This window comes from Anastrepha obliqua, chromosome 3 (assembly GCF_027943255.1).
Source record: "Anastrepha obliqua isolate idAnaObli1 chromosome 3, idAnaObli1_1.0, whole genome shotgun sequence".
NCBI lineage: Eukaryota > Metazoa > Arthropoda > Insecta > Diptera > Tephritidae > Anastrepha > Anastrepha obliqua.
Window position 1 is genome coordinate 139,095,504 of NC_072894.1, and position 72,089 is coordinate 139,167,592.

Sequence of the window (72,089 nt, forward strand, 5' to 3'; positions counted from 1 at the left end):
CCAGATTTGGCTCCCAGCGACTGCAGGCTGTTCGCAGACCTAAAACAGTGCTCGCCCATAAGAAATTTCGTTCGAATGAAGAGGTCAAAACTGTTCGCTGAAACTGAGTGCTATTTTGAGGCAAAAGATAAATCGTTCCACAAAAGTGGTATTTATACTGTAGAGGAGTTAGAGCATATAATGAATTACCTGTACACTTAAAAAACTGTGAGAGTCCAGAAATATTTAAGAAACTTTTATATGAGTATTCTAAGCTTTCCATAGCATTTAGATAGTTAGAAATATATAATTGAAATTTATTGTGCCAATAATACCCATCTTATATACTTGAAGTTTGTTCAGTATATACTTTATATCTTTTAGTAGTTTTAATGTAATTTTGCCAATATTATCTAGGTCTATAAGACCGTAATAAATAAATAAATAAATAAATAAATTTAAATTTTAGAGTGGCGCTTGAATGATTGCGTTGTTCCTGATGGAAATCACGTAAATGAATAAAGCTTATAGTATTTTGAAAAAAAAAAAACCCGGCTTTCTTTGTTAAGCACGGGACTTCTCAGTCCATGTGTTACAGAACTTATTATAATAATATTTATTTACCCCTAAGTGTGTCATTACGATAGCCACCTTAACTCGGTAGGTAGTTACCTATAATAATAGTTTTTAATAAATCTCTATCTTCGGGAATTTTTATCAACGATTTGAAAATCACAACTATCACCCCTATTTTCAAAAGTGGCAAAAGGAAGAACTTTTACTAAAGGTTTTCAAGTTGATTGTGTTTACACGGACTTTTCTAAAGCATTTGATAGAGTTTCTCATACAATTTTATTACACGGGTGAATGTTCGGCAGCTTTCATTGCATCTTCAGGGGTGCCAAAAGGCAGTATTTTAGGGTCTCTTCTCTTCGTTCTATCTATTAATGATATTATTACCTGCTTTTCATGTGCCAACTTTCTTTTGTATGCTGATGATTTGAAAATATTTTCTGCTATTAGAAAAAATGAGGATATTCCTATGTTGCAAACGGAAATTAATGCGCTCGTTCGCTGGTGCAGTAACTCTGGCATCTCCCTAAATATTAAGAAATGTTTTCATGTCACTTTCGCCAAAACTCAAAATGCTTTCCAGTCATTTTACAGCATTAAAATACTTTACTTCAATTTGTTCAAAGATCTAGGGAGTTAACTTTATTGTGCCCACTTCTTACTCAATCTTAGGTTTTACACGGCATAATAGCTCGATGTTCTCGGACCCTTACACTCTCAAATTACTTTTTACTTCCTTTGTTCGCTCTAGATTAGAATATGCAACATTTATCTGAAGGTCTTGCCACCAATTTGCTATTGCGAGAATTGAACGTGTACAGAAGGTGTTCCTTAAATATGCTCTCAGGTCGTTAATATTCTCAAATCCTACCCCTTCCTATCATTCCCGTTTGATTTTAATGAACTTAAAGTCTCTAGAGAGTAGAATGTCTATACTCTCACTGTCTTATTTTCTTTAGTGTAATTAAGGAGAAATTGACTGTTCATCCCTATTACGTTGCATTCACTTTCATATTCCTACTAGATCTCTACGCAATACTTACCCATTTCATCTTAAATTTCTTAACACGAATTATGCGCGTAATACTCGTATTGCCCGCGCTTTAAGAGAATTCAATGAGATCTCGAGTTCTATTCCGCCTGACTTTTCGGTTTCAAAGAATGAACTTTATAAATTTCTAAACTCTTTTTTTTAAATTTATTTAATAATTATCTCTAGTAATTTAAGCTCAAATTAGATCTAAATGGTCTGTAAAAACAATAATTACGTTTTACACTTGAAGTTAACGAAAAATATTAGATATATTTTGCCAGATCATAAAACATCCAATTTTTACATGCAACTCTTGTTGTTTATATTCTTCGAAGATTTCATTGTGCCATCCGCAGCCATATCTTTGAAGTAAATAAGTAAAAAGTATTGATGAAAAATTCTACAATCGCAGTTGAGTAGCCAATACTAAATTGCAGTAAAGTGGGACCACCGATCAGAGCTGCTATTTTGTCTATGATTCTAATGAAATACTGCTTAGTTGTAGTTCTTTTTATTTGATTTACGCTGCAGTCGAACAGCTACTCTGAAATAATTTGCGCCCTTATTTTAATTCAAGCCATATTTGTACTCAGTTGGTTACTAATTTGTGTGCCTAATAAAAAAATCAAACTAATAAATGGTCAGTTTTAGATTATTAAAGTTAAGTTCAAATCTGGAGATAATAATAATTAATATTAATAATAAATAATTTTAATGTAGCGACCCAATATGTATGGGTAAGCTTCAAAAAGAAAACAGGTAAAAATTGCCTCCGTTTGGGGTGTAGGGCAGATCGCCTCCGCGTGGTGCACCCTGGGTAGCGCTAAATGATCTGCGGCCTCAACGGCCTCCTGAACGATGACGACCCCCCCTCGCTTTTTCGGATTTGGACAAATTCTTTTCACTACTTTTTTCGACATTTTCTGACCCCTGTGCTGGTAGTCGCGGCATTCTGTTACCTGAGTATGCTGAGGTGAAACTCAGCAGAAATGGCTGATGGGCTAATGACGTGACTGCCCCCGTCCCGTTAAAACCCTGGCAGGCCTCGGAGTACGTTCCAAATCCGTAGCCATTGGGTTGGCGGTGTAGGTGCGGTTGAGACGACTCCCGTCTTTGTGTCCGGTCTGGCTCTGAACGCATGCCCCATAAGGACATGCGTCAACCCTCGCATGGCCTCCCTGCTATGGCACAGACAACCATGGGACCATTTAAGGACGACTACACACTACGGGTTTGGATAGCGGCTTCGAGTGGGGACCCAACAACAACAACAATGAACAATAACAATAACAAAAACAGAAACACAACAACAACAAACAACAACAACACAATAACCCTGCAGAAAACTTCAGGGGGTAGCGGGAGTTCGGAACCGAACCCCAAAACCACCTCTCTCAGGACTGGAGGAGGGAAATCACCTCCCAAAAAACCTGCGCCCCGGGGGGTAGTCTCTAGTGGGGGTAAGTCGTCGGAACCGACGAGTAGGGCAGTGACCAAGGGGGACACCGGGGGAAAGTCGGAACCGACTTTCTCCACAAATTCCGGGGTTAAAGGTGGGAACCCACCTTTAATAGGTAGCGGATCACAGACGGAACCGTCTGCGACTCTTGGAGCAGTGGCGCTGGATGGGGTAGCCAGCACCAGCAAAGGGCTTTCACCTAGCTTTCCGGGGACTTCGGGGGTATCTCTTCGAGGACCCCCCGTTAAGCCTAAACGGCAGCCTGGCCAGAGTAAGCGGTCCTTCTCTGACCTTCGTATGGCTACCAGGATCCTGGAGCGCTACGGTGGCCAGAATGACCCTCAGTTATCTGAGAGGCATTCTCAGACGCTCGAGTGGGCCAGGAAGGTGGTCAGAGGAGCAGAGGAGGGCAGCGGAAAGGGAGTGGAAGCGAGCGCTCCACACCCGGGCTCGGGAGTAAAAAGGCAACGCTCCCAGGAGGAGGACGTCTCCAAAGAGAAGAGACCCAAGATTGGTGGTGGCCCACCAAAATCGTTTAGCGAAGTCGCTAAGCAGGCGGGCTCCATCATTCTCGGGGTGATGGACAGCGGTAGGGAAGACGGCGCTATCTCTAGGGAGGAGTGGAAGAGGGTAGCGTCCGCCATCTCTGCCGTATTCATGAAGGTGGTGAGGGAAAACCCTGGACCACCTCCAAGCTGTGAAAGTGCCGGATGGCACTACGGTTCCTACAAGAGAATCGTCTGCGCTGACGAACGGTCAGCTTTGATGTATAGGGCGGCAGTAGCCTTGGTGGGAGAGGTATGGGAGGGAGCCAAGCTGAAGGTAGTGGACAGAAGGGATCTACCTGTGCGTCCGCGGGCACGTGTCTGGCTCCCCTCCGAACCCTCTGCTTCGAAGGAGATGGAGGAAATCCTCCGCTACTGTAACCCCAAACTTCCCACGCACAACTGGAGGGTGGTTAAGGTGGAGAAGACTGAGGGATCCTATCGGCAAGCGCTGATTCTGCTGAATGCAGAGTCTCTCAGTCCTCTTGCTGAAGCAAAGGGGATCATCAACTATGGCTTCGAGAAGGTAGTCCTTAAGGTCTACCATACCGATGCCAGAGGAGATGCCCCCGCACATCCGGAAGTGCTGGGAGAAGCAAGGCCCACAGTAGAGGAAGCTCCTGTGGACATGGAGGTAGATTCCGTCACGTCGGAGGGTGACAATGCTTATGACGTCCGCTCTTTACCGGGGTCCGTCATAAGCATCGGGTCGTTCTTCGACAGGGCGGAGGAGGAGAGGCTTCTGGCCTCGGAGAGCGAGGACGCCGTCCTGGAGGTGATGGAGAGGATCCTGGAGGATGAATATTCTTCAGATAAATCTTCAACACTCTAAGGCGGCGTCCGCCAACCTACTTATCCACCTTGAGCAAGGTGGAGCTGATATAGTCCTGATTCAGGAGCCGTGGCTGAGCAGCAACGGCATTTCTGGGCTCAGGACGAAAAGCTACAAACTGGTGGCGTATAGCAGGACAGGTAAACCAAGATCCTGTATACTCATCAGGAGGGAACTTAACGCATTTATTTTGCCTAATTTCAGCAATGAAGACATTGTGACGGTGAGTCTGGAGGGCCCGGCTGGAAAGCTATGGCTGATGTCCGTATATATGGCACACGATGACGAGGTGGAACCACCTCCGGCGCTGCTAAGGGAAACCCTGGCTGAAGCAAAACGCAGGAAAATCGGCGTTATCATAGGCACTGACGCGAACTCCCATCACACCTGCTGGGGAAGTTCTAACATCAATGCACGAGGTGAGTCACTTTTTGATTATATTTTAAACGAGGACTTGTTTATATGTAACAGGGGTAAGGACCCCACTTTTATTACCGCAGCCAGAGAAGAGGTGCTTGACCTTACTCTGGCTTCTTCCTCACTGATAAACCAAATCTCTGATTGGAGGGTGCTAAACACTCATTCCTTCTCGGACCATAGGTACATTCAGTTCTCTCTCACTCAAACTCGTCCAATAAGATCCCCGTACAGGAACCTGAGGAGGACGGACTGGGATGCATATTATAGAAATTTGCTGAGCTTACTCCCCAAGGCACCGGGAGGAAATCTAGATCTATCGGATGAAACGATCGACGAACTGGTGGAAACTTTCACCTCAGCTTGCAACACGGCCCTGGAAACTTCTTGTCCAATAACAGTTCTTCCCAGGAAGGAAAAACCGCCCTGGTGGACAACGGAGCTATCTGAGCTTAGGGCCTCATGGAGACGCCTTTTTAACAGGGCTAAAAGAATTAGGTCTCCCTCGGGATGGGAGCTGTATAAAGCAGGGCTAGGAATATACAAGTCCGAAATTAGAAAGGCTAAGAAGGACTCCTGGAGAAGCTTCTGCGAAAGCGTAGAGGGCTGCCATGAGTCCTCCAGGTTTAGACGAGTACTCACGAAGAGTTCCGCTCCCTTGGGGTACCTAAGAGACGAATCGGGGCGTTGGGCGATGAGCGGCGAGGAGTCACTGAAGTTACTTCTCGACGCCCATTTTCCGACGAGCCCAGCACCTAGCAGCACCGGCCTGGAGAGCACTTCAACTTGCATTCCGGACCGGGGCTGGTTGCTGGATAAGCGTCGCCTGGCTTGGGCCATTGACTCCTTTAAGCCCTTCAAGTCTCCTGGTCCTGACGGCATCATTCCTGCCCAACTACAGAAATCTGTGGAGGTATCATGCCGTTGGTTGAGCCCCATCTATGCGAGCTGCGTAGCCAGGGGCTACATACCAAGATCATGGAGGGCCGTGAGGGTTGTCTTTATACCCAAGGCAGGAAAGAGCTCGCACGTCTCCCCTAAGGACTTCAGACCAATTAGTCTCTCATCTTTCTTACTGAAAACCCTTGAGAGACTGATTGACCTGCACATAAGAAGCGAAATTCCTCGGGGCCGACTGTCGCATACTCAACATGCTTATTGCAAGGGTAGATCGGTGGAATCTGCCCTACATACAATCGTGGAAGAAATCGAAGAATCTCTTCTTCAGAAGGAGTTTGCGGTAGGCGCCTTCCTCGACATCGAGGGGGCTTTTAACAACGTCCTTCCGGAGGCAATTACCAGGTCTCTAGGTAAACTAGGGGTCGAAACCGACCTTATAAGACTTATCCACAAAATGCTTAGCGACAGAACTGTCACGGCAGAGTGGGGCGGTATCTCCATCCACCGGCAGGTGAGTAGAGGCACTCCGCAAGGTGGGGTTCTCTCACCATTCCTCTGGGTGGTTGTGCTAAATGATCTGTTGGAGGAGCTGGTGAAGGGAGGCTGCAGGGTAATTGCCTACGCGGATGACGTGGCACTAATTGTTAGAGGAAAATTTTTGGATACTCTGTACAACTTGATGCAGGGATATCTGAATGCAGTTATTAGATGGGCAACGGATTGTGGCCTGTCGGTGAATCCTCTTAAGACGGAGCTCGTCCTATTTACGAGGAAATATAAAATACCCAGAGCTCAACTTCCCTCAATAGGGGGCGCTCCTCTGATGCTTTCTGACAAAGTGAAGTACCTTGGTATTATCCTTGACAGCAAGCTTACATGGAAGCCCAATATTGAGGAAAGGGTGAGGAAGGCAACAATCGCCTTGTATGGGTGCAAGGGCGCAATTGGCAAAAGATGGGGCCTCTCGCCTCGAGTTGTTTTCTGGCTGTATAATACCATTGTAAAGCCTATCTTGTTATATGGAGTCATAGTCTGGTGGAACTCACTAGAGAAGACGACATTGGTGAAGAAGCTGGAAAGAGTTCAGAGGTCGGCACTCATTGGAATCAGTGGGGCGCTTCGAACGACTCCTACTCTGGCGCTCAACGCAATGTTAAATGTGGTACCTGTAGATATCGCAGGCAGAACTGCCGCAACACGTACCGCAATCAGACTGAGGGGCTGGAGCTATAAGCTCAATCTCCCTTATGGGCACTCAAGCATCCTCAGAAACTTTGAGTTCATCCCTCTGTCAACAGACCAGTGTATACCCTCATTTAGTCCGACCGGAACATTCACCACTTACATCCCGTCAAGGGAAGAGTGGACGGGGGGCTACACTTGGGGGCAGGGCCTGGTGAACCTGTTCACGGATGGATCGAAGTTGGAAGGAAAGGTTGGCGGAGGAGTCTTTTGCGAAGGGCTCCCCATCAGACTTAAATTCAGGCTACCGGACCACTGCAGTGTGTTCCAGGCAGAGGTAGCCGCAATCAAGGAGGCAGCTGATTGGCTGCTCAAATGTGTACTAACAGTCAAGAAGGTAAATATTTACTCCGATAGCCAAGCGGCAATAAGGGCCCTCGGGTCTATGACGGTGCATTCGGAATTGGTCAAGGAATGCTTGACCTCACTTTCGACTGCGTCCGAATTCTTTGACATCAGCCTCATCTGGGTTCCCGGTCACAGCGACATTGCGGGAAACTGTGAGGCGGATGAGCTGGCTAGACAAGGGACATGTGAGGTGATTTCCCCGCGGAGGGAGAAAATTGGAATCCCCCTGACTACCTGCGGTCTGCTCCTGGAAAGATGGGCATCGCGCAAACTCAGCGAGCGCTGGGAAAATGCACAAACGTGCAAAGTTGCGAAATCCTTCTGGCCACGTGTGGACCGAAGGCGCTCGGGTGAGCTTCTGAGGCTGACAAAATATCAGCTCTCCAATCTAGTGGGTTCTCTCACAGGACACAATGCGCGAGGAATGCATGCTGTGAGACTTGGAATCATCTCGAGTCCTTTCTGTGCTGGATGTATGGAGGATGAGGTGGAATCATCTCAGCACCTTCTCCTTAGCTGCCCTGCCCTGGCGGGGCTAAGATTCAAGCATCTTGGGTCTTACTTCTTTGCCACGCCTGCTGAGATAGCTGGCGCTGACATTAAAAATCTGATGAGTTTCATCAGCAGCATTAAGCTGTTGACGCAAACATAGTCATCGTTCATAATCCGCACGCTCCTAACCTTCCCATCACCACCTCTCCCCGCCCTCTCCCTGCACCTCATCGGTCCTTCCCCTCTCCTCACTTCCTTGACAATGGTATCACAAAGGACGAATTTCTCTTCGTCCAAGTGTGCCCACTCCCGGGGCAACCATACTAACCTAACCTAACCTAACCTGCCTCCGTTTGAATACAATTTTTTTTCACTTACATAGGTGACTACATAGTAGTAGAGCGGGCTCGACTGTAATCACGAGTTGTTTCAATAAAGCGAATTTATGTTTTTTGTTTGAATTACTTACACATTCACACACAAATATAAGTTTTATTGGATTAACATTTCTTACCTCTGTTTGGATTGCGAAATTCTATCTGTTTGTGTATATTTACGTCCGCGTTCGATTAACGAAAGATGCAGTCAAGCAATGTAATAAATGAGATCACTCTGACGTCTTTACAGGGTCCGACACTCGAAGTGTAACCAATTAGAAAAGCCATACATTTAGTTTGGAAAGTTACTTTTATTCAATTAAAAGTAAAAAATGTGTGAAAATATTACAAAATCAAGAATCAATTAACGTTTGCTCAGTATGACTTTTCCCTTGACTATGGCCTTGAGAGGGTCCAGAAACGAATCGCAAGCTGCCTGAATGTGACTTGCAGGTATTTTGGCCCACTCGTGGACAATGGCTTTCTTCAGCGCGTCGAGACTGGGAAACCTTTTAGTCCGAACGTTACTCTCCAAAATCGCCTAAAGAGAATAATTCATCGGATTCGCGCCTGGTGAATTTGAAAGCCATTGTGTGGACGCTATGAAGTTTGGAACGATTTTTTTTAGCCATTCTTGGTTCACTCGAGCTTTTTGAGACGTTGCCGAGTCATGTTGAAGCGTCCATGGTCTGCTACCGAAATGTTTGTCTGCCCATGGCCTTAAAGCAACCTCCAGAATACTTTCCCGATAATATTTATTTCGCATTTACCTTGGCGCCAGTGTCGATGAAAACGATTGGAGAGCGGTCATCTGCGGTTACATCGGCCCAAACCGTTACCTGTGGTGGGTGCTGCCTCGCGGTGGTCAATTGATGACTCAAATTCTCGTATGAACAGTAAGTCAAATAAATCCTATCCTTTTAGAAGTTTACGAATTACTCAATTTGAAAAATTGGCTCGTCAGAAAACACAGTAGTCGGAAATCTACCGCTTTCGGCCAGGCAAAGCAACTCCTCCGCTCTCTTAAGTCTGACTTGTTGCTGCGTTGGTGTGAAATCATGCGCCTTTTGGATCTTGCAAGACATGACTTTGATATCATTTTTCAGTATGAGGCGAATGCTACGGTCAGATATTTTCAGTTATTTCGCCATTTGATGGATACTTCGTCGGGGATCTCGCTCAATTCGCTTCTTCACTTTTTGGACCATTCCACGTGACGTCGCAGTTTTTTGATGGCCACCTTCATAAAATGGTGTGATAAACCAACACTTTATTCACTTTAAGTGTCTCGAGCTCACGAACAATCGCTGGTTGCGATTTTCCAGCCAAATATAATGCAAACAGACTCTTAGCTTTGAAATACAGGGTAGGCCATTTAAAGCGGGCCCATTTGTTTCTGAAAAAAAACATTGAAAAAAACATTTTTTTTTGTGTTGATATGAAAAATCATTTATTTTGATTCAAGGAGATTTGTTCCAGCTAGTTTTTGAAAATGATATCCTTCAAATGTTTGCCTCTGGCCTTGATGGCCAAATGTGTCCTTTTTTCGGCGTTTTCCATCGTTTTGGCCAATATTTCGGCCGGTATGGCGGCGATTTCGCGTCGGATATTGTTTTTAAGTTGAGTTAGAGTCCTTGGCTTGTTGATGTATACCTTGGATTTCAGATAACCCCACAAATAAAAGTCCGGTGGCGTCAAATCTGGTGATCTCGGTGGCCACGGAAAATCACCATTTTTCGAAATCAACCTTCCAGGGAACAATGGCTTCAAAAAATCGATTGTAGCGCGTGAAGTGTGGCATGTAGCCCCGTCCTGTTGGAACCAGTAGCCTTCCATGCGCCTGAGTGTTGTCCTGGCGATGCCTAATTCCTGAGAACGACGATAACTCGATGTTCGCGGAGCCTCCTCAACACTGGCTCGTACAGCCTCGATATTTTCAGCAGAACGTCGTGTACGTTGTCTGGATGCGTGGCTGGTATTGCTGAGACTACCGTGGTTAATAAATTTTGCGTATAAACGCTGTAAAGTGCTTTTGGATGGCGCACTTTTAACTTTATTTTTTTTTTTAAACGCACGTTGAGTTTTCACAATTGAGAAGTTATTTTGGATGTAAAGCTGAATTATTTCAGCGCGTTCTTTTGGAGTGTACTGCTCCATGGTAAAAATTGTCTTGGACTGACGCTTCCAACGCGCTATGTCATTAGTCGATCTGACGTTCCTGTCAAAAGTTATAGGGTTGCCCGATGGGCCCGCTTTAAATGGCCTACCCTGTACATTTCGCGTTTACTCTCGGCAAAATGCTTCCGCGCGCTTTTAAACAATATGCTGGACTGTCATTTAGTCAACTAACAACGAGTGCCGGACCCTGTAATTTCAGATTATTATACATACACATATACTTGTACACAGGCCGCGAAAAACAACTTTTTAATCAGCTCTGACTAATTCAATTTTTTCTTGTTTTGAACGCTCATTATATGTTTTAAAAAAGTATGGTTCATTTTACAACAAATATCGCATAAATCCAAGCTTCCACCTTCATAAAAAATTAGAAAATTACCAAAAAACTTTTCATCTAATTCCACGGTTTTTAATTGGAATTTCAAGGTAGAGTTTTGGTATGCAGTTAAATGTTTTTTTTTGCGGGTAAGGGGTGGAAAATGCCTAATGCATCATCAAAGCTGCCGTCGCAGCAATGGTATGTCCGGAGATTAAAAAACTCCCCCTCGTTTGGAATCGTTACCCACTCTGAAACCTCTTTCGCATTCCTTCAGAATGGCGTTACACCTTCCGAATTACAAAGGTCTATACCTAGGTGCTTGCGTCCACGTCCGACTTTTTTATTCGCAGAATTCTTTTCGCGAAACCACTGATGATCTCCCACGTTTCCTCGCTATTTAGCATTTTGGCGATTACATTTTCAGTGGTTATGTGACCGACTGCATTCACAGCGTTCGACGTTCTTGTTCCCAATGCATGCATGCGTGTGCTCAGTGCCATCTTCGACGGCATCCCCGTATATGCATGTGGGATGTTCGCTATTTCCCTTCTTTGAATAGGTATTTTCGGAAATACCCCTGCCCCGAAAGCATTTGGGTTGTATAAAAAGTGATTTCACCGAAGTTCCTGCTGTTCGATTTGGCGACGTCGTTTATAGGACGTCTATCTACCGTGTGTTTCGTTAATCCAGCGGTCTTGCCGTAGCCTTAGCGTGTTATCTCTTATTTCGCGCGCTACAGGTTTGGTAACTCTTCTTTCCATTCCGTACTTTTTTAAAGCAGGTTTATAGATTTCAAAGTGCTTCAAATTTCTCGTTGATTTTTCATAATTAATTTTTACTGATGGTTTTGCGTATTTTCTCCATATAACAAATACACAAACTTTTCTTTATATGGAGAAATAGAAAATACTTTTCTATAATTTTGGTGTTTCATGCACGGAAAATCGAAGCTACGCACTTCCGAATTCTGAATGGTAGTCACGCACCAACCCATTCGGCTACGGCGGGCGCTTAGTACTATGCTTAAGAAAAAAATAAAATTTTCCTTTCCAATTTTACTTTAGATATATCAACAATTATGCAAATCCACTGCAATTTCTTACCATATCTGCTGCGCTTCGATTCATGGAGGGTGGGAACACCGGCTCAGACACACAAAGTTTATTTAATTATGAATTCGTTGCACTTGCAATGCTTCGGATACCTTTTTGTAGCATTTACTCTGTGTAACTGTAAATGGCACTTATTCAGAAGAAAAGCTCAAGTTAAACGCGCTGTTATCTCGAAAGCTTTTGAAAGTAAATGTTTATAATCAAATAAATCTTGGTTCAACCATTTCCAATTCATTTGGTGGCAATCAAACCCTTCAGTTCGTTTTTCCAGTGCAAATCGCAACAATTACAAGGAAGGGATATACAATTTCGAGTACGCAATTCAATTTATAATATTAATATAATATTAAACTATTTTAGATATTATAAGTGAATATAATGCGACATTTTATTAGGTGAAGTAAATAATTCTGAGCGTTTTCCGCTAGAAGCGTTTTTCGAGGCACATCTGACGATGCACGTATATACGATTATAGTTACTATACAGTGTTTGTGAAACCAGTTGTGTGTTACATCATTTCAAAATAAAGATAGAAAAACAACAAATTTGAAACATTTTTCCGTACCACTAGGATTAAGGCAAAAAGTCGTCGCAGGGTGCCAAGAAAATGTGTGACGTTTGTGTACTCAATAAATGTATGCAGTACAAAATGCAGCAGCAAAGCGGGGGTCAGGTTACGTCACAGGTCACAAGTTGTCACAGAATGTGCAAAGGTTTACTTGGGCTTGCAGGGTCCATGGTGATAAAATATGTGGGGCCTCCAGTGATTACCTTCTGTAAATCTACTTTCAATATAAATATTAGGTGCGCAACTAAGTTCTTGCTGTTTTTTGATGAAAATACAACTTTATTCTGAAAAAATGGTTACAAGGGAATCATTGAAAGTATTGCCCATCGCTGGCTACTACTTTTATCCATCTTTCTGGTAGATTTCGTATACCGTCGCGGTAACCCTGTTTATCTTTTGAGGCTATCCACGGATCAAGCCATTTTTTGATGTCTTCATATGAATGGAACTCCTTGTCAGCTAGACCATGTGCCATCGATCGGAGCGGGTGATAATCGACGACGCAATATCTGGAGAATATGGGGCCCCACCCGCCAAGATTTTCCATTTCAGTGTTTCCAGGTAGGATTTAACGGGTTTGGCAACGTGAGGCCGAGCGTAGTCATGCTGTAGAATCACTTTTTCATGCCTCTCCGCGTATTGCGGCCGCTTCTCGTGCAGTGCTCGGCTCAATCGCATCAATTGAAGTCAATACCGACCCCCAGTGATGGTTTCGCTTGGTTTTAACAGTTCATAATAAATAACACCAACTTGGTCCACATGACTTTCTTTTCTTTGGATTGCTGTAATGAATCAATTTTTAGTCACCCGACACGATGCAATGAAGAAAACCGTTCCTTTTTTGCCGCTGGAGCAGTTGTTCACAGGCGAAAAAAGGACGTTCAACATCCCTTGGTTTTAACTCATAAGGAACCCAACTCCCCTGATTCTGTATCATTCCCAAAGCATGTAATCGCTTGGGAATAGATTGGCGGGTAACTCCTAATACTGAATCATGCTCTTCTTGCGTTTGACACGGATCTTCATGGAGTAATGCCTAGAATTCAGCATCTTCGAAGGTTGACGATTATTCGGCACAAAATCAGACATTTTCACTAAACTAAAAGTATATGATAGCAATCAAAAATCACTAATGTGTCGAAGCAGTTTATTTACCATATGTCTAAGCTTGGTTTATGACGTTTAACTTATGTTGGAATCGACTAGCACACAATGCTGGCGGCATCTATTGACAAACAGCGGGAACTTAGTTGCGCACCTAATATAATTCGGGATATTTTAGTTTGTTTCTGGATATCTCTTTTTTAAATATTATTCACTTAGTTCAAAACATGTCAAACTAACAATTCTTACAGCAGGTTAAATCATAGATTCAGAACATTTTTTAAAAATTGTAAACTTAATTTCTTAAAACTTCTCTTTGAGACAAATGCATGAATTTGCAAACAAAAAAGAGACGAATTTGTTCTCGCACACATATATTTATGTTTTGGCCACCAAAAGGTAATAATGAGATTTGGATTTATTTATTCTTTCAACAATTTTTATCCAAAATATCTCCTGCACTTGGAGGAGAGAACTATCATATCAACTAATCAGAAATTTTCTATACTTAAATAACACCGACATGTCGGGATTCCGGAATTGGCATCTCTAATGTCTAATAGCTTGCTAATTTTATTGTGAAAAGGAATCAACGGTCGACCAGAAGACCGATGCTGTGACAGTAGAAAAAAAAATGGACGCTAGGCAAACTAAAATTTGATTTTATTTTTTTTATATTTATTTATTTTTAAGCATACCATTAATATCATACCCTAAAAATAATACCAAATAAAAAATAAATAAATACATACGATTTTTCAGAACATGTTTCACATTAAACCACACGAGAATGCCGCTGATGCTCTCGTAAAACGTCAAAGGATGAAAATGCTAAAAATGTCTACTAATGGAGATTTTATACCCTTAAAATGGAATTGGGCCGAAACTTGGTGCTCTGTGCCTGGTAGCTTTGAAGAATATTTTCAACGAATTTACAATTTCCAAGTAAAGTCTGATGACATCTTCATATCGACATTTCCCAAATGTGGTACAACTTGGATACAGGAAGCCACTTGGTTGTTGCTGAATAATTTGGACTATGAAACGGCTAATAGAATCCATCTCGTAGATCGCAGCGTATATATGGAGTAAGGAAGAATGAGTTTTTACAAAAATACAAAAATTTGCTACCGCATTTCTATGTAAATAGTTTGAGCCTGCTATATGACACCTTCCATGACGATAGCATCACAGCGGCCATGCAGTTGAAGTCACCGCGTTGCATTAAATCTCATCTGCCAGCGCATTTGCTACCTCATCAAATTTGGCAGAAGAGAGTGAAGGTTGGTTTTGAAAGTAGAAGAAAGGAAAAAACCAAAATTCGTTATTTAAATATAAATGCACAAAACTTGTTTAAAGTTTTCCTATAAATATACAATTATTCCGTTTTTCAGTTGGTTTACTGCGCTCGCAACCCAAAAGATGTCGTTTTGTCTTACGGCCATTTTCTGCGCAGCAAAGGTGCCTACGGTGGCAGTATGCAGGAATTCATCGATGACTTCTTAAATGCAGAATCGGCATACACACCTTTTTGGCCGCATGTATTTACCATGTGGCAAATGCGCTCAGAGTCGAATGTATTTTTTACCACTTTTGAAGAAATGAAACGCGATTTGAGGGGCGTAATAAAACGATTGAATGAATTCTTAGAGAAACCAAACTTGAGTGAAGCGCAAATGGAGAAACTGTTAAATCATCTGTCGTTCGAAAATATGAGAGGTAGGTAAAATAAGACGGTGCAAAATTAGTCATTGAATTTTGTTGTTTGCATACATTTTTTACTAAATTTAAAAAGAAAATAAAAAAATGATTTCGACTTTACGCGCTCCATTTGTTGTCTGTTTGTATGCTGCAGCAGTCTAGTTTAAAAGTGTCAAATATGATTGACGCACGACGCCATTTGCAAAAATTATAAATTTTTCGATAGGATGATTAATTTTGCGCCACCTTGCATATAACTTTACTCGACCCGCGGAATATGGCAAAGTAAAAAAAAATAAAAAATTATTCAATATTCCAGCAAATCAGCAGGTGAATCCCACTAAAATAATTAAAAATACGGATGATCGTTCCAACGTTGAAGCCGATTTCCAGTAAGAATCACAAAAAATATGTAAATCTCTTTTGATCTCGTAACTTAATCTGTTTCAGATTCATGCGTCGTGGCATAGTTGGCAGCTACAAAGACGAATTGTCTGAAACGAATCAACGGCGCTTGAATGAATGGTCAGCACAGTTCTTGCAAGAATTTAATGTGACTGCAGCTGATATTTTTGGCGGTTTCTAGATTTTTTTTTCATTAATGGAAAGAGGATATTTTTGATGTGATAACGTCTTATAATTCGATTTAGCCGGCTGCACGCACGAAAAAATGTGTCGTTACCTTGCTCATTTGTCGTTACCTTGCTCATTAGTGTTACCTTCCTCATTAGTGTTACCTTGCTCATTTGTCGTTACCTTGCTCATTTGTCGTTACCTCGCTCATTGCCGTTACCTTGAATGAACTGCAAGCGAAAGCGCGGAACGAACAAAGCAAACGAACGGCAACGTTCGACATCTTGCTCTCTCCTACTTAAGTGAGCGTATATATGTATGTATATGCGCATATGTACATATATAAATTCACGTATTTGTATTTGCATATGCCTTCTTATTGATTATTATTAATTTGATTTACTTGAAGAATTTAAAATAAAACCAAGTTTGTTAATAATACCTGTTGTTTTAATGTTATTATTATTAATTTTTTTATTATATAATATATGAAGGAAAAATGTATGGTAATATTTACCATATACCTTATAAGATATGTTTATTTTATTTATTTATTTATTTATTTTATTTTATTTATTTGTATACTAATTATGTATATAAACATGCATATACATATACAATTTCGCGCAATTTTCAAAAAGAACAAATCTATATGTAAAGATGCATACAAGTCATATGGACATATCAAATATACGAATCTATTCCGTACGAAAGCAAATGTGCTTGAACTGCAAGCGAGAGCGCGGAACGAACGACAAAGAGCACAATCGGCCCCGCGTTCGGCAACGTTCGACATCTGGCTCTGTCCTACTTGAGTGAGCATATATATGTATGTATATGCGCATATGTATATAAATTCACATACTTGTATTTGCATATGCCTTCTTCCTGTGTGCATGGTAATGAACCATTTCTCTGTTGAGAAGAGGACGATGATAGGAAAAGTAGGAAATGAAAGGGGGTGTTTCGAGTGTAATGTGTCTTGAGAAAGTCAAATCGATGATGGTGCCTCTTAGTGTTGTTGACTTATTAACGTCTGATGCACAATCGAAATTGAACATATCTTTCATGAATTTGATAAATGTTTCGTCATTTTTCACGTTTGTGTAAATGTAACTTGACCTATTCCCCTGGGATTCCATTTACATTCTTCTCTATATCCATACAAAATATCTGTCAAACAAATAAAATTAAAATTTTGTTTTGAAAATTGCAACCATTACATCAGTATCTTCTTATGACGTTGTCACGTTAAACTATCGTCAGTAAACCGACTTTACAGACAACTTCTTTTTTAATAACATCTAAGTTTTTGAAATAAAAAACGTATTAATGGAAAGATGAATGCTTCATCTTTGAACAAAAATTTTCAATAGTTTTTTATGCAGTTTTCGATTGAAATTGCATGCACAACAGTCTTCGTAAAAACGCTTTCTCGACACGTTAAATAAGAAACATTTTTGTTTTCACAATTTTTATATAATTTTACTCACTAATCTTACTTTTTTATTATTTATGCAACTTCAAATACCGCAAGAATTATTACACTGAGCGGCAACCCAAATCACAAATGAGGAGATCGATATACAGACGCGCGAAACCAGAGTTCAAATATAATAAACTTGGCTTTTCACAGATGCTTTTTAAGGTATTTGAAAGTTTCAACAAGTGTCGTGTAAATTTAACCCTTTGGGGACGAGTTTCGGCATATAGCCGCCCAAGCCGTTTTACCGTTGTGGACGCGTGTCGGCATTTAGCCGCCCAAATTAGTTCGTAGCTGTAAGGCTCGCGACGTCTGTGGTTCTGAGCGATAAGATACGCATAGGGATAGTAAAAGAGTCACGGTTTCATTCAAATGCATTAGAGGCCACTAGCGATGAAGTCTTATCTTCTTGATAATGTAAACTTACGATGTGAGATTACGGTAGAGTTCGAACGAATTTCAGTTCTTCGATTCAGTCTCCCAGGGTCACTGCCAGAGGAACCATCAGACTTTTTATATATTTTATATTTTAACCTATGATGTCTAAGCGATCTAGAGATGATACATCTAACGTATGTGACAGTTCTGATGAATATTACTTTGAATCTGATAAGACCGAAGATGACGGCCGGAATATAAAACGTACACATAAATACAACCAAACTTCTTTTTGTTGTTTTTTTTTTCAATTTGTTTGTTTATAATTATTTTTTGATTTTATGAAAAACTTTTCTTGTGTTAATACCTCCAATACCTTTCGTCCTCAGCGACGCTCGGCCGTCGAGCGGTTCCGTCCTCAAAGAGTGGAAATTATAAAAAGTACGAGTATCAAACGAAAGAGGACATTAGTCCTCTGGTTAGGCAAAGTGGCTGTCTTACGGCGCACCTAGGCCAAATAGAGGCTCCTTGTGGCAGTGTAAACAGTCATAGGATTTTTTATTTGTAGTTATGCTGTGGTAAATGCTCTTCATAGTTACTATTCTTGAATATGCTTGACAATTTTCAAACTGTATATTTTGCGAATTGCTTGGGTCTGGTAATGGTAATGGTAGTGGTTGTACGGGTTAGACCAAGGCCTTTATGCACTGCGACCAGATTGATCTATTGTGCGCCTTTATCTACTTAATTATAATTATTTAGTATACCGAGGAATCGGACCAGCTCCTTAGGAGGGATCAATTGTAGGTCTTCCTCTTGTAGTAGGTGTGACCCCAGGATTCTGTGAACGTGCCTCCTGTGGCTGTGAACGTGCCTCCTGTGGCCACCTCACAGTTGGTGATTAAGTGTTCCATAGACTCCTCTTCATTACAGCAGAATCTACATAAACTAGTGCCAGATAGTTCTATTGTGTTAAAGAGTTTATTACAGGCAAAGTGTCCCGTAAGTGCTCCACAGAGTATTCTGAGGCCCTTTTTATCTTGTGTTAGAGCAGATTTTGTTCTGTTGGCATTGAATTCAAACACTTTTTGGAGTGATTAAGGCCGCTGCCTTCTCCCGGACAAACGCACAGAAGGTGTTCTAAAGTCTCCTCAACATCCTCTCTGCATTTTCTGCATTTGTCCGTGTAAGCAATCCCTATCTTGCATGCATGTGCAGCCAATAGATTGTGACCTGTTAGCATACCTATGATAGTTCTGCATTCCTTTCGCGAGAGCGTAAGTACGAATTGAGTCAGTTTTTTGTCGTTAGTTTTACACATGACTTTTGCTGTTTTGCATGTGGTCAGGTTAGACTAGGTAGTCTTCTACTTGCCTTTTCATGTGGTCGTCCATTTCGTTATACATTGTGTTTAGCGGTTTTGGTATGTCGTTCTCTTGTTCAAATGGTAGTCTCACAGCACTTTTTGCTACCGCATCTACTATTTCGTTCCCCATAATGCCATTGTGACCAGGTACCCAGTAGATATGCAGCCTACTGTTTCCGGCTAGCCTTTCTATGGCCTCCCTTCTCCGTCGAACATTTTTGGACTTAATACAATATGAGATTATTGCTCTTATTGCTGCTTGACTATCCACGTATATATTAATTGTTGAGTTCTTTCTTGTTCTAGCGTAGGCTAGCTCCGCGGCCTTCCCCACAGCAAAAACTTCCGCTTGGAAAATACTGCTGTGGTCTGACAGCTTGATAGGCTGCCTTATTCCTAGTTTTAAGCAGTAAATACCCGCTCCCACTCCGTCTGGAGTTTTCGAGCCGTCTGTATAGATGTGAAAAGTTCTATGGCCAGGCTTCATGCCTTTGTGCCATCCCTCCTCTTCAATTGTAGTGCGAAGCCTTCTCTCCCAATTAAAGTACGGAATCATGTAGTCCGTGCCACCTGAGCTCCACTTTTCTATTGAGCTGTGACCGAAGGTTCTGCAGGTGAATACCCCCGCAGCCATTAGCCTCCTCGCGGATTTCGCTGCCAGGTTTTCCGCCATGAGGTCAATAGGTGGCATGCTGAGTATCATTTCCAGCGCCGCCGTTGGAGTGGTCTTCATCGCTCCTGTTATGCACAGAGTAGCGAGTCGTTGAATCCTTTCCAGTGGCATTAACTATGTCAGTTTTCTTGACGCAGTCCACCATACTAAGGTTCCATACAGCAATATCGGTCTGATTACTGCTGTGTAACACCAATGCATCAGAGAGGGTGATAGACCCCAAGTAACGCCCAGCATTCTTTTACATGCGTACAACTCATTACTGGCCTTTTTCACCTTCTCCTCAACGTTGTGCCTTCACAGCAATTTGCTGTCCAGTATTACTCCGAGGTACTTCGCATAATCTTTGAGAAGTAGTCATTGTTGCCTAGCTTCGGGAGGTTCCACGCCGGAACTTTGTACTTCCTGGTAAAAAGTACCATGTCCGTTTTTCCCGCGTTTATCCCTAGCCCTGCGCGAGATGCCCATTGGTGTATCGTTTTGAGAGTGTTGTTCATGACATTACTGATGGTGTCCAGGTATTTTCCCGTAACTACTATAGCTATGTCATCGGCATATGCTACTAGTTTAGGTGCCCCTCTGTCAAGTTTCTTAAGAATTTCATTTGCTACTAGTAACCATAATAGCGGCGATAGTACCCCACCTTGCGGAGTACCTCTGCATGCATATTTGGTGACGCTCGCATCGTTCCACTCCGCTCTTATCTTTCTGCTAGCTAATACCTGCCTTATCCATAGATAAACTGCGGTTGCACATTAAGTGACTCTATGCTATTTAAAATAGCATCTTTTGTCACGTTGTTAAAGGCCCCTGATATATCTAGAAATACTCCTAGAGCATACTCCTTATATTCTAACGCCTTTTCTATGTTTAGTACAAGTGAGTGAAGTGCAGTTTCAGTAGATCTGCCTTTAGTGTAAGCATGCTGCGCCTTGGATAATTCGTCCGGCGCAATTGTGTCTCTAATGTATGTATCTAGAATCTTCTCTGACGTTTTCAGGAGAATTGAGGTCAGATTAATGGGCCTGTATTGCTTTGAGTATAGAGGGTTGGTTTTTCCTACTTTTGGAATAAACACAACTCTCGCTTCTCTCCACAATATAGGAACGTAGCTGAACCTCAGGCATCCCTTGAATATCGTTCTTAACAATGGTACCACAAGATGGCTTACCTTTTGGAGCATGGCTGGGAAGATTCCATCCAGTCCTGGCGATTTATATGGGTCGAAACTTTGTATAGCCCATTCTATTTTGTTGGTTGTAATTACGTTCGTCGAGATTTCGTGCACAATATATCCTCTAGGTTCGAGATCTGCAGTGTCCGCACACCCTGGAAAATGTGTACTGACTAGGTCTTCTAGAGAGTCCTCACAGCTGTCAGCCCATTCCCCGTTAATTTTTCGTATTGTTCTTGGCATAGACGGATTCTTGGATAACAGTTTCCTAAGTCTAGCCACATCGTTAGTGCTTTCCATACTGCTACAGAAGTCTTTCGAAGATTCTCTCTTGGCTTTACGTATCTCTTTCTTGTATACTTTTAGTAGATCCTTATACTCTTTCCAACAGAACTCATTGCCAGCAACTTTGGCTAACCTATAGAATTCATGTACTCTACGTCTTTGTGCTCCTAATTCCCTGTTCCACCAAGGAGGCTTCACCTTGCGTCTATTACGTGTTGGAGGGCAGGATCTTTTAAAGGCTTTGACAAGAGTAGTTGCAAACAATTCAACCCCTTTTTCAAGCGCGACGTGTGACTTGTATTTCCGAGGTATCATTGGTGTTTTTAATAGTATATCCCTATACAAGTCCCAGTTCGTATTCTTAGGATTTCTAAAGGATGTAAGCTTGTTTTTTGAGCGGAATATAACCTGAAAGCTTATGTATCTCTGATCAAAGAATGAGGGCCTACTCAACACTTCCCATTCCTGAACCATAACATGCCTGCTTGTGTAGAGTGTTAAATCGAGTACATTTTTCGAGGTTGGTCCCACATATGCTATTTCTAGGCTACTCTGAAGAATATAGGTAAATAGTGACTCACCTCGATCGTTTATGTCTGCACTTCCCCAGACCGTGTGATGTGCATTTGCGTCCGTTCCTACCACCAGAGCATGCTTCTTTCTGGCAGCTGTTTCTACCAGCTTTCGAAGTTCCGTCTGTGGTGCTTTTTCATCATGTGGCATATAGCAGGACCCAAAGAAGCGTCTCATCCTTGCAGCCCTCCAGCGCCACCACTGTCAGATCGTCTGAAGCGGGATTATGATCAATATAAGAACATATACTTTTTTTGACCATTATCGCTGTCCTTACCTTATTTTTTACAATCGGGATGTATGTGTTGTAGTTGTGTGACTTTAGACCGGAGACTATGTTGCCCGATGCTATCCATGGTTCCTGGACTAGAGCCACATCGTAGCCGACTCCCTCTATGTGCAAACTAATATAACAGAAATGAAATTTATTTAGTCAATGGTATTTCCCTTTTCCCCTTGGCAATAAAGTCGCACTCTGCGCCAGAGCCGTCAAATTATCGTTTTCTTTTCCAAAGCGACCAGGTGAATGCGTAGCATTTTCTGCCTTCTACAAAAAAACCAAATGTGAACGCGGTTGAACTGATTTTTTTTATCATTATATTCAGTACTAAATATATAGTGTAGTATAAAGGGTGTTTTTTTAGAGGTTAGGTTTTCAAGATGAAATAAAACGTATATAATTTAATGTTATGGCCAAGAATTTAGCTTTATTATAAAGATAAGGGTTTGCCATTATGTTTTAAAAATGATTTCGGGCAAGTGGCCACCGCGGCTGGCTCGAATAAATTCCAGCCGAGAGGCCCAATTTTCGACCACTTTTTGCAGCAATTGGGGCCGTATGTCAGCAATAACGCGCCGAATATTCTCTTCCAAGACGTCAATCGTCTCGGGCTTATCTGCGTAGACAAGCGATTTCACATAGCCCCACAAGAAATAGTCCAGCGGTGTTATATCGCATGATCTTGGAGGCCACGCCACAGGTCCACGGCGCGAGATAATGCGCTCACCAAAAGTTTCCTTCAATAAATCGATTGTTGCGTTGGCTGTATGACATGTAGCGCCGTCTTGTTGGAACCAAAGGTCGTCCACATCAACATCGCCCAATTCAGGCACGAAAAAGTCATTAATCATGGCTCTATAGCGCTCTCCATTGACTGTAACATTATGGCCGGCTTCATTTTTAAAGAAATATGGACCAATGCTTCCCTCTGCCCATAGAGCACACCAAACAGTGACTTTTTGAGGATGTAACGGCGTCTCAGCAATGGCTTGTGGATTATGTTCACTCCAAATGCGACAATTTTGCTTATTGACATACCCATTCAACCAAAAGTGAGCTTCATCGCTGAACAAAATTTTCTTCGATGCGTCGCGCGAACCGAACCATTATTTTCGTAATAAATTTGCACGATTTGCAAACGTTGTTCAGATATTATATAAGTCTATTCATTATGAAATGGCAAACCAAACTGAGCATAAATCAAGTGACAGCTGTCAAAAAGACCATCTACGAAAAAAGTAGTGCCAACTTGAAAACCTAACCTCTAAAAAAAACACCCTTTATATTCCATTTGATACTAAATTTATATAATTTGAAATACGCAACATTCTCACAGGGCGTATGACAATATTTTCGTAATGTGATATTTTTTTCGAGGAAAGAAAATAAAATATTTTCCAAGCATGAACCAAATCGAATCATAAATGCAGTTTTTTAGTATGGGTACATAAACCGATACCAGTGCCTTACATATCCAGGTTATTCAAAAAAATTATTCGTATATAAATAATGTACAGCTCATACTAAACTTCTTCGTTCAATAAGTTTTGGGGTTCGATAAGAAAACCACAATTTTATGGTTTGAAACAGACTTTATTGTTCAGTATAGTCTCCCTAAATATCAACACACTTGTTCCAACGAAATTCCATTTTAAGGCTGCAAAATACGCTTCCACAGCTGTTATAACCTAATCATTTTATGAAAAACGCTTTCCATGCATGCATTTTCTGGGGCTTGGAAACAGCTGGAAGTCGCTAGGGATCATATCTGGTGAATACGGTGGATGCTTCGACAATTCGAACTTTAATTCATGGATTTTAGCCATTGTCAAAATGCTCTTGTGACACGGTGCATCGTCCTAATGAAAAAAAAAATTCTTTCGCAAACTGGGTCTTTTTTCATGACTTTTTTCTTTCAGCTTGTCTAAAACGTTACAATAATATGCAGAACCTATTGTTTTACCAGATTGAAAGTAATCCACAAACAAAAACCTGATGCTGACACCTTCTTGAACACGAACTCGTTTCGGAGCCGAAGAACTAATTTGACACCACTATTTAGCTTCTTGTTTTCATTTAGGATCATGGTGATAGACCCAAGACTCTACCATAGTGACGAATCGACGCACAAAATCCACTTCGTCCTTTACCACTTCGCTCTAAATGTTGCTGAGAAAGTCACATTCGAATGTGTTTTTGTTTCATTCTTAGCGAACGCGGCACCCATTGCGCACACAGCTTCCAGGAATCCAATACTTCAGTGAAAATATTGCTTACACTGCCCAATGAGATGCCCAGGGCTTCTACTAATTCAGCTAGTCGACGATTTTCCAATACGATATTCTGTATTTTTTCTCCGATTGTTGTTACTGTTTTTGGACGGCTGTAGACTAATTTCACCGATTTTTGTTTTCAGCCCGATTGTGGTTTTTACATATTTGAAAAGATTGACGTTTACTTAGATTTGTGTAAAAATTTCAAGCAAATCAGGCGAGAACTGAAGGAGTTATACAACTTTGACTAAGAGGATTTAGCGAGGGAAAGTAGATGCTTTGGCGTGGATCTTCTTCAAGGCTTGTACGACCACGTTTAAGTTCAGCAGTCCATCTTTCTATTGTATGAATTATTGGCGAAAAGTCGGGATACACTTTCAAAATTCGTGCATAAATTTCCTTTGCTTTTAAACCGTCCAAAAATGAAAATTCAATCACTGCACGATACTTGATTTTTTCCATTGTAGAACATACTGTGACACTTCGAAACTAAATAGCTTGTGAACTAAGAATGAATTCACAGATTAAAATGAAACTTCAGAATGGTTCATATGAAGAGTCTACTAACATAAACATAAACATAACAAACCCATTTATTTTTAGTTAGTTGCTATGTTCTCTGAATATGAACTAAAACGGACCATAAATGCGAATTTCTATAAATATCTTCACACCAGTGCCTCCTAGCGTGTCCAAGCTTGCTTGTGAAGCCTCCCAGGCATACTCAAAAGAGCTCAAGGAAGGGTTTATTAATGCATATAAATGTATTCTACAAAAGCACAATAGTACAGAATTTATACAAGATGGCGCAAGATTAATTATCCAATTTTGTTTTTGATCAACTTTTTCACTAAATAAAACAAATTATTTTGAGTGATTGAGAGATTTAGTTAGACTTTAAACGCGCCATTGCTTGTTAAGTTTCTACACTGCAGTGCTTAGTTCACAAGTGCCAAATATGATTGACGTATGACGCCACTTGCAAAAATTATAAATTTTCCGGTGGCGTGATACATTTTGCGTCGCCAAGTGAAGGGCTTTCCAATAACAGGTGTTATTTTGAATAGCCCGCTATTTCGGTAGATGCCACTTTTGAAGCTGACATTTTTTGATATTTGACAAGTAGATACTACGCCATTAATAAAGTGGAACGATACACGATTAAACAACGCATTGAAATTATTAAAATGGTGAAAATTTGGCAGAGACGGTTCGTGAAACCCGAACATTTTTGGGTCATCGTGAATCACCTTTTCGGACCGCAATACAGAAATTGGTGAAAAAATTCGAGCTGTTGGGACAAGTTAGTGATGTGAAGCCGAAAATATTACTGATGCTTTCCATTTCAATTCAACCGGGCTATTCGGGTCATGTTCTTCGATTTCGATGTAACTCAAATATGTTGCTCTCTGGTCAAAATAATGAGACACGTATTTTTTTGTTCGCCCGAAAAAAAATTTTTTCAAGAGTTATCGGCAATTTTGTTTTTCGGCTCAAAATCGATTTTTTTTAATTATATAAGAAATTTTTTAAATGCCCATAACTTAGTCAAAAATGGACCGATTTTAATAATTGTGGGTTCAAAATGATCGTAATTACTTACAGGAGTGACTTAATGTAGAAACAATTGCAAAAAAGTAGTTGAACATTTTTTATTTAGCAAAAAAGAAAAAAAAAATTGAGATTTTTTCGAAATTCAATATTTCAAAAAGTGTATTTGTTTTTTTTTATAACTTTTTCCAAATCAAGAGGACACCTCAAACTTCAATTGAGCTGAATGCCCAGTAGCTAAAATGAGTTATTTTTGAGTAATGAATTTTTGAGTAAAAAACCTGTTTCGCACTTTTTGTTTTTTCGAAAATATAAAATGTTCAACTACTTGTTTGCAATTGTTTCTACATGAAGTCGTTCGTGTAAGTAATGACGATTATTTTGAACCCAGAATCATTAAAATCGGTTCAGTAAGTTAAGAGTAAGTTATGGGCATTTAAAAAAAAAAAAATCTTATATAATGAAAAAAATCGATTTTGAACCGAGGAACAAAATTGCCGATAAATCTTCAAAAAAAAATTTTTCGGGCGAACAAAAAAGTACGTGTCTCATTATTTTGACCAGAGAGCAACATATTTGAGTTATATCGAAATCGAAGAACATGACCCGAATAGCCCGGTTGAATTGAAATGGAAAGCATCTGTATTAGAATTTTTTTTAAATGCCCATAACTTAGTCGAAAATGAACCGATTTTAATGATTCTGGGTTCAAAATGATCGCCATTACTTACACGAATGACTTCATGTAGAAACAATTGCAAAAAAGTAGTTGAACATTTTTTATTTTCGAAAAAACAAAAAGTGCGAAACAGATTTTTTACTCAAAAATTCATTACTCAAAAATAACTCATTTTAGTTACTGGGCATTCAGCTCAATTGATTTTTCCTCTTGATTTAGAAAAAGTTATAAAAAAAACAAAATACACTTTTTGAAATATTGAATTTCGAAAAAATCTCAATTTTTTTCTTTTTTGCTAAATAAAAAATTTTCAACTACTTTTTTGCAATTGTTTCTACATTAAGTCACTCCGGTAAGTAATAAGGATCGTTTTGAACGCACAATTATTAAAATCGGTTCATTTTTGACTAAGTTATGGGCATTTAAAAAAAAAATTTCTTATATAATTAAAAAAAATCGATTTTGAGCCGAAAAACAAAATTGCCGATAACTCTTGAAACAAATTTTTTTCGGGCGAACAAAAAAATACGTGTCTCATTATTTTGACCAGAGAGCAACATATTTGAGTTACATCGAAATCGAAGAACATGACCCGAATAGCCCGGTTGAATTGAAATGGAAAGCATCTACTGTTGTAGTCTCTTTGCTGTTGCGTTGAAATGCAAGAAAATGATTCGGAATTCCATCGAAAAATCATTTGGAGTGATGAGGCCGATTTCCATCTCGGTGGCTTCGTCAACAAGCAAAATTGTCGGACCTGGGGCTCAGAAAATCCAAGAGTTATTGTTGAAAAGCGGCGGAGTCATTTTTTTTTCGAAAATGAAGCTGGAGCAACAGTTACGGTGAATGGATTGCGCTATCGAGAGATGATTCACGATTTTTTATGGCCGGAATTGGATGGTATTGATCTGGACAACGTTTATTTTCAACAATACGGCGCTACGTGCCACACAAGTAACATGCATATTATATTGCAAGTCCATATTTGAATTGTTTCTACGTGAGATTATAAGCTTCCTAATTAAATGTATTAACGCCTAAAAGCGCACAAAGAATATGGAGGGAATCCATATATCACCCATAGGAAAAGCTTTTGCAATATTCACCACACCGCGATCGTGAATATTCGCTGCAAATAGCTTAAGTAATACTAATTAATAAATGAGCTCATTTGTATTTGGTTTAATGCGCACATACATACTTGAATAGCGAATGCGCGTTAGCGAGTAACCGAAGCTGAAAAACCACTTTTTGCTGCTGAAAAGGTGCAGGTGGAGCTAAATTCAGCCAGTTGCTCGCAAGCGTTGCCAACGTAATGCGCATCGTACTGCCTGCTATGCGCTTCAAACTCAACAAAAGGCGCATTTCAATTGGACTTCTCCTACTTTGCTTAATTTTCATTGCCTTTCATCAGCTCATTGCACGCAAAAATGCAGCAAAAGAAATGCACAGGCAAAGAAATAAAGAAGTTGACGCACAACTGCGCGATTGGCACGACTACGCAGCTATGTCACGCGATGCTGAGCGTAACGGAGCGGGAGAGCAGGGCCAGCCAGCGGTCTTAGCAAATATGTAATACAAAGATGCGGTAGCATCCAGTTTGAGCGTTTACGGTTTCAATGCTCTGCTATCTGAGCAAATTTCATTGGAGCGCGCGTTGCCTGACGTGCGCCATTTGAGGTGGATACGAGGTGAAAAAGAGCTTCAATTATTCACATATAAATGGTTTATTTATTTCTAGCAGTTGTCGCGCACAAACCTACCACAGACACCTGCCTGCCGCAAGCATAATTCTGGTACACCACAATGAACATGCATCGGTGGTGCTGCGTGCACTGCACAGCCTTTGGAACCGTACACCTCACGAATTATTGCATGAGATTATATTTGTGGACGACTACAGCACTCAACCGCCTTTTGGTGCCTCACTTGAACAACAGCTGATTGTGAAATTTAGCACGAAACTGAAAATACTCAAACTAACCGCACACTTTGGGTTGATACGCGCGCGAATTGCTGGAGCCCGCATGGCAACCGGTGCCGTGTTGGTATTTTTGGACGCGCATGTGGAAGCTGCTTACAACTGGTTGCCACCGTTGTTGCAACCAATATTCGAGAATCCCCGCACCAGCACCACGCCCATTATAGATACTATTAATTATAACACTTTTGAATATGTCAGGTCGTCGCCTACGCGTGGTGGATTCGATTGGAGTTTCAATTATGTACAGCTGCCGGTGCTGGCTGAAGAGCGCATGACGCTGCCGGCGCCGCACAATAATCCAGTGATGAATGGCGGTCTCTTTGCAATTGAGGCGAAATTTTTCTGGCATTTGGGCGCCTACGACGAGGGTTTGGATGTGTGGGGTGCAGAGCAATTTGAACTTAGCTTCAAAATTTGGATGTGCGGCGGTCGCATATTGGAAGTGCCTTGTTCGCGCCTGGGTCATCTATACCGTGACGGGGCGTTTCACATCAAATATACCAACCGTACAGATGATTTCATATCGAAGGTGGGTCCACGTCATTTGAATTAATAAATCCGCAGACATTTGCATGTCTATAAATTTCGCAACTCCTTTCATAGAATTACAAACGCGTCGCATCTGTTTGGTTAGATGAATACCAGGACGCATTATATGCGCACATGCCCAAGCTTATGGTGATCGACGCGGGTGATGTGAGCGCGCGTCGCGCTTTACGAGAGGAGCTTAAGTGCAAGACTTTTAAATGGTATCTCGAGACCATTGCTCCAGACTTGTTGCAGGCTTATCCACCAATTGAGCCACCAGACTATGCGTTTGGTGCATTGCAAAGCGTTGTAGCACCACACCTTTGTCTGGACTCGCTGCAGCTTTCGGCACGTCAACCGATTGGCGATCTGCGCTCTTGTTCGCCTGACTTGAAACACCCATACAACACGCAACATTGGCAGCTTACCTTTCGTCGCGATCTCCGCCAGCCAAATGGCAATTGCCTGGAAGTGCAGTCGTGGGCACAAGGTGCGCCAGTTTGGCTGTGGCCATGCCACCATCAAGGTGGCAATCAATTTTGGTATTACGACCAGCAAACACAGTTGCTGATGCAAGGGGAAACGGAGGCAGAGCGCATGTGCTTAGAGGCGAATGTAACGGCACGTCGAGTGTCAATGAACGACTGTGATTTTGCCAATTTGAACATGAAATGGAATTTCGGATTTGTCAACAAAACAATGATGGCCACATTTTTCAAGGGATTAAGAACAAGCGAATAGGAGAGTTAACAAAATTTGAAATTCAGTTGGGGAGATACCGACTTAAAAATCGCTCATTGCTCTGTGAAAATCGTATTCTAGGGATCAAAATAAGAAACTTTGCCGAAGGAACCATACCTCTAAAACGAATTCTGATGTCCCCCAATTTAAAAATATCACCATTTTTGGCCTTTACATGAAAAAATCAGCTAAATGGCTATGTTTTTTCTTTATTTTTATTTGTTTATAATAATATTTATTTTTTCTCTTAAGAAATTTATTTAGTCAGAACATATGTAAATAAAAAAATTAATTTAAGTAAGTTATAGAAAAGAAACTAAAAAGTTCGACCCAAATTGGGGGACATCAGAATTCGTTTTAGAGGTATGGTTCCTTCGGCAAAGTTTCTTATTTTGATCCCTAGAATATGATTTTCACAGAGCAATGGGCGATTTTTTTGCCTCCCCACAAATCGACCCGGCCTAATACGCACATATGTTTGTAGTCATGAAATTTATCTTTTTCCTTGTTCACTCCTCTCGGGAGTATAGGGCCTGGACAAGACATTTGTCTTGCGTTGGTTACGTTTTCTATTTGATTTCCGACAGGGTAGGTGATTAGTCTGCCAGTCCTGTCATGAAAATAGTGATAACTTTAAGTATTTCTGACCACATAAGGCTGTGCAGAAGTTCTCTGCTGTACTTTTCAGACAGAAATTTACTGAAGCATTATTTAAATATTTATTTAATATTCTATGTATGTATGTATTTGCATGTATATCAGTGGTGTCTTATCCATGAGGTGGTCGGCTCGGTGCACCAAGACTTGAAGGGTACCAAATGATTTAATTATAATAGTTGAGTTTTGAAAATTAGATATTAAAGAGTACTAAAAATTTAATACAAAAAAAAAAAATAATAATAATAAAATCATAGTGAAACTAAAACCAAAACATTAACTTGTGATTTTGAGTACTTTTTCTTTAGTACTTTTTTCCTCTGAAATAAAAAGCAGCTTTTCCAAGAGGACATCACGGATTTATTAAGCAGCTCAAGATGGCTGGCACAGGGGGAAAATTATAACCCCTACATTGTTTCATGTGAAAAACTCATCTGCCATTTCGGGGTCGGTAACAATTTTAGAATTCTGCATTTTGTAGGACTACATCAAAACGCATTTCATAAAGTGGAGAGCTGAGTAAATTTGAAAAAACTATGTTTCGCGTGACTGGGGTACCCAATTTTTTTGTTGAAAACTTAAACATCATTTACAACATTTTTATTGTTTTCCAAAACTTGTTGGCTATTAATTTTAATAACTTTACATACATACATACAGCGGTCAAAAGAACTATTCGACATTAGAGTAATTTTTTAAAATTGAATGAATAAAATTAAATGATTGAAGATAACGTTGTGTAATAAGTATTTCAGAATATACCGTTATAAAATTAACCAATATTTCACATTTTAACACTCAGTCATCTTTTTGGATAAGACCGTAAAAAGTATTCGACAACCGTTGTTTTTCCTTTATAGTGAATATGTATTTTGTATTATTTGTTGTTGTTGTTGGTAAAAATGCCGTTAGAATTCTTGTTTATTATTTACAAGTATTTTTTACTCATTTTTGTAAAAGTGATCACGAAGATGGGGCGTACAGCAAAGAAACTTCTCTAGATGTAAGAAATTTAATAACACGTCATACATACAAAAATTCAAGACAGAAAACACTGTGATAAACAAGGAAAGGACTGGCCGACCTCGGAAGCTTAAGGAAATAGATGAACGGCGAATCGGGCGAGAAGTAAGAAAAGATCCGAAAAGTAATGCCACGGTTTTGGCAAAATTGGCTGAGAAGCACATAGGCGTATCTGTTACTTCCCAAACAATAAGAAATGTGCTAAGAAAACATGACTTCCATTCGCGATCAGCCAGAAAGAAGCCACACATTTCGAAGAAAAATAGGAAGATAGGATTAGACTTTGCGAAGGAACACGTAAATAAGCCCATTGAGTTTTGAATGGATATAATTTTTGCCGACGAAAGTAACTATAACCTTTTTGGATGTTATGGCAAAGTTCTAGTGTATCGCAAGCCTAACACAAAATTGGAAGAAAAAATATGGTACCAACGGTGAAACATGGTGGAGGTGGTGTTATGGTATGGAGATGCATGGCGCCATCAGGAGTTGGCAATTTAGCATTTTTGATGGGATCATGGACCACCGAAAATATATTGATCTTCTAAAGCAAAATTTACAGCCAACCGCAGAAAAATTGGGTCTGTCAAGTAGATTTAAATGCTATCAGGACAATGACCCCAAGCATAGCGCGATTAATACAAAGCTTTGGCTGCTCTATAATTGTCCAAAAATAATAAAAACGCCGCCACAGTCTCCAGATCTTGACTCAATTGAACACCTTTCGAGTCATTTGGAAAAAAAAATCCGAAATCGCAAGTTCTCAAACAAGAACCAGAAGAAAGTCATCCTGCAGGAGGAATGGAGCCAAATTGACCCAGAATATACCCAAACATTGGTCAAATCTATGCCAGATCGTTTGAGAGAGGTCATACGCCGACAGGGAAAAGCAACTCGCTACTAAAGTTGTAGTATCATTAATACATTTTAAAAATATTACCAATGTCGAATACTTTCTTTGCTTGCTTCTTGTTATTTATTTTTTAAGTCATGAATTTTTTTACATTTTTGTTTTGAACTCTCATTTTTTGTATTGAATATTACATTTTGGTTCCTTAATAAGTTAAGTTTAAGTTCCTTTTGTTAAGTTTAACATTTAACAGTTTTTTATTGACAAAATAATAAACTTTATTACTTATGTCGACTGTTTTGTTTGTTTTTTTGACCGCTGTACATGCATATATAGGTCTCTTTGAATTTAATTGCTGTGCGTCACTGATGGCGTACCATTTATAAAATGTGTTGTACCATTTTGAGGTAGCACTTTTCTTCCGAAAATTCTCATTTTATATATATAATAATACAAGCAGAGCATTGTTGGTGGATTTACATTGTAAAAAGAAATTACTTCCCTCGACAATTCTCTCGTAATGGCCTGTAATCAAGCAAAATATTTTTTTTTTTTAATAATTTTGTACAATATAAAGAAATTACTCACATTGATTTCGTAATACGAACGAGTTGAATACCATTCCTGCATATCCGGTTCCAGGTCTACCAGATATTGCTCGGGATTGAATGGCAAAAACCGCTGGCGCCCCATGGCGTCGCGACTGTCACCGGCAACAACGCCCACATTTCGTAGGCATCTGCTCAATTCTTCATCATCGTAGGGACTATCGTCCAGGTAACATAGACTTGAATTTGTGAAGCCATTGGTAACGAGGCGACGCAATGCTTCGCGGCTGAAGACATTACCGCCATGCATGTACGTCTAAAATAGAAAGAAATTTGGGCGCATGCACTGGGTAAACCAAAATTATAATTTTATGTCTAAGCAGCTCGAAGGAAGAAAGCCGTAATTCCATTTATTTAAATTATTTAATTAGTCTAAGTGATCGACTATCTTCATTTTGTATATGATAGTAAATAAATAAAAAATCTAAATATTTGTAAGGCTCTTTACAAACTTAAACCAAGGTTGATATTCATTCGGAACAGCAATCGTAAAATTTTGAGTCTTAGACGTGGAAAGAGTGGAAATTTGACGTGATTTTGTTATGATTTTATTCGATAAAAGCGTCCGGCGATTATACAAAATTAAAATTCAGTTACTTTTGTGTGTTTTTTTACGTTATGATTATAAAACTTTGCCACCTCTCTGGAACATTTTTGAAACAGTTTGTGGTTGTTAATATATTTACCTGGTTTTCGTTATTCTTCATTTTGCACCCAAAACTAATTGGTTCATCGGAGGAGTAGGGTTGAAGCAGCTTGCGTAGGTTTTCCAAAATTACGAAGCTGTCAAAGGAGAGAAGGCAAAAGAGTTGTGTTTGAAAAAAATAAATAAAAAAAAATTCTTGAAATCAAAAATAATAATAAACAACATGCAGCGCAATTCAAACTGAGTTCAAATGTCTAATCTTTTACTAAAACTCTACCAAAGGCGAATTCATTAAGGCAGGTCGTACAGCGCAAAAATCTCAAGGCTCTTTTTCGACTTATAAATAACTCATTTGTAGGTAGGAGATAGGTTTTCTTTATGAGCTTTACGACGACATATACATGGCGCAGCGAATAAAGATCCAGAGTCTTCGTTGCTTACGTCATGTCATCTAAATGGATACAAATGCTCCGCCTCTAAAAGTATTCGATGCGGTATTAACGGATGGTAGCAGAGGAATAGAAAGGCCTCCTTGCCGTTAGAAAGATCAGGAGGTGGAGAAGAACTTGGCTTAACTTGTGTGTCCAACTGGCTCCGGTTAGCAACAGAAAGAAACAGCTGGCGCACTTTGATAAACTCGGCCAATATTGCGTAAGCGGTTGTGGCATTAGTCAAGAAGAAGAAGTGCCAATATTTGCGGGCAATAGTGTCCGGAACAAAGAAAATAATTAAGGAGTGTCAAATCGCATAGTCGTTCGTCGTGAGATGATCCAGTAGTCAAATTTCACCATTTCGCCAGTCACCATTTCGAGCGTTGACATGTTTCGCTTATATGTCATGTAGCGCCGTCTAGTTGGAACCACAGCTCGTATATGTCGATTTTGTTAAGCTCTGGACACAGTAGGTCCATCAACATTGCTCTATACCGAGTATCAGTGCCGGTAACCGAAATTGGAACTGTAACAACTTTCATGGCTCTCTGGTTACTCTTTAATTCGCTAATCTACTTCCCGTCAGTAAGTCTCTCCTGCAAATCATCTATTTCGAGGTTTCATTAAAACCATTCAAAATTGACTACATTTCAATTTTTTTCTATCTGCAACATCTGCAAACACATACAGAGCACGTAGGCCCTTTGCACTTACTTATCATCATTTACTTTCAGCAGCCAATCCATTTCGTCAGCATAATATCGATACACGTAGCCGAGGCTAATTAACATGGCTCCCCAACGGTAGCGATTCTTGATGACCAACGGCTCCAAAACTGGATGTATTGAATTACTCACGAATAGATAACGATCACAATTCCTAATCCACGTACTTTGGCCATAAATCGCAATGTAATCATGTCGTTCAACGCTGGTGAAAATTAGGCAAAAGATGCGTGGCCGAGAAACATTGGTTGCGTTCGATGGAGAGTCTTTATCAGCAGTACTTCGCTTTAGATTAAATAAGCGCGTGTAATCGGCTTGAATTACGCTAAGGCAAAACCAAAAAGTAACTAAGAGTTTGAGTAAAATTTTCAAGCTGATAAAAAAGTCTCTAAAACACAACCGAAATATCGATTCACACTTTTGCCGGTTTTTTGTCATTTCTTTCCTGCACCGCTGCTCTTGAAGTAATGAGGTGATGCGTCTAAGTGATGGTTACCGGTGATTGAACGCGAGTTTTGTAGTTTCTTATCAATGAACTCATATTACAAATGAAATTATGATTTCCTGCAATTACTTTTGCAATGCTGGCGAAGATGGCAGTTGAGATACTGCCAGATGTGCGAATGAAATGGTTTCGAGCGGACTTGTCAAGTTGTACAATTTGGGAAAGTAAATGCTGTGGCGGTCACACTATGCTTGCAAAACACATCTCGAAATTAACTTTTTCTTATTTGCAAAAAGTGTTTTGTGGGTAAACTTTGTGATAACTGTTTAGCCAATCACTTTGAAATTATAAGTAAATTTTGACTGTGCGATTGGAGGTGTTTTGTTGTTTCTTAATACACGAAGTGACATTTCGATCGATTTGGAAACGGACGTAATATGCGCGACAGATTTGCATAGATTTTTCACTGGATCACTGTACGTATTTGAGCATAACTTGACAAGTTCTGAAAATTGCAATATAAAACTGTGAGGGATTACTGAATATAGTTTCAGCTATGAATGAAAAAAATAAATAAATAAATAAGTAAAACATCTGAAGTGGTGTTTTTCAAATATGACAAAAAAGTGGTTCTCCCAAAAATTTTGAAGAGTAAAATTAACTTTTTTTATACATATTTTAATACAAAAAACTATATATAATTTATAGAATAAATAAATATAAAAAATACTTATAAAATTAAAATAAAAAAAATAATCATAAAATTAAATCTAAATTATATTATATAAAATTTATATCAGTACAAAAATAAAATTTATATAAAAAATTAAATAAAATTATGCAAATGTTAAAAAGAAACAAAAAATTTTCATTGTATATTTCACTTTAAAAAACTATTTACCAAAATTTTCATAAAAAAACGAATTTATTGTTTAATATATTTAATCCCATAAAAAAATTATGGAAATGGTTAAAAGAAACGTTATTACACTCTAAAAGTGTATTTTTTTAAACATCATAAAAAAGTGTTTTCCCAAAAATTTTGAATAAAAATTAAAACTATTTCCAAAAAACAAAAAAATCAAATAACAAAAAATAAAATTTGTTTTCAAAACACAAAAAAAAAAAATAAAATGACAAAAAATAAAATTTGTTTTCAAAATTTTTTCGATATGTATTATTATTAATGGGTTGGTGTCGAAATCTGTATGTACAAAATTCTAAAAACAAAATTCTGCTTTTTAAAATTCTGCTTTTTAAAATTCTGCTTTTTAAAATTCTGCTTTTTTAAAATTCTGCTTTCTAAAATTCTGCTTTCAAAATTCTGTATTACAAAATTCTGTATTACAAAATTCTGTATTAAAATATAATGTAGCGTAGAACTTCTTTTCGCGTGGGCGGCCGTCGGCCGCGCTTCAAAAAAATAACCCTCATCAGTCCAACTCCGGCTACGCAATCCACAGTATTTTTGCGTAGAACTCTTCTAAAAAACGTACCGCTGCGAAGAATTATTAAGAAAAGAGATGAATTAAGTCCCACTACATGTTTAAAAAGAATTCCAAAAAATATTGTAATTGGCTAAACTAAAATATTGTTATCGCTTAAACATATACATACGTGTATTTATGGAATAAATGTTTATTTTGTTACTTCTTGTATGACGAAAATCACAAAACTTGAATAAAGCAGAATTTTTCGCACTAAACATGCAGAATCCTCAAAAAGCAGAATTTTAGAAAGCAGAATTTTAAAAAGCAGAATTTTAAAAAAGCAGAATTTTAAAAAGCAGAATTTTTTTGCAATTTACAGAATTTTGTCATCCAGAATTTTGTAATACAGAATAATGACACGCTCCCATTACTAATATATTTAATTGCGAAAAATTAAAAAGAATATGGTAAACTTTTTAACTTAATGTTAATATTTTACATTAAAAACTCTGTACCAAAATTTTCAACGTTGAAAAATCTCAAAATTATAAACTTTTTTAAAAATGTTTCATTCTACTTCTCAGTACCAAAAAATCTGAAAGTGTATTTTTCAAATATGATAAAAATACTGTTTTCTCCAAAATTTTTAATGCAAAATAAAATTTTTTTCAAAATAAAAAAAATTACAAAAAATAAAATTTCTTTTCAACATTGAAAAATCTCAAAATTAAACATTTTTTGAGTTTACTTCTTAATACCAAAAAATCTAAACTTTTTTTTTCAAATATGAAAAAAAAATTTCCAAAAATTTTTAATAAAAAATTAAATTTTTTGGAAACAAAAAAATTTAAAAAAAAATCTACCAAAAAACAAAAAATCTGAACGTGTATTTTTCAAATATAAAAAAAATGTTTTCCCCAAAATCTTGATTAAAAAATAATAAAAAATAAAATTGGAAAGAAATCGTGAGATGATCCAGTGGCCAATTATCTTTAAATACATTGAATCCTAAAAAATAAAAAGAAAATTATGGAAATGCTAAAAAAATGTTGATATTTCACTTTAAAAAACTCTCTAACAAAATTTTCAATGTTGAAAAATTTTAAAATATGTATAATAAATATTTTTCAAATATGATATAAAAAAATGTTTTCCCAGAAATATTTAATATAAAAATTAAATTGTCTGAAAAAAGAAACTTCTACTAAATATCCAAATACCAAAACATCTGAACGTGTATTTTTCAAATATGATAAAACAAATGTTTTCTCCAAAATTTTGAATAAAAAAAAAAATTAAAAAAAAAAATATATATTATATATATATATATATATATAAATATATTTAGTCTTAAAAAATTATGGAAATATTGAAAAACGAACGTTGATATTTCACTATAAAAAACTCAATACCAAAATTTTCAACATTGGAAAATCTCAAAATTATTTTTTTTTCATTTTTTCAGCTTACTTCTTAAATAATATACTCAAACTTACAAAAAAAAAATTTACTTTTATTACTTGGCAGGGAATCACTCCTTTTGTTTTGAAATCAGCAACAGGAATATTTTCAAAGCTCCAAAGTTTGTATGCATTTGTACGACATGACCTCGCGAGCAGAACCGCTCCATTTTTTTTTCGTTGCACTATTTCCATGCTGCTGTAAAGTTAATACAACTCATTATTACTTCGTGTTTGATATTCGGCGTTGCCAAAGCCTAATTTCCACAAATCATACACAGAATCCTTTTCTTTTGTCACCATCAAATATTCTGTGACATGCATACAAGAGGACGGTCATGGCGAGAGAGTTATGAAGAGAACTTTATCCTTCAGCGGCCTGATTGCCAAAATCAAATATAATTTTCACTAACATTACATAGCTTAATAGTATAGATTTCAACTCAATTTTATATGAAAACCAAATATGGTATTTTTATTTGTCGCTAAACATCGCAAATCATAGTTTATGAGGGCAAATATGAGGAAGTGTGGGAAAGCTAATGTAACGTCTAGGCTCCTAATAGAACTTTTCTGCACACATTTTATATTTCAAATATTTTTCTGATTTTAAACAATGACTGCAACATTTCATTTAAAACATGCACCAGGTACAATCAATTCAACTTCGCCTGAGTCTACACACTTCTTTAGTTGTTTTAAGTATATTTTACAGTTTTTTAGATAGTAATTGATGAATAGCTAAAATATGTTGAGAACGTGCAACTGAAACTTTATCACGCTTGTCTGCGAAACATGAGTTTCAAACTATGTAAAGTAATTGGCGAAGATATGAGAATCGTAGGTCGTACAGCACAAAAATCTCAAGGTTCTTTTTCGAGTTATAAATAGCTCATTTGTAGGCAGGAGATAGGTTTTCTGTATGAGCTTTACAACGACATATACATGGCGCAGCGAATAAAGATCCAGAGTCTTCGTTGGCCATGCCATCTGAATGGATACAAATGCTCCGTCTCTGAAAGTATTGGATGCGGTGTTAACTGATGGTAGCAGAGGGAGAGAAAGGCCTCCTTTCCGTTAGAAAGATCAGGAGATGGAGAAGGACTTGGCTTCACTTGTGTGGCGCCGGTTAGCACGAGAAAGAAACAGCTGGCGCCCTTTGTTAAACTCGGCCAAAATTGCGTAAGTGGTAGTCGCGCCAGTCAAGAAGAAGAAGTTCCAATATTTGCGGGCAATAGTGTGTTGAACATATTTTTGCCAGTTCTGCGTTTTTTTTTTATTTTTTGATTATAGAAATCAATAACAAACGAACTCTGGGTTTCTAAATAATTAAAGATTTAATTATTTTTAGAATTGTCTAGAAAATTTAGAATTTTCACAAAAACTAGATGCCGAAAATATATAACAGGTGGAATATTGAAAAGTGGTTCATATAAAGAAGGTTCATGTAAAAAAGTGGGCAGTTCTATGTACATTCGACCACCCCAGTAGTGCGCTCTTGGATGCTTCTGTTTGCAAATATAGACCCAATTTCCCGCTAAAGTTAATCAATCCAAATGTAGCACCAACAACCATTGAAAGTTACCGCTAAAAATTCAACGTTACATTATGAACTTGAAGTCTTGTCCTACAAACTGTGTGTCCCAGGATTCCCTTTGGATATCAATCGCTTAATGTTTCCAAAGTCCCATTAATAACTGATTAAACAGCTTGCGACTTATATCTTCTACTCTTTATTGAATTTTCAAATTCTACTCATAATTTGGCACATTTTTTAAATAAAAATAAGAAAAAAATAATTACCTTTATATTAGGGTGGGTTCATTTTTTCCACAACGTTTCTAGCAGATTCACATTCTATTAAATATTAAATGAAACTACGTTTAATTTTTACACTGTTCCTGCTGATGTTAACTATTACGTAGATCAGTCAGGTAGCCATTAAAGTAATTTCATCGTTTAGTATAACGTCTATGATCGTTCTTCAGAGCAGGGAGGCAGTAAAAAAGTTGGCAGCCAGTTAGAAGCTAAAATTCTATTGGGTTCCAGGCCATAACGGCATTAAAGAGAACGAGATAGTAGACGATATAGCTAAAAACGGGGTATCTCTAGCCTCGATTTTTTCCAACGAAATATCAAAGTACAGGGTGAACGATATGAAGTGTTACCAACTTCACACTGCTTGTATCTGTAAAACAGCTCATGACATCAACGTCAAAATTGTTCTAATGACAGTTCAATATATTGTTTATAAGCCATCAAAAGCATTTGCGTCTCAATTTTGTTGAATTTTTTTTTTCTGTGATGGAATTCAAACGTAATAGTGTGATTGTTTTATGTTTGGCTGGAAAATCACAACCAGCCATTGTTCGTTAGCTCAGTCACCTCAAAGTGAATAAAATGTTTGTGTTTCGCACTATAAAACGTTACAATGATACTGGTAGCATTGCAAAACGCTATGGAGGTGGACCAAAAAAAAACCGCAACAACGCCAGAAATGGTTCGGAAAGTGAAGGCTCGGCTTGAACGAAATCCACGTCGAAGTGGAAGAAAAATGGCCAAAGAACTGAACATATCGCAAGACAGCATTCGACGCATATTGAAAAATGAGCTCAAGGTTAAGGCTTACAAGTTCCAACAAGCACACGATCTTTCAACCCAGCAAAAAAAAGTTCGGTGCGAAAGAGCAAAGGAGTTGTTGCGCTTACACGAACGTGGCGAATTTCCTAACATTCTGTTTTCTGATGAAAAAAATTTCCCAATTGAGCAGTTCATAAACACTCAAAACGATCGTGTTTACTTGACCGAACGCTCATACGAGAGTTTCAGCCTACGTTATGGCCACTCGAAGCAATTTTCCATCGCAAGTAATGGTTTGGGCCGCAGTGACCTCTGATGGACGCTCTCCAATCGCTTTTATCGAGCCTGGTGCCAAAGTGAATGCGACTTTTTACCGGGAAAATGTTTTAGAAGCTGCTTTAGAGCTGTGGACACGCAAATATTTCGATAGTAGACCATGGACGTTTCAACAGGACTTGGCACCTTCTCATAATGCTCGTATGAACCAAGAATGGTTAAAAAATCATGTTCCACACTTCATTTCGTCCACACAATGGCTTTCGAATTCGCCAGACGCAAATCCGATGGACTATTCCATCTGGCCCATTTTGGAGAGCACTAAAGGAGAGGACTAAAAAATATGCCAGTATGAATGCGCTGAAAAAAACGATTATGCGAGAATGGGCCAAATTACCTCCAGATCACATTCGCAACATGCAACTCATGTTCTGACCGTTTGAAGGCTGTAGTCAAGGCAAAAGGTGGTCATATCGAGCTAAAGTGAATATATGTTAAAATTGTAATCATTTTTGAACAATTTTGTCTTTGAAATCAATAAAAACTAATTTCACACAAAAAAGTTATGGTGTTCTGAATAGGTAACACCTTATATCGTTCACCCTGTAAATTCGAATGTTATACAACGAACTAGACGAAAAAATGATCAGAAAACTGACGACAAGATGGGAGATGATTTTTTTGTTATAAAAACTTGTACTTGAGAGATTTTTGGTACGAATAATTTTTTTTTCTGTATACTTTTTATATTGTATAAATCCATGACTTCGCTACAAAGCAATTAATATGTAATTTTGTAATAGAAAAAGGGACTTTATTTAAATTTCTTTTTGTGCAAACCAAGCTAGAATGTGCAAAACAGCCAAAAAAATTAATATTCAATATTTAAAAAATTGAAATATTTTTTTTATCATACATTTTTTTTTTTACAATTAACAACATATTCACAGTTCCTTTCTAGTTGCAACGCGAGGTATCTTTTTTCTAATTCATACATGTCTTCATACAATTTTTATTTTTTTTAATCATACATTCTTTTCACAAATAACAACGTGTTTACAGTTATTTCGGCTTTATAACCTTTATAACTTCTGCTCAAATATGAACGAGACGTTATCAATAAAACGGCCCACGTATGACATATGGCAAAAATAAATTTTTTGTTTTTTGATAGGACTATTATAAGCTTACATGGCAAATTTCAGCGTGATATGTCACATAGTTTGTTTTCTGTGCTACTGTAAACAAGTCAAGCTCGATTGTGTTCTTCGAATTCTCTTTTATGACTTCAATTGTCTCAAAATGTTTTCCACGGAGCGGCAACTTGAGCTTAGGAAACAAGAAAAAGTCACATGGAGCCATATCAGGCGAATACGGTGCTTGCGGAACGATATTAACATTATTTTTGTTCAAATAATCGCGAACAAGACGTGGTGTGTGAGCTGATGCATTATCGTGATGCAAGAACCATGACTTGTTGTCCCACAATTCCTTCCTTTTAAGACGAATGTTCTCGCGCAAACGCTTTAAAACGTCTAAATAATATTCAGCGTTAACCGATTTTGCGATTTGTGCGATTTTCAAGCACAATTTCCTTTACTTTTCCGATGTTTTCGTCGTTTACTGATGTTGCTGGACGACGTTCATGAGGCAAGTTTTCAACCGATGTACGGCCCTCTTTGAACGATTTGTACCACTGGAAGACACGTGCACGCGATAGAGCAGAGTCCCCATAGGTTGTCTGCAACATTTTTAAGGCGTCTGAAGCCGAAATTTTGTTGGAATAACAAAATTTCAAACAAATTCTTTGTTCAACTTGAATTTCCATCGTACGAATCAATTCGAAGAACACACTCGAGCTTGAGTTGTTTACAGTAGCACAGAAAACAAACTATGTGACATATCACGCTGAAATTTGCCATGTAAGCTTATAACAGTCCTACCAAAAAATAAAAAATTTATTTTTGCCATATGTCATCCGCGGACCGTTTTATTGATAACGTCTCGTTCATATTTGAGTAGAAGGTATTTGCAAGGCAAAATGTATTTCTTCCTAGCCATAACTCACTCTCGATTTTCATACTAATTCAAGACAGCTTCTGTTAAGATTTGGTGGGCCCAAAATTGCTCCAATGCACTTTTTTTCTTAGAATTTCTTGTAGAACCTGAAACTGCTAGAAACGTTGTCGGTAAAATTGTGTCAAAATTTGACCCGACCTAATGTGCATACATACGCAATTATACATGTATGCGTGTACGTGTTAATAAATTTCTGGGTTTGTGTATTGAACGATCGTTCATTGCGCAGCTTGTGCAGATTCTAATGAATGCTAACAAATAGATTAAGAATACCCGTAAGCCGCGTACCTCCATAAGCACATCCAAAATTCACTTTGTGCCCGTTTATTTACATATTTTTATGTACACATTTGATTTGGTAAATTTGTTTGGCCGATTACAATTCAAGTGGTCAAAGCGGATTATAGACACTAGTAATTAACGCTTTGATAGCTGCGCCCAATTCTTGAAATCTTCACGGGGACTGAATTTCGTAACTGGGATCAGATTTTATGTATTGTCGATGTGTTGTCATGCACACCTGCAAAAAGTTTGCGATTGAATTTCATTCAACGTTTGAATACTTCAAAGACACATAGAGAGAATCAGTGAGTAATAAGTAACGGATGGTTAGTTTGGCGAACGCGTGAGTTACATTGGCATCGATGTTAGAGTACTAGTACTTGCCGTGTAGGAAATTGGAGAGTAGGAATATATGAAAAATTGTCGGCCCTTTCATAGAATGCGTCGGAGAAAACCTACGAATACGAATGTCTATTACGAATACGAAAAAATTGTAATCGTGGGTTCCATGTGAACATGAAAAAAGTGCTACTAAACTCAAATGTCAAATTATAATATTTCGATAACAACTCACTTCAATGTAAAGAAGACAATTTGGCAAATAATCTTAAAGTTTTTTGTCAGGTTAGCGGAATTTTCGTATTAAAATGTATTCGTTGGCATGTGCGGTTGCGTTAATGGAGAAAAAGAGAAGTAAACGGAATCTCAAAATTGAGCGAAAAATATTGAGCGATGCAGTAATCCTCTCGATATGGGCGAACCATTGTAAGTGCCTGCCTTTGTTGCACGGGAGACGCTGGATACGCCTTGGAATCTTGGCTGATGGCACCTTTTCGTTCACCTCAAATAGGCAGCCCTGAAATGAACTATAACAACATACACGCAAAGGCTCGAAATATTGTAGAAAGAACAATTGTCATCATCCACTTATAATGATGCAGCTTCAAATATTAGACAATCTATATGTATAGCACTAGTATAAAGTTTGTTCTTAGTGACAAATAAAATAAATTTTAACACAAAATATTTGTGGTTTTCAATAAAATATGTGTATTATTATAATTTTTTTTTTGACAACGCTTCGAGGCTCTTATTTTCTACTTCTAGCATTTGTTGTGTTATTTAATTTTTGGACGCATTCAAGCACTCCATGTTTTTATGGTGTCTACGCGTTTCTTCCAGGCCGGCTGCTTTCAGGTCGCACATATTTTCAAGTGCCGAACACATTCGCTGCATAGTCGAAGCGAGATTGTCTAGCTTCATATCTTGCTGTACAAAATGCTGCAGACTCTCTGCTTGGAAGTCCTTTTGAAGCGCTAGCTGCTCTTTAATAAGATCTGTAGCACTCGTATCGACTCGCTTTTGGACAGTTGGTGCACGTCTCGTGAAAGAAGGACCGCAGTTATCCGACAGCATAGATACGTCCGGATCGGGTCTCCTATTCTCTGCTTCGACAATAACAGGTAGTCATATATTGTACTTACTGTGCCTGTGATACCGTGCGTGCTGGTCTCTAAAGCGGTCAGTCTGATGACTTCTTCTTCCATTTCATTGAAGTGGTGCTGCTTATATCGGTCATCGCCAGTTGCTGTTTGCTCCCTCTTGTTTTCAGACAATGTTCGCTTTATATAAGCCTTCCAACCTAACCACACCTGAAATAAAAATATGTGGTGCAAACGGATAATGTACTTATATACAGCTCTTTATTACCTTTTTCCAGCTTGATACATCTTTGGTTGGTGGGCCCATACTGTTAAAGTGCTTCGCAACATTTTGCCAAAACTCGGTTACCTCTTCCTTTGAGCATTTGGAGAACCCCTACTCTAAAAAAATTCGGAGTAACCTTCCAAAAACCTCATATTATCTGTGGCCTTCAAGTAAGCTAACTGATCAGCTTAACTTCATAGTACTGAACGGATATTTACGTATGCTATCTTGGCGAAAGACTCACTCAATTACTGGCATATGTCATTTGAGCATCATCAGTCTGCGTAAAGAACCGAACCGCAAGCCGTCATCGCCAAGCGTACCCTAAACGTACCCTTACGCTGCCGAGCATCCTGAGAATAACGGATAACGACCGTCTTAAATACGGCAAGGCTGGAACATAGAAGTTGTGACTATTACATCGTGCAGATCGAGTGTGACTGGGAGTTGGATATGATTCTAAGCGGACAGTAATACGAGGGTCAATTGAAAAGTTCGGGCAAAGTCAAATAGATGGCAGTACTGGCGCGTATCGAGGTTATGTTTAGTGAGTATCATCTCTTAGAAGAACACGCACCAAGTTTAGGCCAGATCGGTATATTTCTTTGTGTTTGTCTTGAGTTTGAAATAGACTGCCAACCTGTTTCACATCGCCCCTATTGTCCAGACTTGGCTCCCTAGGTCCCCCGGACTACCCTCGAATTTGTTGTCCAATATGAAGAGTTGGCTGACGGGAAAAAGATTTTATTCAAACGAAGAGATGATTGCAGAAACGAATGGTTTTTTTCAGACTTGGACAAATCCTATTATTCGGAAGGAGTCAATAAATCAGAACAGCGTTGGACGAAGTGTGACGAAGTCTAAAAGGGTACGATGACAACATTCGATGAGGCGTCCTTTGGAATGTTTGAGAGAAAGATTCTGTGGAAGATTTTTGGACCTGTGAACGTTAGCTACGGCGAGTATCGTAGGCTATAGAACAATGAGCTGTGAACTTTATTTGAAAGAAGCTTGCATGCTTCCACACCACAGCAACGGTGGTCGAGCAGGGATCTACATATGTATGTAACAGCATATCGTCAATTTGAGTAGTGCCTCGAGACACTGTCAAGCGATAAAGGTGTTTCAGAAAATGAGGGATCAGACGAGTAAGCGAGAAATTGTGTTAAAGCATACCAACTCGACTGGGTATTCCGTATTTGCAAGTTGAAGAGAAGAGAAGGCTGAATCAACTACCAATAAGTAGAACTTTGGTCAACACTCGAAGAATAAAGAAGATGGAACCTATTGAGGCTTTCAAAAACGATTATGTCGCATCTCATATGAATGTAAACGGAGCACTGGACGACTAAGGATCTGATCGCTTGAGTTAACCAAATGAACTCAGTATTAAATGTATGCATATTGGGAAAGTGTAAAAAGTTTACTGTTAATTTGGTAATATTTTTCCGTCATCCAGTGTAATTCGTACAATGCGAGTTGAGTAAATTTTTAACTTTATCGGTGAGAATAATTTAAAAGCCACTTACATACGTATGTGAACTTAAAGAAACGAAGTAAACAATAAAGAAGTGAGTAATATATTTTAAAAGTTGCAACAATGTAAGACTGCCGGCTGGTGATAAGAATAAGGGGATCTTGAGATAATGTGTTTACATATGTACATACATATGTATGCACGTATCTGATTGTAGAAATACAAAAAAAAAAAAAGAAATAGTAAGAAGACCGAATGAAATGTTCATAACTGTCATGAATTGTGGAGACAGAATTGTGAGAATTGTGGAGAGAAAATTTGTGTTAGACTAAAAAGAAGAAAACAAAGTCAAAGCGGCAAAGGTTTTTCTTTGAATCAGTTTCAGAAACATTTCTCACCAGAGTAAAAGTTGCACCAGCACCTATGTATTATTTACATACATACATACATACAAATATTGAAAAATGACACAAAAATCGTTTAGGTTTTATGTTTAGGAGCATTTAGTAGCAGTCTCATTGAAGTTTTTATTTTATTTTTATTGTTTGTTTGGATTAGCCGACTATTTATGACAGATGCAATATTATAAATAACTCTAACCAGCAGCAACTGGCATCCGCTGCAATCGTCTTTTGATAAGGCAAAGTTCTATTCACAAATTTAAGCATACATAGATACATACTTTCTAATAAAAAAGTGTTATGCTTACGTATAAAAGGGCCAGTATTTATAAATTCATGTCCAACTTCGTCCAAGCGACTATTATAAAATTCATATACTCGCACATAACCCAGTGTCAACCTCGAATGCCTTAATTTGTGAATAGTAATTGATGAAGATCTGCAGCAATCTTACTCTTAATACAGGCTGATTGAAAAGTAAGCAAACGAAAATATAAAAATGAGAATTTTTACATGAAATTACGTTTTAATCTTTACAATCTTGCTCAACTTCAATAAACTTTCTTGAATGGCCTTCCAATAACATTGTACAACGAAAAAAAAATAAAGAATAAAATGAAAAAAAGAATAAAATAAAAGAGAATAAAGAGAATAAAAAATTAAAAAAAAACTAATAAAAACGTTCCGAAAAAGGACAAAAACTTCTGCGCTTAGTAGCAATTTTAAAGTTTCTCTCCGAATTTCAGTTTAGCTGGGGCCAAGTTTTTACCATTTCGCCCATGCTTATGGTTAATTGCAAAGAAAACTATTTGATCCTTACATTTTAGATACAAAATGTGTTCTGCAGTTCTATCCTCTATTTTCTCAATAGATGGAATTTTTTTGCCTCTTTTGTGCTCTCTTATCAAGATAGATATCAGTCACAAATAATACAAAACTGGTTAATGGAAAAATGTTGAAACTCGCGCACAATCACTGAATTTGTGGTCGGTTTAGAAGGCAGATACAAGAAAATATGAAGAGTCAACTTGAAACTAGAAGAGTGGAACCAAATTAGGCCAGAATACACCAAAAAATTGACTGACTCTGACTCAGAATATTGTTTACAAGCGCACGAAAGCATTTTGCCGAGAGTAAACGCAAAAAAAGAAAATCAGTAATGGATTCCAAACGTAATAGTGTGATAGCATTATACTTGGCTGGAAAATCACAACCAGCGATTGTTCGTGAGCTCGAGCAACTTAAAGTAAATAAAGTTTTTGTTTATCGCAACATTACTCGTTACACGGATACTGGTAGCATCGCGAAAAGTCATGGAGCTGACCATCAAAAGGCTGCAACGTCACGTGACATGGTTCAAAAAGTGAAGAAGCGACCTGAGCGAAATCCCCGACGAAGTGTCAATAAAATGACGAAATAACTGAAAATATGTGAAAGTGATCTCAAAGTCAAACCTTACAAGATCCAAAAGGCCATGATCTCACACCGAAGACGCAACAAGTCAGACTTGATAAAGCAAAGGAGTTGCTTTGCTTGACCGAAAGCAGTCAATTTCCAAATATTGTAAGCTCCCAAGCCGAGAGAGTTTATTTGACCGACCGTTCATACGAGAATTTGAGTAATCGATTAGCCAGCAGCTGGCAACGCCCGCCACAGGTAATGGTTTGGGCCGATGTAATCGCAGATGTCGTCAAGGTAAATGCGAATTAATATCGAGAAAGTATTCTGGAGGTTGCTTTGAAGCCGTAAGCAGACAAACATTTTGCAGGCAGACTATGGATGTTTTAACAGGACTCGGTACCCTCTCACAAAGCTCGAGTGAACCAAGAATGGCTAAAAATCAACATTCCGAACTTCATGGCGTCCACACAATCGCTCTCAAATTCACCAGACGCGAATCCGATCGATTATTCTCTTTGTGGCATTTTAGAGAACAAGGTCCGAACTGAAAGATTCACCAGTCTCGACGCACTGAAAAAAGCCATTCTCCACGAGTGGGCCGCTTCTGGTTTGTTTCAAGGCCATGGTAAGGCAAAAGGTGGTCATATCGAGCAAAAGTAAATTGGTTCTTAATTGTGTATTATTTTCACACATTTTTCACTTTGACTTGAATAAAAGTAATTTTCCAATCTAAATTTATGGTATTTCGAGTGCCGGACCCTGCAAATTCCTTAAAATGCTAAAATTCTAAAATAAATAGTTGCTCTTTTTTAACTGCATCATTCTTTTGCATTGTAATGAAATGAGTGGACATTTTTTGTATTTTATGTTGGAAATAATAAAATAAATAAAATAAAATAAAATAAAAATTTAATTAAATAAAATGAAATAATATAAAATAAAATAAATATCTGAACACGCTGTTTTTCCATTTTCCCAAAATATGATGAAATATAGAACACTGTATGAAAAAATGGTATCTGTATCAAATGAGCTGCGAGTGACTGGAGTTGTAACAAATACATTTTTTATAAACACTAACGTAACTAACGCATATAATTTTTGATAGTTTGGAAAAAGTTTGATTTTGTCCTATGTGTAATTTGGTGATATTTGTGGTAAAATGGTGTAATTTTGCACCATCTCTAAAATGGTTTTCCGGAAGTAGACCACTGTCCGCGTTTTGGTACAGCTTTTCCATATGTAACTGTTCATGGAAAATATAGAATTGTTGTTGATTAGATAAACCTATGGTATCAGCTCGCTTACCTTATCGGCAGAAACTATATTCTGTCAACTTACAACAAACTACTGCCATATAAGCAAATTCTATAACCGATCTGGTCGTTTGGCATTCTATTATGGGGATGCTCAAGTGAATCATGTATTACTATATTACTATCCATCGATTCCAAAATAAAGTGTTGCGCAACAGCGTTAATGTTCCATATTACGTGAAACATTTCGATCTCCATCGTGATCTTGGCATGCTACTCGTCACTCACATGACGATAAAGTTTGCTACTGATCGCAGGCAACGTCTAAGTACACATGTCAACGTTGAAGCATTGGCTTTGCTCCAGCCAAGTACTCATCGTTAACAACTCAAACGTAAAACAGTTTTAGATCAGTTGGGCATCCAGTAGCAGGGCAAGATACAGTTGCACCTCAAGAGTACTCATCGTGGTGGGGTAAAGAGATCAAGGAAATTGTAAACGGTATGCTGGGCGGGTTAGCTTCGAGGCATTATCAAAGTAACTGTCAGTGAAGCATAGGACGTCTGGGGTGCTGCATTGAAATTGTTATGTAGAGTTTGAGAAATATTCTTGTGAAGGTCGATTGCTAGTACCTTTATTTGCTTGTCGACTTCACGGAACTTAATTGCCACTCCCAGTATATAAGTGCCAATATACGTCCACTCATATTCAGCCAACAAAATCGTACATCAGAAATCTTAAAATGGAAGTTAACGGATAGAATTTTATAGTACTTCATAAAACCTTTCCTTTTGTTGGGTAATTCATTTTGTCCGCATGCCAAAGCCCATATTCTATCTAAATATTATATCTCATTTGTTAATAAATCATTTCACTGCAGTTGACAAAACATGCAACTGAATTTCATTTATTTCACTTCTCGGGTAATGACACATATTTCGTAATCATCACTGGGAGTTGGGTTCAAGGCCATTAAACTCTCCTAATAGGCACGCTTCTGCATATATGTATGTACGTATATTTGTATGGAAGTAAATGTGCACAAGTTTTATTACTAGAATTAAATATTTCAAATTAGTTGCGCTGCCAGCCGTTGCTTTAGAGATGCAATTCTAGCTGAGCAATTAAGCGACGCCCTTTACTTTGTTACCTTGCCTACATAGCCCCCTACAAAAAGACTACTGCAGTGTTAGTGTGTGAGCATATACTCGATGGGTGCAAGACAAAAACACATAAAAATGAAGTATTTTGACAAAACATTATAATCTCACTGGCTGAATGGCTGACCTGCTGGTGACAGCTGATATGTTATCGCGGCTATCACTCATCGCCTACGGAGGTTATTGGCTTGTGAATGACTTGAGATGGTTTGCAAGTTGTAAGCTTTGTTTTTAATTTAAAGAAATTTCAGTGAATAATAATTGCGCTGATGTGTTCTCAAAGAATTCAACTCACATTGTTATATGCATACATATGAAAATTGCAAATAAAACTGTGCTAATATTTATATACCAGCGCATACTTACCAACGACTCAATAGAAATCATTTTGCATTAGCAACTACTTCTATGCTTATTTTTAGCAGAAATATATACATTTATTGTAGTATACGAAGTAAATAATTCTATTTTTTTAAGTCGAAAACAAAAATAAAGAAAATCATACTCTCATCTCCCTTTAACCATAAAAAGATAGACAACTCCCCAGTCAACAAACCTCAAATGTAAACAAAAATGGGCTGTTTGAGTTGACTCTGTTGCAGTGGAATTGCTTCATATTTTTGTAACTGAACTGAGCTCTCTCTATAATCTGCAGTTAACATCTGCTTGAAGGTAGGTGGAAATGGGCAAAAGTATCGATAAGAGCTAATATTAATGAAGGAAGTATTATTTGTTCCAAAAACGTTAGAGAAAAAACAAAACAAAAAAATATTAGCTCAAACAAACAAGTCTGACCATGTTTTTGCTTTATATCGACGATGAAACGAACGCAGTTGGGATTATAAAATTTTAAATATTTTAAAAATTTTTGTACATTTGTTGTAGACCATCAAATGTCGCAAAGTTTTGGGTATTTATGTATTTTTTATTTCATTTTATTTTTCATAAAAATTTAGTTTATACTGCAACAAAAACAACTAATGGGTGGTTAAGTTTCAAGGGCCCGTGTTGATTTTGAATAAAATACAATTTTTTTATGAAATTATTGTCATTTCTCTTTATTATGATAATATTGGTATAGCTCAATTACGTATGGAATAAAATATTGGCCAAATGGCCGCCGTGGCCTCGGCGGCACACCTCCATCCGATGGTCCAAATTTTCGATGACGCTGAGGTATAATTGAGGTTCTATGCCGTTAATGTGCCGAATTATCTCGTCCTTTAGCTCTTGATTTGATGCTGGCTTATCGACGTACCTTTTCTTTCAAATAACCTCAAAGAAAGAAGTCCAACGGTGTCGTTGATGTTTAGGTGTGCTTCACATTCAACATCGGCCCTTGAAATTTAGCCAGCCTTTATAACAAGAACCAAATTTTGGACAAAATTAAAAAAAAAAAAATCAAAATATATTCCTCAAAATTTACAACTTTTTAGTCAGAATTTTCAGAAAAATCCTGGGTATGCAGTTTATTTGCAAAATATATTAAATATTGCAAAATTTTGAGTATTTTTTTTTTATTAAAATATAGTTTATGCAAAATACAACAACAAAAACCAACTACAATAATATACAAATATTTTATAAAATTACAAAAAACAAATTTCTCCAAAATTTATATTTTCACGAGAACAATTCTTGTTGCAGCCCCATTAAATGTATTTATTTTTCAAATTTTCTATTAAATTAAAAGAAAAATTTATAAATTTTTAGACACAATTTTTGGAAAAATCCTGCAAACTTGGAATGGTTTTAAAAATCATAATTAAAATTATGGAGAATTTTTTTTATGAATTTAATGGGATATAAAACTGAAAATTCGATTTTTTTTACAAATTCTGAAATTGAAAAATTCTGGTTAAAATACGGCAACATTTTTGTATTATGAATTTAATTGGCTATAAAACTGCAAACTCAAAATTTTTTTACAAATTCTCATTAAAAAGTTTGAAAATTTTGAATTAGTTGAATATTGCTTTGGCTGGAATAACCCCATATCTGAGTGCCGTAAGTACACACAGGTTTGAGTATTTGCTTGAACAAAATTATCTTGTTTCGGGTAAATAGTGGTGATTGCTTATGCATAAGCCAAAATATATATTATTTCTATATTTAAATTCAAGCTCCTTTTTTCTTTATGTTGACTCCATCTGAGCTCAGCTTTAAACGTCATGCCCAAATACTTTACTGTATTTGAGTACGGCATTTGTGTCCCATTTATGTCTATAGGAAGGTATTGCATTTTATGGTATGCAAAGTTTACATGTACAGATTTTGTTTCATTAAGTCGAATATCCCATTTCTTTGTCCAATCGTAAATGTGGCTGATAACGATTTGCAATTGCGAGGTCGATTCGTTTGCAGTCTCGCTTATTGACAGAACTCCTGTATCATCAGTGAATGTTGATGTCACGCAGGTTTGATTGCAGGACAGATCACATAAACAGTAAATACAGTGGGCACACATGTGAAACATTTTTGACTGGAACATCTGTACGACGTATTGAAAACGCGCTTAAAATGCCTGGGAGCCCCATTGCTTGAGTGTCTGGAGGACGTCTCAAAAGCGGATCAGCCAGCTCTACTTAGATTCGCCAAAAGATTCTGATGTCCACTTTCAGTATTCATAGAGGTCGGTTTCCATCTGGTATTGCTAGGGTACACTTCTTCACACATCCGCTTTAACAGTTACAATTTTTCATTTTATGTATAATAAACCAAAGCTAAAAACCAAAAAATGCAAGCAGTTCATTTATCTATAATTAACATTATTCAATAATGTTTTTAAGTTATTTTCATAAAAATTATAATTTTTCCAAGTTTTTTTGTAAATGATTTCGAAATATACTGTTTGGCAACACTGTGTGGTGAGAGAGCAATCGGCTGACACGATTCTACGTAAACTACGAAAATCCCACGATAAAATCCATGATATTACGGAACGGAAGGGTGTTGAGAATTTATTTACCTGAGGCTCTCATTAGTTTCAGCGTGTCAGCTGACATGCGACTGCGTTTACGTTGGTGACTGTGAGCATCATAGATTCATTAAAATCATTAGAGAGTAGAGGGTCTATACTCTCACTGTCTTTTGTTTTTAGTGTAATTAAAGGGGAAATTGATTGTTCATCTCTGTTACGAAGCCTTCAAACTCATATCCCTAGAGAATTCAATGAGATTTCGAGTTCTTATTTTCGACTGGTTTTTCGGTGTCAAAGAAGGAATTTTTTGAATTTTTAAACTCTTTTTTTATTTGAAATAAATTAATAAGTAGAAACAAATTATAATTATACACATTAACTACCGAATCAGTATTTTTTTGCAGGAGCAAGACATAAATTTAGTCAAACATTTATTCAAATTTGCATTAAAGTTAAAAGTTTGTCGATTCCATATGCAAAGGAAAGTTCAAATGTGAACTTAAGGGGGTCTTCTACCGTCGCGCCTTAATCTCGGGCCTATTTTTGGGAATTAATTACAAAGCAACCACTTGAGATAATGAAATCAGATTTTTTTTATTTAATTTGCACAAGTTTGCACTATTTAAAAATATATTTTTCAAATCGAATTCTTTGGCCCTGTGTCCTTGAACCGTCCTCGAGGTTGCCCTTGTAAAAATGTCCTAGGCGACTTTGTGGCACGCGATCGACCATTTTACTTATCTGAAATCAAAAAATTTTTTTTTTTTATCATAAAGTGTAGCGTTGGCTATGTTTTCCCAGTGGCGATTTTAAATATTTTGAAATTTGTAAAAAATGCGTGATTTTAAAAAAAAAGTTTGAAAATTTCCTCTTTTTTTTACACTTTAGAGGCCCGCAAAATTAAACTAATCAAAAATTGAAAAAAGTGGTCTGGGAAAACATAGCGAGATGTTCACTGAATAACTGGAAAAAAGATGGAATGAATTCGACAAATATTTATAGTAGATGTGTGACCAGAAAGTTGAAAAAAGTCAACTTTCGGGAAAAGGCGTTTAAAGATAAAGAAACGCTCGAAAATGCCACGCGCATGCATGTATTCTCCCCGAAATGCTCATGAAGGAACATGTTTTTCATAAAACCCTCTTTATAGCATACTCTTAACATTAGTAGCTTTTAAAAAATCTAAAAAAAAAAAAATCGATTTTTTCAAACCGTGACGGTAGAAGACCCCCTTAATACTCCAATTTGCAAAATAAACTTTTATTGTTATAAATTGTTGCGAATTCAATCATTCAATTTACAAAAAAATCATCTGTGAATTTGCAAAATATTCTCCTGTAAGTTCAGTAATTCCCTTTGTATATCACATCACTGTCAGCTTGCAGGCGTCAGTATTTAGGACATGCGCGACTTAATTCATACATAGCAAAATGAGGTATTGGTGGATTTGATCCACGCGTGCTGAAGCCATGTGCCCGACGCCAATGGATTGCACTGCGACATTCAGCAAATTCTGCTTTACTGCATAAATCTTTCATAGTGCACGTTGCATAATTGATTAAGGGGGGACCCTCATTTAGACGGTCGAAAAATGCATCATTTTTGGGAATTTTTTTCTCAGGTAAAATAACTTCAAACGTTTTGTAATTCATAAAGTACTTTAATAAATGTCTTGACTGTCTACAAAAATTTTCGGAGAAGAAAAAAAACATTTTAAGTATGGAAATATACACCTCGTCCATGGCACCTCATTCTATCTGTGTACATTCTAGCGCTCTGAATTTTTTTCTGAAATAAAAAAACCAAATTTTTTTTAAAACTTTAGGATAATACCTTCGATGTGACATTTTGATTTAAAAAAAAAATGTCGAAATTGATATTTCTTACCCAGTTTTATGTTAAAAGTGATTTTTCATGCATAAAAATTGACTTTAAAATTACAAAAAAATATGAAAATCTTTTTTTTTAAAAAAACACTTAATGTCACATTGAAAACAATTTAATTATCTTTAAAATGAGCTATTGTAAAGCCTGATTGGTTCAATGTGTACACAAAATCGAAAAATGATGTTTCGAGAAAAACGCGTTTAAAGTTTTGGATACAGGCGATCAGGCCCCCCGTCGCGTCCTGTTAAAAATTTTGTCACTCCTTCAAAAATACAGATATCGACTTGAAATTTTGAAAGTATATTTTTAAATAGTTGTAGAATAGATTAAAATTATTTCCAAAAAATCGATTTTTTTGACCCGATAAATGAGGGTCCCCCCTTAAGTTGCTCGGCCCATGCGGCAAATGATGAGCATCAATAAGATATGTACAATATATATCTTCTGCACATTCACGATAAAGAAGTCAACTTAATAAAAAAATGATATTAATTTCATTATTAATTGAAATTCTTTATAATATATATTTATAAGTAGATCAATAATATTTGACACTTGTCTAGCTCAGCAATCAGAAACATATTTACGCCTTATAAAGGTATATCTTCATACACATATGCGGTAATGTACCAGCTGCAAACCTCAAGGCAGAAACATTAAATTCAATCAGCAGATAAATAATTCAAAACATAATAAAAAATATAAATTGTATTTATCGCAATCCGGTGGAGCTCAACAAATCGTATTCGCACGCGCGTAATTAACACAAACTCCGGCCGGCTTCCTTAATAAACAAGAGAGCGGAGCGGAGCGCGATAATTCGCAGCGGCTTAAAGTCAGTTTGGAGCAACTTTAAGAAAAGTGGGTCAACAGCGACGTTGTTGGCGCCGATGCGATGGTGACGTTGCATGCGTCACGCTTCAACAAAGTCAAAAATACCGAAATGTCCGCTCAAGCCAATGCAAAACGACGAATGTTGTGGACGAATATTGAAGCGCGTGGAACCGGTTTCACTTTCATGGCGCGGGTAACAATTGAATATTTTACATACATACATACTTACATACACACACACATACATACATACTCTCTCACTAACAACATCGAATCGAATGGAATCGAATTGAGTTGCTTTGAGTGGAGATGAGACGCTGTGGCGACCACGCGTGTCAAGCTTTAACTGCTGCATGACACATACAAACACACACACTCGCATATCACGTTTGTTATTTTGTGGGTATCACAAAATTAAAAGATTTCAATGAGTTGATGCTGACGTAGTACCGTAAATTTCCCATTGTTGTAAGACTCGTTGGCACAGCTTTTGTTAATAAATCGTTAACTTTATTCAACCGATGGCTCAACCAAAGATCAAAAGATCGAGTGGACCCAACAGATTGAATGTGACACACCAATATCCGAGAGTCACAATACAAAACGAACATAATTTTCGGATATACGCACGAGTACTTACTTTCACTTGCCAACCGTGAATTTATGGCCATCGCTTGACTTTGACTTTTCATTGTCATTGAAGTGCGTCTCGCTTTTTTTGTTTTGTTTTGATTACATGTTTTCGTTTTTCAACTCTCATAAATCATTGTATTTCCGCTAGCATACACCTAAGACATATTATATTTGTTGTTACTGTTGTCAAATTTTTTGTTTACCTTGCCTATCGCTCGCTTTTCGGTGCAAACAATCTAAGCGAAGACTTTAAATTATCGCTACAAAATATTTTGGGTATTTTGTTTATTTGAGATTACGGTTAGATGTACAAAATCGATTTGTTTTTAATTAAATAGTGCACCAGTAGAATTCTTCGATTGACTTTTGTATGATTTTTAACTATTTTTATGAAAACATACCCTTTTTCTTTAATTATTGTGGTATACCGATTAGGTATCGATTGCATTTAGCGAGTAAAGCGAAGTAAAGAAAGTAAAGCCGAACACTGACGCTTTCTGAAGAAATTCTATTACCAATTCTCTGGCTGTACACAAAAGTAGGAAGGAAGACTTGTGAAAACGAGCTATCCGTCAAACTGTAGATTCATGAATGTTTATATCTTGAGAACGTCGATATATCGATGTTGAGGGTTGTTCAGCAACACTTTGCGCTATAGCAACAACATGGGATTCTTAACAGAACATCCAGTTTTAGGTCTGCCAGTCTTTTTCTATCCTCAATAAAACCAGTCTATTGAAATATTAAATTTTTCACCAACCTTTGAATTGTCGACTCATTTGGACGATTATATCCACACAAAAAATTACGAATTTTGTCAAATGGTTTTTTTAAGATTAACGATGTTTATAATAAGTTTCAATAATTTTAACGCGTTGTACTATAAGGAAAAATGTACATCTGTCTACTTGACAAAAGCCAAAAATGACATAAAAGAAAGGCACCGTTGAGGAATTCTTAACTATTTACAGGTGTCACTTTTGAAAGACCCTTTATTTACAATGGCGCCGTGGAATCTTACAAAATATTTTCTTCAAAACAATATTGGAGCCATATATGACACCGTCGCAGTAAATAAAATGGGTGTTAGTAAACTGCCAAGCTTGACTAAATTTTTCATTTCTTTTTAGGTGCAAATGAGGAAAATTAAAATATTCGGTTTTTTTTGTATCACAGAGGACACCTTGGTTTACAAATAACATTTTAGCTGAGTTCACTGTAACTGGACTTGTGCTAAACTGCAAAACCAAGCGCAAAGCACTGGAGGCTGTGTAACGAACAGCGGCACTCAAAGTTGCTTCAACCTACGCGCTGTCTCAGGCGCGGCAGTTTTTTGTAATCAACCCGGAGATACCTAGTGACCTCATGGCTCGGCAACGAGTGGATACATGGAACGGAGATATCAAACCATGCAGTGGTGGAAAAGCTTTTGGGACACTGAATCGAGTGGCAGATGGATGGCGAAACACATTCACACAATGTGGAAATGGACTCACAAGAAGTAAACTACTGCATGTCTCAGTTCCTCTCGGACCACGGATACTTCCGGAAATACCTATACCTCATGGGTAAAGTAAGGGACTCCATACTCGGTGCTTATACTGCGAAGCACCGAGCGATATCGCCGAACATACGCTTTAGTTGCGACATATGACTGGTGGAAAGAGATGCTTTGAGAGAGTAGATTGGCGACATTGCGCCGAGCAACATAATTCGCAAAATGCTCGAACGCGAGGACAGCAGGAATGCGGTTAAAACATACCTTGAAGGCGTATTACGAAAAAAATAGACTTCGACACAGTACAACAAAGCGAAGAGGGCATAAGAGGACGAGCCTATAGCATGAAGTTGGCTACAAATATGGTCAACCCAGATGTAGGGGAATAGACTTCAGTCTAGGCCCTCCCGAAGTAATACAGCAAGTAGTCCCGGGACGGGGGTGTCTCCCCAGAAGAGGAGGATGGATTGTTTTAGTGGCCACACCACTCAACGCAGTAGACGACGATCGCTGTAAGTGCGAAGGCATTTTGAACTCTACCTCAACCACCAAGAAAAAAAGTCGGTGATTTGTTTTGTTCTTCCACTGCGAACAGAAGCCCCATCAATTCTCTCTAATTTGTAATTTCTAACAAGGAAGGGATCTAACATTTACTCATAACAGCAAGCAATATCATTTGATTTAGGATTCGCATGATCTATGCATATAAAAAAATTATACTTTTTTATATCCTATTAACTTAGATGAGCAGTTCTGGTGTATACACACACACATATGGATGTGCATAAATCAATGAGTTGCTCAAGCAATGATGAGTTTTGAACATAGACAAGTATTTGCTTTCTAAGTTTTGCAAGTTGTCCTATTCGTGTAAGGTTGCAGCTTTATCTTTATTCAAAAATTAAATATTATAATATATTAAAAAAATAAAAGTTATTTTTATTTAGTTCGTCGCTACGTTTATATCAACATATAATATAACACTTCGTAGCCAAGAGGGTCGCTTTTTCGTTTCACTTTTCCTCAAATCACTCCCAACGATTCTAAAGAAGTTTTCACTTCAAAAATACCAGTCTAACGGTTAGACGGGATAGAAGTGAAACCTTCCGTAAGACAAACTGAGAGAGAATGAGGCGAAAGCAGCATTAGGGGCGGGATAATTATAGGTTCATTATAATATTGCTATAAAGTTCATATTTTATTTTCTTCATTTTATTATTATTCATCCTCAATGTTTTCAATTTCAACAAATGATACGAGTGACTTATGATAGCTAAAATATGATTCAAATGCTTTGGTTTCGATGTTGTCAAAAAAAAAATACCCAAACGGACCGAAGAAACAGACTTTCAAATTTCTTCCATTTTCGTCTACTTGTATTCATATAAAAATGTATGTCTCTTCTCACCAAAGCTAAATGTATTAGTTTATTTCTTCTTGTATTTATTCAAGGCCGAAATCCCGGCGGTACTGCAATACCGGGCCAACCCATGGCAGAGGTGGACCAAGCCCTTAAAACACTCCGCCCATTTCCAAAAATCAGTTTAACATTTGTTGTCCTCCGATGGAGGATCTATCAGATGTTAAGCTACAAAGCTACACTTTGATCTTAGCCATAAGGCCGAGAAGCGATAACCATACACAACCAACAAACTCAATATATTTTCAATACATTTTCTAATAAACCTTTTGAGAATTCCACGCTCACAAAAATTAATGTACGAAATATTTATACCGATTCACTTAAACTGACTTTCAGTATCTAAACCAAACATAGAAAAGCCAACAAGCAACGGCGAGCTGTTTGATTTCATGTTCGTGCCTGTGTATGTGCGTTCATATCGCCACAGTGCATGACTACCAGCCTTGGCTGAGTACAGTAAAAAAATGTATTCGAGCGTATATATGTATGTATGTACGTTAGTGTGTTTGTACGATTGTGCTCTGCGCTCAGCTTTGAGTCGATTTTACTGTGCGCTGCGCAGGTTGGGGTATTCTTGCAGAATTTAAAGATGATTCACACACTGTCGACCGACTGGGTACAGTTGTCACAAGTGATGATATGTATAATTTTTATATGAAAAATCAAGGCGAATCTATTGAAGGTCTTTAGCAATAACACAGATGATTTGTTATTTTTTTCTTCAGCCGTGTACATTTGGATGTCAACACAAAATTGAATTACGAAACGTTTTACTTAGCTTAGTGTATGAATTCACCTTGGAGAAAATTCAATTTTCTTCTATAATAAAATTTTAATAAAAAAAACTGTTTTCAATAAATAATCAGAAATGTCCTACAATGCAAATTTCAAAAAAAAAAAAAATTCCATTTTCGTCTACTTGTATTCATATAAAAATTTATGTCTCTTCTCACCAAAGCTAAATGTATTAGTATATTTCTTCTTGTATTTATTCAAGGCCGAAATCCCGGCGGTACTGCAATACCGGGCCAACCCGTGGCAGAGGTGGACCAAGCCCTTAAAACACTCCGCCCATTTCCAAAAATCAGTTTAACATTTGTTGTCCTCCGATAGAGGATCTATCAGATGTTAAGCTGATAAGATAACCATACACAACCAACAAACTCAATACATTTTCAATGCATTTTCTAATAAACCTTTTGAGAATTACACGCTCACAAAAATTATTTATATCAACATATAATATAACGCTTCGTAACTAAATAACTTTTAGGCCAGCGACGACAGCATGACGCGGTAGCCGAGCGACTAGCAATGTGAGCTTCCGATCCAAAATCCTTGGTTCGAATCACAAGAAAAAATAAAAGTTATTTTTATTTAGTTCGTCGCTACGTTTATATCAACATATAATATAACACTTCGTAGCCAAGAGGGTCGCTTTTTCGTTTCACTTTTCCTCAAATCACTCCCAACGATTCTAAAGAAGTTTTCACTTCAATTATTTACTTTTTGTTGCCTCGAACCCTTCGTTAGCTGCCTCATCGAATGTTGCTCTAATGCCAAAAACCCCAGTGTATTTTTTCGTACGGAAAAGCTTTTCAAAACTGACTGCCTTTGGCGGGCCCTTTCATGCCTCCTTTGGGGCTTACGTCAAACTGTGAGGCACTCAATTTGTACTAAGAATTTCAGGAAAAAATGGCACTCAACACTTTAGCTCTGCCATATCACTTTTGCTTCGAGAAAAACGCGTTTCGCGACGGCCAAGACGTCGAAGGCCTGCGAGTCTCTTACTAAGTGTCAGAAATCTTAGAAACTATTGATTAAATTTGCTCGAAATTTCCAGAGAATATTTTCGAAATATTTATTATACTACAAAAAATGCAAACGCAATACAATAAATCTAAGTTCTTGAAAATTCTGACCCGCTTTTACGAGCAACTATTCACTTGCGCTCCTTCACGTTTGTGCGTTGAAATATATGTATATGCAAATGAATGTACGTATGTATATAGAATAGTGCAGAAATGTAAATGCCGATTTCTTGTTTACGATCGCATTACAATTAAATATCTCATCATTATTTATGCGTATTAAAAATAATCAACCTTGACGGATCGCCATCAAGTCTGGTCAGATTTCATAAATCGAAGACTTAAAACAAAAAGAAGAAAACAAACATGCATATATGTATGTATGTGTGTACATACTTACACGTAATGAAGTAGCAATTTCTAGAACGATGTCATTTTCACATGCTACACATACATACATACATACATACATATGTGCATGGTATACGAGTTCAAATGCGCTATGTAATCATGCATGCGTTCATCACCTGCAGAGCTCTTGGTAGGCTGAGTCTTTGACATGCATTTTGTTAAAATCTCCATTTATTTTATTGATTCCAAATTAGTAGTGAATTCACCTTAAACTCTTTTTGTATATTGAGTAATTATGTAAATATAAATCTATGTAAATTCGTATGCATCCGATGGAAAAGGCTACACGGCCGAAGCTCGCCCATGATAAATATTTTTTTTGAAATCGTTGATTAAAAAATGCATATGGAAAACATGTACATATGTATGAGGAGTTGGGCAAAATTTATTCATATAAAGATTGTTTTTTCGTTATTACTAAATAATAATCGTTTCAGTTTATTCGAATCAATAAAATAAATTATTTATAGAGTCAAACCACGTCAAGTGGGCCCCGAATTTTCCATCAAATTCCCGATTTTAAAATCAAATGCATTTTTGGATAGAGAATTTGTCACATAATAATTGCTGTGAATAGTTTTTTTTATTTCGCTTTTTGTTTATGTTATTAACAATTGAATTTTTTTGCGTGATATTCTTGTAAAATCAATATCTCAGAAACTACAATTGATATTTTGATGAAATTTATTTCGGTTACCGAAAAATGTTTACTCTACCGATTTAACGTCCAAAGACTGTGTATTTGTTGAAACAATAATTTTTAACAATGATTTTTATGAAAAATCGCAATTATTTTTGCGTTCTTCACGCTCTAAATGGGCAATATTACAGTCAGATTAAGCGCACAATGCTCACCTTTAATAATCTGTAAAAAAAACTTTGTTCATCCAATCCGTTCTGAAGATATCGAATTTTTTGTCAGTCAAGGCACTACGTACGAAAACGAACTTGCATGAACATGGCTTTGCAGAGTCGTACAATCGCCGCAACTTCTAGTGTCAGTGTGCTGTGAGTATGTTGTCTATGCTTTGAGGTTAGAAAAAAATTATTATGTATTGTTATGAAAATGGTTCGACCTGATGAGTGTTGCAGTCCGTTGGGGGAAAAAGTCATAATTGCATACGTCATAATTTATTCCAAATAACCGCTCACTGGGATGTGAAATTCAAACAATATATCGGTAAATACGTTTGCAAATCATGTCGTATGAAGAGACATAGAGATGGAAGTGTTACTGAAAGTGCAGCGTATATACGTCCAAGTCCACAGTGGGTATAATCTTCATATTTATATACATATATTGTGCATTGAATAGTTATTATTTAGGCAAATAAAGTCAATTAGTTCTCAAAATTTGTGACAGAAAATTTTGATTAATTTATTCTAGTCCTGACCAAGGAGCAGAAAACGATGAGTCTGAAGTTTCTTCTGATGCAGAAGAATGTTCGGATAGTGAAGCTAATTTTGAAAACCAGGAAATTCAGAATGACCTAAAATTAGAAAAGGTGAACAATATTTTACAGGAACTTGGCGAACCGCCAATAAAAAAAGACGTTTTTCAAAATTAAGTGATATGAATGTCAAAGAGATAATAGCAGAAATCATCAACGAAAAAAGGTGCGTTTAAATCGATAGATTTTGTTTTTTGTTTGCAAAAAGATCATGATGCACATGAAAAAAAATTTCCAAACGCTTCAATGAGGCAATAGCTATAAAAAAACGCGGCAATTTCATCACTTCAAACCTGCAAGTAACAAAAAGATTCGAAGTAAAATCTTCTCCGAGGACACATCTTGTTTCGAGACTATTATTACTAATTAAATTTTGTATGTTTTCATGTAGATATGGATGTATGTAATAAAAATTCTAGTAATGAAACACCTCATTTTTGAATTCTTAATCCTTTTGTATGTCTTTTTTAAGTGCTACACGTTTTAGCGTATGATCTCATGGGACAATGCAAGGCCAACTGCGAAGCGCGTCGCGTTGCACCAAACTATACTGCGCTTCAAAACTTTACACAGTTTGACAAAAAATTCGATATCTTCAGAACGGATTGGATGAACAAAGTTTTTTTTACAGATTATTAAAGGTGAGCATTGTGCGCTTAATCTGACTGTAATATTGTCCATTTAGAGCGTGAAGAACGCAAAAATAATTGCGATTTTTCATAAAAATCATTGTTAAAAATTATTGTTTCAACAAATACACAGTCTTTGGACGTTAAATCGGTAGAGTAAACATTTTTCGGTAACCGAAATAAATTTCATCAAAATATCAATTGTAGTTTCTGAGATATTGATTTTACAAGAATATCACGCAAAAAAATTCAATTGTTAATAACATAAACAAAAAGCGAAATAAAAAAAACTATTCACAGCAATTATTATGTGACAAATTCTCTATCCAAAAATGCATTTGATTTTAAAATCGGGAATTTGATGGAAAATTCGGGGCCCACTTGACGTGGTTTGACTCTATAATTTTTTGTGTTATATTTCTTGTTTTTTTTTGGGGAACAGATACATACAAGTTACAGTAATTGACCTAATTGTTTTCAAATTGCTTGTTCGAATTATTTAAAAATAAATTAATAAACAACAAAACTCGTATATTTACAAATAGTTGGACAGGCCAATTTGTTCTGCTAGCTTTTGATTTGTGGTATTAATTTACTTAGGCATCACTAAGAAAGGGCCTGGACTATTCCTAAGTAATGGAATATAATATTGTTGCATCATTTTTGTTTTATTTTCTTCTTTATTGACTCAACATTTGCTTGTGTTCAGATAAAATACGATTGCCACTCTTAAGCAGCTTAGAGAAAAAAAATTGTAAAAGGGAATCGTGTGGGCCAAAATCTTACACTTTTGAACAACGTTCTTGCAATACCGAGTGGGTCTGCGCTGGCCTATCATTCGGGTGGTTTCGAGGTAGCGCACTCTATGGGCATGCAATATAAAAAAAAAGAAAAAAACTCCTAATAACCAGTAGACGGGCAATAGCGCATACCCGAATCCATTTCTGTCACGGAAAGCTACTCAAAAAACACAACTTTTTTCTTTTAGGTTGAGAGGCTGCATAAAAATGCTGTTTAAGGAAGCCTCAGTTTCTTGTTAATAGGACAAAAATTCTCTCGAAAAGCCTGTCATAGTTGAGATATAATCATCGCGGGATTAGTCTTCTAAATATCGTCTATAAGGTTCTAGCAAGCGTATTGTGTGAAAGACTGAAGCCCACCATCAAGCAACTGATTGGACTTTATCAGGGTGGCCTTAGACCTGGAAAATCCACCATCGACCAAATATTTACAATACGTCAAGTCTGAAAGGAGAATCGACACACACCATCTTTTCGTCGATTTCAAAGCTGCATTCGACAGTACGCAAAGAAATTACCTTTTTGCTACGATGTCTGAATTTGCTATCCCCACAAAACTGATACGGCTTTGCAAGATGACGTTGCTCAACATCAACAGCGCCGAGGGACCTCACCGAGCCTTTTGATACCAAACGAGGTTTCAGACAGGGTGACTCGCTGCCGTGTGACCTCTTTAACCTAATGTTGGAGGGGATCGTACGAGCCGCAGAACTTAATCGCTCAGGTACAATATTTTACTCGTATAAGAGCGTACAGTTACTGGCGTGTGCCGATGATATTGACATCATCGGCCTTAACAACCGCGCTGTTAGTTCTGTCCTCTTTAAACTGGATGAAGAGGCAAAGTGAATGAGTGTGGTGGTGAACGAGGACAAAACGAAGTACCTCCTGTCTTCAAACAAACAGTCGGCGCACTCGCGTATCGGCATTCACGTCACTATTGACAGATATAATTTCGAGGTTGTAAAAGACTTCGTATATTTAGGAACCAACATTAACACCGATAATAATGTCAGCCTGGAAATTCAGCGTAGAATCTCTCTTGCCAACAAGTGCTACTTTGGACTAAGTAGGCAACTGAGCAGTAAAGTCCTCTCTCGACGAACAAAACTAACACTGTACAAGACTCTCATCATGCCCGTCCTAACGTATGGCGCAGAAGCGTGGACGATGACAACATCCGATGAAGCGACGTTTGGAGTGTCCGAGAGAAAGATTTTGCGTAAGATTTTTAGACCTTTCCACGTTGGCAACGGCGAATATCGCAGACGATGGAACGATGAGCTGTATGAGCTTTACGACGATATAGACATAGCACAGCGAATAAAGATCCAGCGGCTTCGTTGGCTGGATCATGTCGTGCGAATGGATGGATGCGGTATCAACTGGTGGTAGCAGAGGAAGAGGAAAGCCTCCTTTGCGTAATCAGGTGGAGAAGAACTTGGCTTCATATCAAGAAACGACTGGCACGTTTGGTTAAACTCGGCCAAAATCGTTTAAGATGTTATCGCACCAATCAATAAGAAGAAGACCAAGTGTCATACTACAGTTAGAATTTTCAAAAAATCAATTTTTTTTCTTAATGTACATATATTTAAAAATACGTACAGAAGATTTAATATCGTTCCGGAGGATATTTTCGAAGTTACTTCAACGAGATCTGTTTGGTTTGTTAATTTCAGAGGATCCAGTTCAGAGATATAGTAGCCACCGTAAAACGCTTTTTTTTGAGAGCAACTCCTGGAGATCAGCTGTAGCTCCTTTTCAAATAAATAGTTTTACTAATACATAGTCTTAAAATACAGTTAAAATATAACATAATATGTATACAAATTTTTAGATCAATAAATTTAAAAGTTTTGTCAGAAAAAATTCTGAAAAATTCGCTTTCTTCGGTCTTCTAAAGTTACACCCAACATAGAACGGCCAATGAAAATTTAAACGCGTTTTTCTCAAAACGACTTTTCTGAACACGGTGGCGTCGATTTCTCGAAGACTTATGAACCGATTTTAATTTTTGTTTTTAATTTTTGTACATGTATTGGCTACAGTCGTATATAGCCGTTTTTAGAAATTAATATTTTTTCAAGCCTTTCGAAAACAAAAAAAGGGTAAAAACACAAATTCATTTTTCAAACCTGCACCATTTTCTCAGAAAAAGTAAAAGAAAAAACCGCCACGCACAACGATAGCCATTGATGTATAGATTAAGAATTTTTTGGTTTTTTGCTTTCAGATGATTTTTCACCGCTGTATCGTGGTCACCAGGGTGCATCAGTCTTTTATGACGTCATTGCATTAATATTGAAACTTGGAATTTGAAAAGGTCGAGCCAAGGAGCACCAGGAGATTTGGTGGCTCCTAAAACACTCAAGCTAAAAAGCTCATTGTATTTGAAGCTCTGGAAAGGGGTAGATAGTCAAGGAGGGAAGGAGAAAAGTACCAGAAAAAGAGATAGGAAAGAATAGAGCCAGAGAGTCCTGTGAGAATTTTTCAGATTCTTTGGTAAATCTGTAAATATCCTCCAGTTTTAGAGAACGAATATTACTCATTCTCATGACATCGAAGCTCAAAACTCGTAGCCTTGCTCTAGCAAAGGTAGGACACTCACAGAGAAAGTGCTCAGTGCTATCCGCCTCCTCCAAGCATGACAGGCACATTGGGTCATCAATGATTCCAATGGTGGTCATATGCTAACCCCATGGGTTGTGTCCTGTAATTATAGCGACCATCAACCGGAGGTCTTTCCTTCCAAGTTTTAGTAGAAAGTTTGACAGTTTTCTCTTCGGACTTTTCACAAAACACTTTGCAATTCTGCAGCGTTCTAGACCGGACCATCGCTCTTTATGTAGATTGCCTACATAATCGCTGATCCCGTTCATGATTCCTGCGGAACTGATTCCGAGTATTGGCTCTGGCCCCTGTGGGGGCACCCCTGTTCCACGGTTGGCCAATTCATCGGCAATTTCGTTTCTTGAACACCGGAGTGTCCCGGAACCCATATAAGTACAAGCCTGTTTTGTCTTGCGACAGAATTAAGCTTCTTCTTACATTCTTGAACAATCTTTGAGGTTTGCTTAGCGTTCTCCAGGGCCTTCAGTGCAGCCTGACTGTCACTGAAAACTCCAATCATATTATGCATTAATATTAATAACAATTGTAATTTTTAATATTTTTTAATAAAAATGTGTGTCAGTGTAGTTGAATATATGTTAAATAAATTATAATTTGTCCGATTCTCAAATAATCTTCCCTACTTATAAAAAAATGCATGAAAATCACTTAATTTTCACGCGTTCACAGTGGTGTTCCCCCTTAGTGCAGAAGAAAAACGCAATCATTTTCGAAATTTGTTTCATATTTTATTTAAGGAATTCGTATAAATTTAAAGCTATAAAAATAAATAAATGCATGGGATGATTTACTACAAAATATAAATCTACATACATACGTACATATTTATAAGTATTTGTTTCACAGTCAAATTCTATTTACAAAATTTCTGATTTAACTTACAAGTACATAGTAAAAATTGTGATTCGAAACTGGTAACTAACCCTACCTAATTTTTAAATTAAGCAGTTGTGCGTAGGAATCACAGCAGTTTCGAGAAAGCATGCGCGGCAAAGACAACTTCTCTAGCTTTTAATTTCTCCAATAATTACATTTTCGTCCTGCATAAAAATCTTACACATACACACTTAATGTTTGAGTCTACGTAGGTATGTAAATAAATATAATTAAACTAAGTACAACAACATTCAGCTATTTAAACAATATCACAGTTGTGTTTCAACAGTTCGCAAACTGTCAAACTTCTATACTTAAGTGTCACTCCACTGACAATTGCGGAACTTCTCAAGTCTTCTGTAGTCGGGCAGCAGCTAGTTTTTATGCGCCAGTCAGACTTCACTGAATGATGCTGTTGGTGTTGCCACTCTTGGCTGCATTGCTATTGTTGTTGTTGTTTCCTTAACTGTTGCCACGGAGTTTGATGTTGATGGGCTTGTATGCTTTTCTTTCGCTTGTTCTGTGGATGCGGCAGCTGACTTCTCACTGGCATCTGTCAATGTGACATTTGTTGAACACAACAGGTTGTGATAGACATTGGCGGCCTCCTCATAAGTTGGCAAAACAGCGTAAGCCTTACCATCGGCCATTACTATGCCCGCTGGCGTTGTTGTTTGCTGTGACAGCAATGGTGTCGTCACTTCGACGAGTTGTGACTGAGGTGATTGTGGAGGCTTTTGTTGCTGCTCATTCGAGACTTTTTCATTTGCATGAAATATGCTAAAGACGCTGGGATGCACAATGAGGCAAGATTGTGGGGACTTATTGAGCAACTCAAGTGCAGCTTCGTAGGAAGGCAGCCCTGAGACGAGCGTATATTCGGGCACGGGATCTTCGAAATCGGGATGCATTTTAGTAGTTTCATTGTCGAGCGCGTTGCGTGATTGCGTGACGGTACTGCGATCTGTAAGTAGGAAAAGAAGGATGGAGTTGAAATAAGTTGGCATATTTTAATAGTACATTTTTTTATATTTTTTTTTATATATAAAGGAATAAGGGACTAATTTACTTCAAAAAGTAATGACTAGTAGCAACATCTGTTAAATTTTTAATCAGAAAATAAGAAATACAATAAAGAGTAGAGGCACTAAGCATTTATGTATGTATCTGTGTATGTATGCACCTAGTCACGTTATCATGCGGTATTCTTTGATGTGATCTAACGAAATTTTTCGAAAATAATCGCGTTTTTTTTATATTTTAGTTGCTTATTTATTTTTTTATTTTCATATTTTAGCGGCATTCTAACGAATTCTATTTTGATTTGTACGTATCATTTTGAATACTTTGAAGTTTATACTCGAAGAGTTGAAGAATCAAAACAAAAGCAAAAACAAAAATAATAATAATTAGCAAATTTTTAATGAATTAATCTGCGCTTACTCATAATTCGTAAGCTGTGAATATGCAAATTTATATACGTCTACGGGTGAACTCACAATGATAGTGCACAGTAGCAATATGAAATTTGCCGACAACCTTGAGCTCACTTTACCGTTAAAGAGCAGCCAAATCCCAAAAACAAAAAACTAATAAAAGTGAAAATAAACATAGAACATTAGATTTGACATCAGCCAGTTAGTGACGTAGTCAAAAGTCAAGGAACGCTTTATCAATGTTCGGCAGCTGTTATTCAACAAAAATAACCCAGTACGAGTTATCAATAAATAAATACATTAATTTAAAATTTAGCCGCCCGGACTCAAGAAAGAACGTTTTCTTTTTCCTGATGCTACCCCTTGACTTTATTCTAGGGCTAAAAAATGATATTCTTTTTTTTTTTTTGATATGCCCTTTCATGTAAATTTGTTACAAAACGCTTATGCACCACCTTGATCAAAAAGTTTCCGGATCAACCGCCAGCTGACGCTCTAAGATAACTGATTTGAGTTCTGTTTTGTGTTTTTGTTGGTAGCCACATCTGTGATTAGTTTAGGTAAGGTTGAATGGGTTGTCCTGTGGGACACACGCAGGCTCATAGCGCATTGAGATGCCGCGTATGGAACTTTTCCTTATTTTTCCTAAAACTAGTGTGTACTTATCAGAAATTTTAGAAAATCTTTGATTTGTGAATATTTCAGCTTAGCAGAGATTCTGTGCGTTTAGCGTTGAGAGTCGGCCACAATTACCTGTGGTTAACATTCCGATAAAAATTGTACCGCCATTCTGTGACATTTGCAAAAGTTACGCCGTTTTGAGTTAATCTATGCACTTGTTTTGGATTTATCATGCACTAGTTTTGGATTTTTTACAGCTTTAAAAATGGATTTGAATTTGCAACAACGAGTTTGTATTAAATTTTGCGTTAAAAATTGATTCAATGATGCGGAATCCTTAGAAATGTTGGGAAAATGTTTTGGGATACCCTAAAGAAAATAACTTGGGATACGAGTGGCAAGAACGCTCGAACAGAGGTCGTGAGTCCATCGAGGAAGACGAAAGTAGTGGCAGGTCGTCGACATAGAAAAGTGATGAAAGCATCAATAATGTGAAAAGTTACAATCAGAGAACTAGCAGTGGACTTGAACACTGCTTATGGATCCATTCAGGGCATTGTAGTTGATGATTTCAGTTTGCGTCGTGTTGCTGCAAAGTAGGTCCTAAAGCACTAAATTTCCAGTAAAAAAGGGACCTCGTTGATATCGCCAAAGACGCGTGAATTGATGATTACGATACGCAATCCAGACATCAGGCGAGTGAGTGGAGAGCTCCGAATGAACCAAGACTAAAAAAACCCTTTCTTTTTCAGTCAACAAAGAAAGCTATGCTCTCGGTTTTTATAGATAACAAAGGTATTGTGCACCACGAATTTTGGCCAGAAGGTCTGAGAGTTCAGAAGAACTATTATTTTGCCATTATGAGACGTTTACGTGAAGCAATTCGCCAAAAAAGAAAGGTTTTGTGGAAAAACAACTCGTGGATTTTGAACCATGATAACGCACCCTATCATTATCCCTGAATTTTTGACCAATACCGAAACGAATAGCATCCAACAGCCATCGAAGTCAACTGATTTCGCTCCCTGCAATTTTTTTCCGTATAATCGACTCAAAAACCTACTATGGGGAAGGCGTTTTAAGAGCCGAAAGGAAGTAATGCAAAGATCGAAGATGGCTCTGATGGCTATACCAGAAATACTTATAGAGTTCCAGCAATGTTTCGCGAGCTGGTTCAAACGCTGACATTAGTGCGTTGCTATTGGTGGGTTGTACTTTGAACGTGATAATATTATTTTTGAGGAAGGAACTTGTATTTTGAATTTTCCGAATATAATACGGGAACTTTTTGAACAAGGTACAAATGTATAATTGGCGCTTGCACCCTTCTTCATTGGGTATTTGCCCTAGCTTTTCCTCTTATTTGTGGTGTAAGTCCTGATACTTTTTCACAAATGGAGGACCTAGAGTTTTATACCGACTTCGCACGGTGGATTTTTGTAAGAGGGAATACACGTAGCAAAACATTCTCTTCAGCACTCAAAATAATATAGAAATTATGAGAAGTAGCGAAAATGCCGAAAACTTTATTTTGAGCTCCAAAATACTTCAAATTAACTGTACTTGAAAGGTAGATACTTTTTGTCATGAAGTAATCATTTGATCTG

The 72,089-nt window shown here is 37.7% G+C and overlaps 4 protein-coding genes, 1 non-coding gene and 1 pseudogene across 5 annotated transcripts in view; 2 read left to right on the forward strand and 4 right to left on the reverse strand.

The window, feature by feature from the left end:
• Nucleotides 1-11,934: 11,934 nt before the first annotated feature.
• LOC129240902 (sulfotransferase 1 family member D1-like) lies at nt 11,935-16,195 on the forward strand. The gene is made up of 6 exons (XM_054876970.1): nt 11,935-12,122; nt 14,245-14,570; nt 14,633-14,765; nt 14,877-15,201; nt 15,503-15,575; nt 15,634-16,195. Exons 2-6 carry the CDS (start codon nt 14,248-14,250, stop codon nt 15,767-15,769), a joined length of 990 nt encoding a protein of 329 aa, XP_054732945.1. The 5' UTR covers nt 11,935-12,122; nt 14,245-14,247; the 3' UTR covers nt 15,770-16,195.
• Nucleotides 16,196-27,778: 11,583 nt separating this feature from the next.
• Nucleotides 27,779-30,599, forward strand: LOC129241048 (N-acetylgalactosaminyltransferase 6). Its single transcript, XM_054877186.1, is given in 3 exon segments — nt 27,779-28,151; nt 28,216-28,984; nt 29,059-30,599. Coding segments are annotated over 3 exon segments (1,800 nt in total). The 5' UTR covers nt 27,779-27,786; the 3' UTR covers nt 29,725-30,599.
• Nucleotides 30,600-32,484: 1,885 nt separating this feature from the next.
• LOC129242489 (glycoprotein-N-acetylgalactosamine 3-beta-galactosyltransferase 1-like) lies at nt 32,485-35,181 on the reverse strand. The gene is made up of 4 exons (XM_054879151.1): nt 34,654-35,181; nt 33,549-33,645; nt 32,843-33,118; nt 32,485-32,779 (listed from the first exon to the last, which is right to left on the reverse strand). The coding sequence occupies exons 1-4, from the start codon at nt 35,100-35,102 to the stop codon at nt 32,603-32,605; spliced, it is 999 nt and encodes a 332-aa protein (XP_054735126.1). The 5' UTR covers nt 35,103-35,181; the 3' UTR covers nt 32,485-32,602.
• A 24,652-nt stretch (nt 35,182-59,833) lies between these two features.
• Nucleotides 59,834-60,023, reverse strand: LOC129243313 (U2 spliceosomal RNA). The gene has a single exon (XR_008582288.1). It is a non-coding gene; the product is annotated as a U2 spliceosomal RNA (small nuclear RNA).
• Nucleotides 60,024-60,801: 778 nt separating this feature from the next.
• On the reverse strand, nt 60,802-60,976 carry LOC129243270 (U2 spliceosomal RNA; annotated as a pseudogene).
• Nucleotides 60,977-68,332: 7,356 nt separating this feature from the next.
• LOC129240939 (protein commissureless 2) overlaps nt 68,333-72,089 on the reverse strand; it is a 9,348-nt gene continuing 5,591 nt past the window's right edge. Inside the window, exon 2 of the mRNA XM_054877017.1 lies at nt 68,333-69,389. Within this exon, the coding sequence (XP_054732992.1) occupies nt 68,818-69,389 (572 nt within the window). The 3' untranslated portion in view covers nt 68,333-68,817. The remainder of the gene's footprint in view (nt 69,390-72,089) is intronic.

Bases quoted from the DNA above. Each gene is read 5' to 3' on its own strand.
- LOC129240902 (XM_054876970.1), top strand. From the start codon at position 14,248: ATGTTTCACATTAAACCACACGAGAATGCCGCTGATGCTCTCGTAAAA. The intron at 15,202-15,502 runs GTAGGTAAAATA...TCAATATTCCAG, and splicing joins GTCGTTCGAAAATATGAGAG to CAAATCAGCAGGTGAATCCC. The intron at 15,576-15,633 runs GTAAGAATCACA...AATCTGTTTCAG, and splicing joins AACGTTGAAGCCGATTTCCA to ATTCATGCGTCGTGGCATAG.
- LOC129242489 (XM_054879151.1), bottom strand. From the start codon at position 35,102: ATGACAAAAAACCGGCAAAAGTGTGAATCGATATTTCGGTTGTGTTTT. The intron at 33,646-34,653 runs GTAAGTGCAAAG...CTCCTTTGACAG, and splicing joins CTGAAAGTAAATGATGATAA to CTTCGTAATTTTGGAAAACC. The intron at 32,780-32,842 runs GTGAGTAATTTC...GCTTGATTACAG, and splicing joins GTTCGTATTACGAAATCAAT to GCCATTACGAGAGAATTGTC.